The sequence below is a fragment of the Eleutherodactylus coqui genome, chromosome 2 (genome assembly GCF_035609145.1).
Source record: "Eleutherodactylus coqui strain aEleCoq1 chromosome 2, aEleCoq1.hap1, whole genome shotgun sequence".
NCBI lineage: Eukaryota > Metazoa > Chordata > Amphibia > Anura > Eleutherodactylidae > Eleutherodactylus > Eleutherodactylus coqui.
Genome location: NC_089838.1, coordinates 161,275,759 through 161,347,847, shown reverse-complemented (window position 1 = coordinate 161,347,847; position 72,089 = coordinate 161,275,759).

The window sequence follows — 72,089 nt, the reverse complement described above, 5'->3', positions numbered from 1 at the left end:
TATGCAACCCAAAATTGAGCCTCAGGCCTTAGTCACACGGGCGTTTTTTCGCGCGATTTGCGCATGCGTCCAGCGATTTTATAAAACCATTGCTTTGCAATGGTATCGGACACATGAGCGCTTTTTATGCGCTCGTGCGATAAATTATAGAACAGAAATCGCAGATCGCACCTATCTGCGATCTGCGATTCCTGTTCTCTTCTCTATATGCGCTCAATGGGGCTGGCAGCAGCAGCGCCGACCCCATTGAGAACATATAGTAGACAAATCATTCTCCTCTGCCACAGCTGTAACAGCTGTGGCAGAGAAGAATGATGTTTGCCCATTGAATTCAATGGAGTCAGCAATACAGCCGGCTCCATTGAAAGCAATGGGCTGCCCGCGATCGCGGGATAAATTTTCGGGAAGGGCTTAAATATATAAGCCCTTCCCTGAAATTCATCCAGAAATGTGTAAAAACAAAAAATATATATATACTCACCTAGTCCCGGCAGACGGAGTCCAGCCGCGGCCGGCGGCAGTTCTCCTGAACTGCTCAGAGTAGTATTCAGCAGCCGGGGATTTAAAATCCCCGCCTGCTGAATGAGCTGCCTCTGATTGGTCACAGCCTGACCAATCAGAGGCAGCTCTCACTCACACCCATTCATGAATTCATGAATGGGTGAGTGAGTGCTGCCTCTGATTGGCTCAGCGCAGGGACCAATCAGGGGCAGCTGTCACTCACACCCATTCATGAATTCATGAATGGGTGTGAGTGAGAGTTGCCTCTGATTGGTCAGGCTGTAACCAATCAGAGGCAGCTCATTCAGCAGGCGGGGATTTTAAATCCCCGGCTGCTGAATACTACTCTGAGCAGTTCAGGAGAACTGCCGCCGGCCGTGGCTGAACTCCGTCTGCCGGGACAAGGTGAGTATATATATATTTTTTTGTTTTTACACATTTCTGGATAAATTTCAGGGAAGGGCTTATATATTTAAGCCCTTCCCGAAAATTCATCCTGCGATCGCCCGCAGCGCATTGCTTTCAATGGAGCCGGCTGTATTGCCGGCTCCATTGAATTCAATGCGCTGGACAGCTCCGGCCCGTTTCTATTGAAACGCGGCTAGGAGCAGTATTTTCGGGCGATTTTTCATCCGCGGTCACGCGATTTGCGGATGCGCATCCGTCATGCGATCCACAAATCACAGGAAAAACGCCCGTGTGACTAAGGCCTCAAAGTGATGTTCTGGTTTTGGGACAAAGTTCTTTGTGCTGAGATTTGAGACCTGCATTGATCTTCTCTGCCACCTCACCGATCTGCTGGTTACAGGCCCTGTTTTTGGTTATCTAAATAGGCTGCAGCAAATTTTGCACTGCTCTCTGATTGGCCAGTGCTGAGCAGCTCTACCCAATCAGAGAACAGGTATAGTGCATTAGTAGTCCAACACTACCAATGCATTGTGGGGAGTAAGTTGTCCGAAGATTTATTCAGCCATCCTAAGCAGCCAAAAACGGGACCTGGAACCGGCAGATAGGAGGGATGACAGAAAAGAACAATTGCAGGTAATATACCCCTTGCCTCCTATTATACCAATACAGAATTTTGCCCTGAAACTGGAAACTTGTTTTAACATTGGCTGAAAAGAAGATTTGACAGTCTCATTGCTAACAAACTTTGATTTCATGGATTTTAACACAGAACTAAATTAAAATAAATAGTACGTAAAGTAATTACACGTAAAACATTTAAATGTAATTATGTGTAAAAGTGAAAGTTTGTTATCTTCTTTGTTTTTGTGCTTTGTTTTACTCTGCCTATAAAGCAGCTCGCCTCTTATCTCTGTGAACTATTTGTGCATTATGTGAACTATTTTGTGCAAGAAAACAATGATATCATGTTGACATTTTGTAAGAGCATTTAATTATAATTATATAGCAAACTTGAATATATTGTAAATCAAGAATATGTGCGACTGCAAAGCCTAAAAAAGTGAAGCATCTAAATAATTAAAATATACCCACTCTTTGAGGTAACTTTTCAAATTAAGCTACCAAGAATAACACTATTTTTGACTATTATATGACTCAGGGCTTGCATTTCTCAACCGTTTTCTCCTCTACAGGCTCTATCTCTTAGGCCTCATGTCCACTTGCACGCACGGATTCCACTGCTGAATCCCGCAGCGGTATCCATGCGTGCTCGCGGCCATGGAGAGGGAAAAGACATTTTCTTACCTCTTCGGATCCAGTGCGACTCTCCTCCATGCAGGCCAGATCTTCTTTCTTCTCCGCGGCGGATGTGCTTAGCACGCTGGCAGCGTGCCGCACGCATCCGCCGTACACACTTTTTTTCCTTCAATCTCCTGCCCTCCCGGGGATCCACAGCACGGCACAAAAACAGCTGCAGGTGTGCCGCGGGTCCAGACGGCTTCCATTGACGTTAATGGAAGCCGCGAGAGCCATGCGTGTGGGAGATCCGCAGGAAAATAGATTTCTTCCTGCGGGTTTGGTACGCATGCTGGGGAAAAAAATCACATCTGCATGCATTTATTTGCCCTGCGGATGCTAATGCCCGAGATTTCTATGGACAGAATAAGGCAACATCCCCATACACTCAGTGTTGGACTGGGATTGATTCTGGAGTGTACCCTACTGTTACATCAAAATAATACCTTTTCATTTTGCACTGTACTATGTGAAATAAAGTATTCCCTTAAGCATGCCCCTGTTTGCATCATGTTATGGCCTTTCATTTGATGTATAAGCTGGGGAACGCTCTTAATGCTTACCTTCTAAGAATGGTTGGGATAAATCCCACTGTATAAGCAATACAGTGGCATATATTGTTCATAGGCTTCCATTGTAGAAAAAAATTATAAATACAGTTATGTTTTACTGCATACCCTTCTATGGAAATCTGCTGCTCTACACAACAAATAAGAACATGCTGACAGATATTGACCCAAAGAAGATTAAAAGGACTCTTGTTTCACCACTATTGTGTAAATCAATTTCTATGGATATGCATGTTGTTTGAGCTTATCCCAGCATTGGCCCTCTATCTTTGCATTTAACCCCTTAGTGACCATGCCTGTTTGCGCCTTAATGACCAGGCCAAATTTTGGAAATCTGACATGTGTCACTTTAACATAGAATAACTCTGTAAAGCTTTTGCATATCCCAGTGATTCTGACACAGTTTTTTCGTCACATATGGTACTTCATTAAGGCAGTAAAAATAGGCCAATTGAATTTGTGTATATTTATTAAAAACGTCAAAAATTGAAAAATTTTGAAAAAATTGTCATTTTTCACATTTTCAATTGCAATATCTCAAATATGTGCAAACATACTGTACACATTTTTGATAAGATATATATTTCCATCTGTTTACTTTATTCTGGACACACATTGGAAAAACTTCAGTTTTTTTAACCATTTAAGAGACGTACAAATTTAACATTGATTGCTAACATTTTGAGAAACATTTTCTTTTCCTGCACCAAGCCAAGATTGCAAAGGCTCATAGGTGGCAGAATGATAGATACTCCCACAAATGATCCCTTTTTAAAATCGGGGTCGTGACTATTTGTTACCCACAGTTTTTTTCAGGAATTAATGCAATTTAAATAAAAATAAAATTTCATATTTTTGCAAATGGGCCATTTAAAAGACAGTTTTTTTCCTATAGTGCACATGAAAATGAGGATTTGCACCCAAAATGGATACCCCTGTTTCTCCCGTGTTCAGAGACATACCCATTGTGGCCCTAATCTTGTGTCCGTATGCACAACGGGACCCAAATGAGAGGAGCAGCCAGTGGCTTCCAGAACAGACCTTTTGCTTGAAGGTGATTTAGGCCCCATTGCCCACTTGTAGAGCCCTTGAGCCGCCAAAACAATGGAGAACCCACACAAATGACCTCATTTTGAAAACTAGACCCCTTAACGCATTCATCCAGAGGTGTACTGCGCATTTTGACCCCACAATTTTTGAATGAATCTAAGCATAGCAGGAGGAAAAAAATACAACTTTCATTATTTTGGCAATTATGTCACTTTTAAAACTGTTTTTTTTTGTACAGCGTACATAGGAATGAAGACCTGTACCACAAAATGGATGCTCCTGTTTGTCCCGTGTTCAGAACCATACTCATTGTTGCCCTAGTATCATGTGTTTATGTACAACGGGTACCAAACCGAGTGGAGCAGCCGGAGGCTTTTAGAACAGACATTTTGCTTGAAGGCGTTTTAGGCCCCATTGCCTACTTGCGGGCCCCAGTGAAATCTCCAGGTTTTTGGCTATGTTTGGCAGCCAGGAGCAGGGAGATTTTAAATTACCCTACCAATCTGCAGCTTTTGCACATGTGTCCACCATCTTAGCGGTGGGCGCAAGTGCAGAAGCCGTGGTGAGGTCCACTGATAAATCTGGGGCTTTAGGTACGTAATTTCATCTCCCCTCATGCATATGATCCGTGAGGGGAGATGAAAGTTAAACTTTTTTTTCTCTTTCTTTAACTTTTTAAAAACTTTTTTTACTTTACATGATCGCTATCCATTGGATAGCAGCGATCATGTGACCGGGAACCAGATACAGCGGCCCCTGGTGACATCTCTCTGCTCTCGGCTACACATGGGAGCCGGGAGCCAGAGAGTTTTTAAATTTCCAGGGCTGCGTGCCCTTCTGAGCGCGTGCCCGACGTATGATGTCAGGCGCCGTCAGGATACGGGAGGCCAGGACAGCACTGGACATCGCAGAGAAGGTGGTTGAATACTTTCAGCTGCTCTGATGGATCCAATCCATCAGGGCAGCTGAATCTTTAACTTTTTTTAACTTTTTGTCGACTTTTATATGATCGCTGGCATTTGGTAAATGCCGGCGATCATATGACCGGGGTGGAGGTCCGGCAGCCCGGAATGGCAGCTCCAGGTAGACAGCTACCTCCAGGAGCCAGCAGCATAGAGCTGTCACGTCCTCAGCTTGCAGGGCCTTAATCCCTGCAGGAAACATGTTTATACGTCCCAAAGGATTAAGGCCCAGCAAGCTAGGACGTAAAAAGGCAATGGGCTGGTCACTAGGGGGTTAAAGGGGTCATCCTGTGGATGAGGGAAAATTCTATGATTGCTGGACCCCTAGTGATCACTACAGCGACTGCAGTTTAAATGGAGCAGTGGTCACATATGCGCACAGCTGTTCTATTCAATGGCCATGAGGCTGACTAAAGCAACTGAGAGAATTACTAGTGCTTAGTGAGGATCCCAGTCATCAGCCAAAAAGCAGGTTATAGGTAATACAGATTTATTATGTGATTACTGATTACCTTTTTAATCCCTTGAGAATACGGATATTTTTAGTGCTTTTGTTTTTTTGCTATTTTAAAAAAATTTGAACTTTATTTTGTCGTTCAAATAGCTAAATAAGGACTTTGTGGGCTGAGTTATATTTTTTAATGTGCTATGTAATTTATTGAAAAAATTTAAAAGTGTGCTGAAATGGAAAAAAAAACACAATTGTGCAATTTGTTGTGTGTTTGATTTTACAGCATATATGGTGTGGTAAAAATGATTTTCTCTTTATTCGGTATTGTGCTACACTGTTTCCTTAGTTCTCATTCACATAAGAACTATTCAAACAGTGCTGGGCTGAAGTGCTCTGCTGCCTTTGACAGGTAGTCGGAAACAGAGGGTTGAGTTTTCCCATCTCAGCTATGAAAAGTCGAAATGGAAATACCCCTATAGAGAAAGCTACAACTCACAGCAGATCCTGAATGTTTTCATATGTCAGGACATGCAGTGAGCTGTAGTCCATCCTCGTGTCTCTGTTACTAGAGATAGACTTCACATGATTACAGGCAGTGGACTGCAAATTAGAAGTAAAGCAGCCAGCACTCTAGAGTGATTTTATAGCACAAAACCATCATTTTAGGTAAATAAAGTGATTTGCACTTTTGCTAATGATCACATTGGCTATCACATAAGCAAACATTTTATCCAAGGAAAGTGACCATTTAAAAATGTTTTCCATAGGTGTCTTAGGATACGTCCAGATGTGGTTGATATTTTCTGTCACTAATTTTGCAGCAAATACTTTACTTACTGTGGCAAAAGGCACCGTTGTTAAATGTACATTTTGCTATTGAATATCTATGGATTTCAGTTTTTCATTGCAAAAAAGGAAATGTGCAATGTATGAGCACAACAATGAAAATGTTGTGAATTTAAGGCCTCCTTCACACGGGCGACAAGGCATTGCTGTGAGAAAATCACAGCGATATTGTATCGCTGCACCGTGCGTTATCACCGTGTCTTCTCGCGGCAATACCACGATTTTGTAGCACTACAAAGTCGCATGCGACGCTACATGTGACTTTGTAGCATTACACGTGAGGATTTTCAGTGGGGCACGGGGGTGCTTGAAATATAAGCCCTGCCCCGAAAATAAGCTGTTACTGAAGAAAAAAAAAAAGTATACATCACCTCTCCCTCGCTGTCTGGGGCGCCGCAGCAGCTTTTCCCCCGGGTCCCGGCACTGATCATCTTCTTCATCTACTGGCTGGGGATTGAAAAATCCCCAGCTGCTGGAAGCGCTGGCTGTGATTGGCTGACGCTTAACCAATCACAGCCAGTGCATGATGAATGGCTGTGATTGATTCATCGAGCACTTGCTGTAATTGGTTAAGCGTCAGCCAATCACAGCCAATCACAGCCGTGATGTTTTTGTGTCGGGTTGTTGCAGTGCTTCAAAACATTGCATGTGTGAAGGAACCAATAGGAAAGCATGGGCTTCTCACACATGCAATTTGTAGCATTCTAGCAACGCGACTTTGTCACCCGTGTGAAGGAGGCCTTAAAATTTGAAGAATGCTCTGATTTTTGGGTACATTTTTTTACACTAAGTGTGGATGAGGTTGTGAAAATCCCATCCACATGTACTGTATACTCCATTCCATGTGACACTAGGAAATATTACTAACCAAGTGGACACCAGGCAGTATAACTCATATCTCTACCCACTATACAAATATGAAACATTTAAAAATGTGAAATATTACCGCTCATACGTATTAGGGCATATTACTTTTAAAAAGAACAGCAGACACTATAACCATGGTATTTTATGATCCTGTTGACTTTTTTGGACAATTAGCTATTATAGTCATTGCAGTTAAGAAATTTGTAATTATATACTGTATATTCCTAGTTTTCTAAACATACTCTAAACTTCCCCCTGTAGAATAGTGATGTTACTAGGTTTTTTTACGAAGTGTTATTTTTTTCTGAATTGCATCCCACATGTTTTTGTAGTGTTTGAAATTGAACATGTTATCTTTTGCTACTACAGTGGCCTTTTGTGATGTCATCAAACATTAATGTGAAATAAATTATATATAGCACAATGCATTCAATATTTGTGAGCTTATGTAAAACAAATTAATGCAGAGATATTTTTGTTTTTGCTTTTTAAAAGAAAAATGGATCACAATAAGTAAGCAACATTTTAAAGAGAAGGAAGATGTACTAACAGTATTATCAAAATAACTTTAAAGATTATTCAGTGATTCATTCCCGGATGAAGAACAACCTCCACACAACATGTCTTACAATCTTGCATATTGCTCAGTTTCCACTTGCCTAAAAATAGAAAAAGTTCAAATACATTATATGTAAATAAATTATTAAAGTCACATGAAAACATATCAAACATGTATGAGATGAAATAGTCCAGGTAGCCTTAAGAAAGCAGGATATTCTTAAGAACTTCTCTTGATACCTTTTACATGATTACTTTGCTGTTACAGGGATTAAAGGTGTTTTCCATGTGTCCTCGATGCTTGGGACCTCGGTCGATCAGCTAATCTCCGCCTATTGTCACATTTTAATAGTGTGCTCTCACTCAAGGGGGGACTTGAATTGCAGATTCCGCAATCGCTGTCCGCGTGGATGATAAGTGGTAATACATGGGCATTGAAATGCACGGACTTTCACCAGTTTGTTCACACTTGCGGGTAGGAATTGCGGATTCTGTGAGGAAGAAAAATCGCAGCATACTCTATTTTACTGTGGATTCTGAGCATATGAGCTCTATTGATCTCTATGGATGTGTTCGATCTGCAGAAATTAACATGACATACGGACGCAGATTTGTATGCACATTGCTTATTGACCAAATACAAATGTAATTAAGGAAGTAGGAATTTGTGGGCAGACAATGCAGGACAGAGTCTGTGGAGCAACACCTCATCCAGATTGCTGTCTGCAACCTCCACTTGTTCTTCTGGGCTCGTTCTCCACAAGAATAAGTGTTAAGTTTTGTTTTTTTAAATGGTTGATACTACTTCCAAAAAATATTGTATAAAACCAGCCAAGCCTAGAGAGAAGTATGCCCCTCTGAAGGCGTGGTGCTCAGAACATCTCACCACAACTGAACAAGAAAATGTCACCTGAGCGGCCACCTGAGCGATAGAAGGGTGAGTCCAGGGCATGGGCTACTTTCTGATGTAATTCCCTACTGTGGATTCTGAGCATATGAGCTCTATTGATCTCTATGGATGTGTTCGATCTGCAGAAATTAACATGACATACAGACGCAGATTTGTATGCACATTGCTTATTGACCAAATACAAATGTAATTAAGGAAGTAGGAATTTGTGGGCAGACAATGCAGGACAGAGTCTGTGGAGCAACACCTCCTCCAGATTGCTGTCTGCAACCTCCACTTGTTCTTCTGGGCTCGTTCTCCACAAGAATAAGTGTTAAGTTTTGTTTTTTTAAATGGTTGATACTACTTCCAAAAAATATTGTATAAAACCAGCCAAGCCTAGAGAGAAGTATGCCCCTCTGAAGGCGTGGTGCTCAGAACATCTCACCACAACTGAACAAGAAAATGTCACCTGAGCGGCCACCTGAGCGATAGAAGGGTGAGTCCAGGGCATGGGCTACTTTCTGATGTAATTCCCTGCTTGCAATCTTTCTTCTACACAGACAATACGCTGTCCATATGGGTACATCCGTGCGGAAACCTGCACGCATATGCGACCATATGCAATTCATTTCCGCGATCATTCGTGGGTCTATTGCTGTGGATATCTGCATGTGGAATCCAGCCCGCTCATGTGAGCCTGGCTATACAGAGTGGAAGCTGCTGCTTTGACCCGTGTAGTCGCGTCCACTCCGTTCCTTGTGCCTTTTGACACTGACAGCAGGTGCCCAATAAGCTGAATGGCTGGAGTCCGTACTTTGGACCTCAGTGGGGCAGCTGATTGAGCACCTGCTGTCAGCATCACCATTGATCTTTTTATAGTTATTGTAGTGTTTACTGTTTTCATGTGAACATGAGACACAATGGTACAGATTGCTGCTTTAAATTGACTGTCATGAGAATGCCTCCTGCTGACTATATGCACTGAGTGTGGCAGCACCACCGATGTTGTTGGGTACTATGGTGCTAATCATGTAATCTCAGCAGAGTTGGTGACTTGTTAGGATGGAGATGATCCTATGACCAAGCAGAGCCCACATTGTGTGTTTGGGTGTTTGCTGATTTCTGTGTATGCTTTGAACCATCTCTGAGGGTGATCCCACATGGGTAACGTCTTTACTATAAATTCATTTGTTGGATTGTGTTTTCAGCAGAATCTACAGCATACATGTGGTATGAGTGTTATACGGTACTTGGTTTCTGTTCTCCACATTTGCTTATATCAGCTTCCAAACACTAGAATATTCTTGTACTGACCATGAAATGTGTTCCTTGAGCCTATTGTGATCAGACTATTTACATAAGCACTATATATGTCAGATGGCATTTTAGGTATATATGTGGACATCAGGATCACAGGAGGAATTGTTATTGTTTTTTTACTTAATAGCATGATACAGGGTTTCATCTTTATTATTTTCAGATGTTCTTTAATTATTTCCTATTGTGTAATATGCAGCTCAGTCTGACTCCCGATCCTTGTAAATAGTAAAGATAGCTTGAGAAAGGCCAATATAGTTGAAATGTTGCCATTCTGTATGTGATGGGAGAATACATCTTTTATGGATTTGCACCCATGCACCCAGCACAGTTTTTCTTGTGTTTAAAGGGGTTCTGACATCAAAAAAAAAAAAAGTGTACTCACCTTGCCTGGCCTGGCCCGATCGCCAGGCATGTCCCCTCCAGCCGGCATCTTCTTCTGTGCCTTTAAAGCAGAGCAGGAGCGGTCAAAAAGACCGCTTCCTGCTCTGGTCCGTCCGTCAGGCACTTCCGAGGTCAACGGACGGACCGCCACAGCAAGCACGTCACAAGCAGTGCTTGCTGTGGGCGGCCCGTCCGTCCGGCTGAACTCTGGAGTGCTGCGCATGCGCAGTGGAGACGCAGCCCGTCCTGACTCCTGTCAGAGGGCAGCTCTCCACTGCGCATGCGCGCGATCCCGGAGCGGCGCGGCTCGTGCAGACAGAAGAGGAGCAGCAGCGCCTGCCGGGAGATGACCCCCCCCCCCCCCCGATGTCAACAACAACAGAAGAACAGGTAAGTGTTATCTTTTTATGCTTTAGCAGCCATTAAACCATGGGTTCCCTGGGTCCATTAGGCACACCAGGGAACAATGGCTGCTAAAGCATAAAAACATTATTCATGTCAGAACCCCTTTAATGACTCCCAATCCTTGTGATTGGTTATCTGATACATCTGTATAACTATTAGCAGGTAATTCAGCAAACACTATTTCCCTAATGAAGCTGCCATAAAGTAGTGATGCAATTGTGGTTTCCCCATAACAGCCACCTTGTGATGGGTTTTTTTTTGGCACATCTATCCTTATTTCCATGAATGGGCAACTTGCTATCACTTTGATATGAATACTTATAACTTTGCAACATTGTATCTTGTGGTTTGGCTTTGTTACTGGAATATTTTCAATGGGGTGATAATGCTGGGGAACTCAAAACATTTTTTTTGCATGGTACCTGGAATTTTAGACCTTATTCTGGGTATTGTTGTGCTGCTGATTTCGAAAATACTATCCATTTCATTTTAGGAGCTCTAGTTTTTTAGATATTCCCGATGTCATTATCTATTTTTGTTATATTTACTTTATTTCCCCACCAGTATTTGCACACTATTACTACATATGGTACATATTGCCAGCATTGTATATCGAACTTAGCTTAATGAAACAATTTGTAAAGGCATTGAAGAGAAATGGAAAGTGTTTCTGCCACAAATGTGTAACATTTCTTGCGATGAGCATGGATAAGCTAAAAGCAAGTTAATTCAATGGACCACAAATCCGGGAACTCGTGACCGACCAGTGTTTCCAAGATTTGGTGGGCAACTTTGAGCCAAGTGCGTGTTCATTGTTTTGTAGGGTTGTAAAGCATTTCCTTCTGAACTATAAGGCTCTAAACTACAGTGAACTTTTGGAGAATACACTCACTTCTGTTTCTGAACACTTGGTTATAACTAAAGATGAGCGAACGTACTCATCCGAGCTTAATGCTCGTTCGAGTATTAGGGTGCTCGAGATGCTCGTTACTCGAGACGAGTACCACGCGATGTTCGAGTTACTTTCACTTTCATCTCTGAGACATTAGCACGCTTTTCTGGCCAATAGAAAGACATGGAAGGCATTACAACTTCCTCCTGCGACGTTCCAGCCCTATACCACCCCCCTGCAGTGAGTGGCTGGGGAGATCAGGTGACACCCGAGTATTAAAATCTGCCCCTCCCGCGGCTCGCCACAGATGCATTCTGACATAGTTTAGGGACAGTGCTGCTGATGCTGCTGCTATAGGAAGAGCGTTAGGAGTTATTTTAGGCTTGAAGAACCCCAACGGTCCTTCTAAGGGCCACATCTGACCGTGTGCAGTACTGTTGAGGCTGCTGTGAGCAGTGTTGCACAATTTTTTTTTTTTGTATATCGGGCGTGCAGAGCATTGCGTCCTCAGTCTGCAGTCAGTGTACAGAGTATAGGGCCAGTACTGGTGAGGCAGGGACAGTGGGAAAGGTGAAAGAGATTTACTGTCTATATAGGCAGTGGGCTTTTTCAAACAAATTTGGGAAAAATACTATCTTTGGGCTGCCTGTGACCGTCTTGAGTGTACTGCGTCTCTGCTGGGGGTAGTAGTCCTAATTAATATGCAGCTAAGTGTTACAGCAGGCTTGCGCAAAATTGTTTCCTGGCTCTGCGTTGCCCGTTACATCACCGCCGTCATCCCGTCCAGAGGGAAACAGTCTGCAGTAATTTTACATAGTATAGGGCCAGTACTGGTGAGGCAGGGACAGTGGGAAAGGTGAAAGAGATATACTGTCTATATAGGCAGTGGGCTTTTTCAAACAAATTTGGGAAAAATACTATCTTTGGGCTGCCTGTGACCGTCTTGAGTGTACTGCGTCTCTGCTGGGGGTAGTAGTCCTTATTAATACGCAGCTAAGTGTTACAGCAGGCTTGCGCAAAATTGTTTCCTGGCTCTGCGTTGCCCGTTACATCACCGCCGTCATACCGTCCAGAGGGAAACAGTCTGCAGTAATTTTACATAGTATAGGGCCAGCACTGGTGAGGCACGGACAGTGGGAAAGGTGAAAGAGATATACTGTCTATATAGGCAGTGGGCTTTTTCAAACAAATTTGGGAAAAATACTATCTTTGGGCTGCCTGTGACCGTCTTGAGTGTACTGCGTCTCTGCTGGGGGCAGTTGTCCTAATTATTACGCAGCTAAGTGTTACAGCAGGCTTGCGCAAAATTGTTTCCTGGCTCTGCGTTGCCCGTTACATCACCGCCGTCATCCCGTCCAGAGGGAAACAGTCTGCAGTAATTTTACATAGTATAGGGCCAGCACTGGTGAGGCACGGACAGTGGGAAAGGTGAAAGAGATATACTGTCTATATAGGCAGTGGGCTTTTTCAAACAAATTTGGGAAAAATACTATCTTTGGGCTGCCTGTGACCTTCTTGAGTGTACTGCGTCTCTGCTGGGGGTAGTAGACCTAATTAATACGCAGCTAAGTGTTACAGCAGGCTTGCTCAAAATTGTTTCCTGGCTCTGCGTTGCCCGTTAAATCACCGCCGTCATCCCGTCCAGAGGGAAACAGTATACATATATACGCTGCCTACAGTATCTGTCTGCTGTCTCAGCTCAGCCTTTTAAAAAAATAGAATCAAAATACTTAAGGCCTACTAGTGGCCTTTGGACACTTGACTGCTTCTGCGCTGTGAATCCCACTAGCTCAGTCATACGCATCTATGTCTCACAACAGGCTTGCGCAAAATTCTTTCCTGGCTCTGCTGTGCGTTCCGTAAGCGAGTCAGCCTCCAACCACAGGCCAATAAGCGGCACATTTAATTACAGCGTACTGTTTCTGCACTACTGGTAATACAGCATGCTGAGGGGTAGGGGTAGGCCTAGAGGACGTGGACGCGGGCGAGGACGCGGAGGCCCAAGCCAGGGTGTGGGCACAGGCCGAGCTCCTGATCCAGGTGTATCGCAGCCGACTGCTGCGGGATTAGGAGAGAGGCACGTTTCTGGCGTCCCCAGATTAATCTCACAATTAATGGGTCCACGCGGTAGACCTTTATTAGAAAATGAGCAGTGTGAGCAGATCCTGTCGTGGATGGCAGAAAGTGCATCCAGCAATCTATCGACCACCCAGAGTTCTACGCCGTCCACTGCTGCAACTCTGAATCCTCTGGCTGCTGCTCCTCCATCCTCCCAGCCTCCTCACTCCATTACAATGACACATTCTGAGGAGCAGGCAGACTCCCAGGAACTGTTCTCGGGCCCCTGCCCAGAATGGGCAGCAATGGTTCCTCTGCCACCGGAGGAGTTTGTCCGGACCGATGCCCAACCTTTGGAAAGTTCCCGGGGTCCGGGGGATGAGGCTGGGGACTTCCGGCAACTGTCTCAAGAGCTTTCAGTGGGGGAGGAAGACGACGACGATGAGACACAGTTGTCTATTACTCAGGTAGTAGTAATTGCAGTAAGTCTGAGGGAGGAGCGCACAGAGGATTCGGAGGAAGAGCAGTAGGACGATGAGGTGACTGACCCCACCTGGTTTGCTACGCCTACTGAGAACAGGTCTTCAGAGGGGGAGGCAAGTGCAGCAGCAGGACAGGTTGGAAGAGGCAATGCGGTGGCCAGGGGTAGAGGCAGGGCCAGACCAAATAATCCACCAACTGTTTCTCAAAGCGCCCCCTCGCGCCATGCCACCCTGCAGAGGCCGAGGTGCTCAAAGGTGTGTCAGTTTTTCACTGAGAGTGCAGACGACCGACGAACTGTTGTGTGCAAGGTTTGTCGCGCCAAGATCAGCCGGGGAGCCACCACCACCAGCCTCACCACCACCAGCATACGCAGACATATGATGGCCAAGCATCCCACAAGGTGGGACGAAGGCCGTTCACCGCCTCCGGTTTGCACCACTGCCTCTCCCCCTGTGCCCCAACCTGCAACTGAGATCCAACCACCCTCTCAGGACACAGGCACTACCGTCTCCCAGCCTGCACCCACACCCTCACCTCCGCTGTCCTCGACCCCATCCGCAATGTCTCTCAGCGCACTGTCCAGCCGTCACTAGCACAAGTGTTTGAGCGCAAGCGCAAGTACACAGCCACGCACCCGCACGCTCAAGCGTTAAACGTGCACATAGCCAAATTGATCAGCCTGGAGATGCTGCTGTATAGGCATGTGGAAACTGAGGCTTTCAAAAACATGATGGTGGCGGAGGCCCCGCGCTACTCGGTTCCCTGTCGCCACTACTTTTCCTGATGTGCCGTCCCAGCCCTGCATGACCACGTCTCCCGCAATATTGTACGTGCCCTCACCAACGCGGTTACTGCCAAGGTCCACTTAACAACGGACACGTGGACAAGCACAGGCGGGCAGGGCCACTATATCTCCCTGACGGCACATTGGGTGAATTTAGTGGAGGCTGGGACCGAGTCAGAGCCTGGGACCGCTCACATCCTACCCACCCCCCAGAAATGCGGGCCCCAGCTCGGTGCTGGTATCTGCGGCGGTGTATGCTTCCTCCACTAAACCACCCTCCTCCTCCTACGCAACCTCTGTCTCGCAATCAAGATGTGTCAGCAGCAGCACGTCGCCAGCAGTCGGTGTTGTGCGGTGTGGCAGCACAGCGGTGGGCAAGCGTCAGCAGGCCATGCTGAAACTACTCAGCTTAGGAGAGAAGAGGCACACGGTCCACGAACTGCTGCAGGGTCTGACAGAGCTGACCGACCGCTGGCTTTTGCCGCTGAGCCTCCAACCGGGCATGGTCGTGTGTGACAACGGCCGTAACCTGGTGGTGGCTCTGCAGCTCGGCAGCCTCACGCACATGCTATGCCTGGCCCATGTCTTTAATTTGGTGTTTCAGCGCTTTCTGAAAAGCTACCCACGCTTGTCAGACCTGCTCGGAAAGGTGCGCCGGCTCAGCGCACATTTCCGCATGTCCAAGACGGACGCTGCCACCCTGCGCACCCTGCAACATCGGTTTAATCTGCCAGTGCACCGACTGCTGTGCGACGTGCCCACACGGTGGAACTCTACGCTCCACAAGTTGGCCAGGCTATATGAGCAGCATAGAGCTATAGTGGAATACCAACTCCAACATGGGCGGCGTAGTGGGAGTCAGCCTCCTCAATTCTTTACAGAAGAGTGGGCCTGGTTGGCAGACATCTGCCAGGTCCTTGGAAACTTTGAGGAGTCTACCCAGATGGTGAGCGGCGATGCTGCAATCATTAGCGTCACCATTCCTCTGCTATGCCTCTTGAGAAGTTCCCTGCAAAGCATAAAGGCAGATGCTTTGCGCTAGGAAACGGAGGCGGGGGAAGACAGTATGTCGCTGGATAGTCAGAGCACCCTCATGTCTATATCTCAGCGCGTTGAGGAGGAGGGGGAGGGGGAGGAGCATGAGGAGGAGGGGGAAGAGACAGCTTGGCCCACTGCTGAGGGTACCCATGCTGCTTGCCTGTCATCCTTTCAGCGTGTATGGCCTGAGGAGGAGGATCCTGAAAGTGATCTTCCGGGTGAGGACAGCCATGTGTTGCGTACAGGTACCCTGGCACACATGGCTGACTTCATGTTAGGATGCCTTTCTCGTGACCCTCGCGTTACACGGATTCTGGCCACTATGGATTACTGGGTGTACACACTGCTCGACCCACGGTATAAGGAGAACCTTTCCACTCTCATACCTGAAGAGAAAAGGGGCTCGAGAGTGATGCTATACCACAGGACCCTGGTGGACAAACTGATGGTAAAATTCCCATCCGACAGCGCTAGTGGCAGAAGGCGCAGTTCCGAGGGCCAGGTAGCAGGGGAGGCGCAGAGATCAGGCAGCATGTACAGCACAGGCAGGGGAACACTATCCAAGGCCTTTGACAGCTTTATCGCTCCCCAGCAAGACTGTGTCACCGCTCCCCAGTCAAGGCTGAGTCGGCGGAAGCACTGTAAAAGGATGGTGAGGGAGTAAGTAGCTGATCGCACGACCGTCCTCCGTGACGCCTCTGCCCCCTACAACTACTGGGTGTCGAAGCTGGACACGTGGCCTGAACTCGCGCTGTATGCCCTGGAGGTGCTTGCTTGTCCTGCGGCTAGCGTCTTGTCAGAGAGGGTGTTTAGTGCGGCTGGGGGAATCATCACAGATAAGCGTACCCGCCTGTCAACCGACAGTGCCGACAGGCTTACAATCATAAAGATGAACAAAGCCTGGATTTCCCCAGACTTCTCTTCTCCACCAGCGGACAGCAGCGATACCTAAACAATACGTAGGCTGCACCCGCGGATGGAAGCATCGTTCTCTATCACCAAAAAAACCGGGGACCTTTTAGCTTCATCAATCTGTGTATTATATTCATCCTCCTCCTCCTGCTCCTCCTCCTGAACCCTCACGTAATCACGCCGAACGGGCAATTTTTCTTAGGCCCACAAGGCTCAGTCATATAACTTTTGTAAACAATGTTTATACGTTTCAATTCTCAATTTAATAAAGCGTTGAAACTTGTACCTGAACCAATTTTTATTTTAACTGGGCTGCCTCCAGGCCTAGTTACAAATTAAGCCACATTAACCAAAGCGATTAATGGGTTTTACCTGCCCTCTTGGTTGGGCATGGGCAATTTTTCTGAAGTACATTTGTACTGTTGGTACACCAATTTTTTTGGGCCCTCGCCTACATTGTAATCCTAGTAATTTTTAGCCCACCTGCATTAAAGCTGATGTTACTTCAGCTGTGCTGGGCACTGCAATGGGATATATTTATGTACCGCCGGTGGGTTCCAGGGAGCCACCCATGCTGTCGGTCCACACGGAGTTGTAACTGCATGTGTCCACTTCTAAAGAACCCCAGTCTGACTGGGGCATGCAGTGTGGGCCGAAGCCCACCTGCATTAAACCTGACGTTACCTCAGCTGTGATGGGCAATGCAATAGGATATATTAATGTACCGCCGGTGGGTTTCAGGGAGCCACCCATGCTGTGGGTCCACAGGGTCTTCACATTAGGGATTTGTACCTGCCAGTGTCTATGTATTAAAAACCCCGGTCAGACTGGGGCATGCAGTGAGGGCCGAAGACCACCTGCATTTAATCGGACGTTACCTCAGCTGTGATGGGCAATGCAATGGGATATATTTATGTACCGCCGGTGGCTTCCTGGGACCCACCCATGCTGTCGGTCCACACGGAGTTGTTACTCCATGTGTCCACTTCTAAAGAACCCCAGTCTGACTGGGGCATGCAGTGTGGGCCGAAGCCCACCTGAATTAAACCTGACGTTACCTCAGCTGTGCTGGGCACTGCAATGGGATACATTTATGTACAGCCGGTGGGTTCCAGGGAGCCACCCATGCTGTGGTGCACACGGAATTCCCATTGCGGAGTTGTACCTGCCTGTGACTATTTATAAAAAAACCCGGTCTGACTGGGGCATGCAGACACCTTGACAGAATGAATAGTGTGTGGCACATGGGTTCCCCATTGCTATGCCCACGTTTGCAGCTCCTGATGGAGGTGGCACAGGATTGGATTTCTCATTGCTGCTGTACAGCATTATGGGCTATCGCCCCACCCCTTTTAAAGAGGGTCGCTGCCTGGCCGTGCCAACCCTCTGCAGTGTGTGCCTGCGGTTCCTCCTCATGGCAGACGCACTTATAAATAGACATGAGAGTGGTGTGGCTATGAGGCCAGTGTGTGGCATGAGGGCAGCTGAAGGCTGCGCTGGGACACTTTGGTGTGCGCTGTGGACACTGGGTTGTGCGGGGGAAGGGGGGGTTGGGCAGCATGTAACCCAGGAGAAGTGGCAGCGGAGTGTCATGCAGGCAGTGATTGTGCTTTGTTGGAGGTAGTGTGGTGCTTAGCTAAGGTATGCCTTGCTAATGAGGATTTTTCAGAAGTAAAAATTGTTGGGAGGGGGGGCCCACTCTTGCCGCTATTGTGGCTTAATAGTGGGACCTGGGAACTTGAGATGCAGCCCAACATGTAGCCCCTCGCCTGCCCTATCCGTTGCTGTGTCGTTCCCATCACTTTCTTGAATTGCCCAGATTTTCACAAATGAAAACCTTAGCGAGCATCGGCGATATACAAAAATGCTCGAGTCGCCCATTGACTTCAATGGGGTTCGTTACTCGAAACGAACCCTCGAGCATCGTGAAAATTTTGTCTCGAGTAACGAGCACCCGAGCATTTTGGTGCTCGCTCATCTCTAGTTATAACATGAGAATCAAATTGCATGACCTGCAGAAAGGTAAGTGGTTGGGATTAGGCAGGGATAGAGGTGAGCACAAAGGGTAGAGGGGCAGCATTGGGCAGCATTAGAGCCGTGGCTCAATGCTAAAAAAAATGTTATGGCAAGCTTTTTAATCCCTCTTTGAAACCCCTCCTTTCAAAATCCCGCATTTGCCCTTGCTCCAGGTCTACACTATTCACTCCTCATTCTGAATTGAGTGCTTCTTCCTGCTTTTTCACCGACCTTTCAGCCTTATGGTGTATACAGGACCTCATCTTAGTTCTCCGTAAGACCAGAGACACAGGATATTAATATTCTGCTATAGCCATTGTACCCTTTTGGAAAGTTAAATTACTTAAGACAAGACTTTTACATTTATTTCCATTGTACATTTTTGTAATTACATATATATGGATTTGAAGTAGGTTCACATATTTACCTCTGTACAAAAGCTATTGTTGTGCGTTATATCTCACCATGTGTGATCCATAACTTATGTTTAGTCTAATTTGGTTAGACAGTATTTTTTATTTTAGCTCATATATTTATATGATTGTATCATCTGTAATTTATACTGATCGTGTGTTATTCTGTGTTACAGTGACTGTGTGAAGAAGGTCGGGAGAACCGAAACAAACAAAAAATGAAAAATTGCCACAAATTCTGATTGCAATTTTGCATTTTAAGAATTGATTACTAAAGCATGTGCTATAATTTCCTTTGTACATCCCAGCAAATATTGGTGCAGATCCAGGTCAAAATCCAAGTCTAAATCTGCATATAGATTTTTGTGCAGAATTTGGTTCACATTTTCATGCAGATTGCATAGTGAAAATACATATCTCAGGGCAATTTACATTGTGGATTGAATTCGCAGTATATGGATGTGATTTGTAAAATGCTGTGGATTTTCCTCAGTCAATTCCACTGTGAAAAATCCATTGCAATGTGTGAACATACCCTTAAAGATAACATTTGGTCAATGATGTCATATATTTTATCAGTAGCTATAGGGGTTATGAGAAAATGGAAAGGAGGCAAACAAAAGTGTGAACGAAGCCTAATCCTAACTGTAGTGTGCATTTATTATCATGCTGTATGCAATTTGCATATATGTGTGTACGTGTATCTTATACAGTATGTATATAAATATATATATATATATATACACACAATTAAAAGTTTTGGGGGTGGGTAGAGGGATATGTTTTGAGGCTAATGTTCCTGATCATTTAAGACTCTGGCAATGTCCCTGGCTGTTAGTGTTGCAACAATGCAGCAAAGCTAAAAAGAGGAGTTGTGGGGGACTGAGGTGAAGGGTCCAAGCTTAACTTTGACACCATGGTCCATGAGCCTTTAGCTGCTTCTCTATATTCCATACTCTACAAGCATGGATTACGTGTACCTCTGAACAATGAAAAGGTCACAGCGAGGGTTTTCTGGAAATTGATTATCAATAATTGCTATGTGTTCAGGTTACTGAGAAATTAGCCACATAGCTTATGTCTGACAGAAAGATAGTTAGTTGTTGATGATACAAACTGAACCAGTCTGTGCGCATGATGCTAGCATCTACAAATCAACAAGGAGATATAATACTAGTGGGAAAAACACACCTAGTGTTGGCATTCATGCATCTTTTAGTTGCTGGCATTTTAAAATTATGATGATACAGAATGACACAATTAACAAATGTAAACAATTCTTATTGCTGCACTTGTTAGGGCATTATTACAGCACACTGCTTCCACTTGTGATTTAGCTCTAATTGCTTGACTGCGCTTACACGTTCAGCCTGGCAGTTATAGGTACTAAAATTATTAGTGTGCTAGTACACGAGCATAAGCAATCTCATCGAGTATACCCACTTTACCAGTAATTTCTGGGATACACCTGGACTTAAGAATTGAAACTTAAAACAATTACAAGTCTCAACTATTAGTCTTGCAACTAATAGTAAATCATGAGCATAGCCGCGGTCACTAACTCTCATGTGCTAGCACCCCTATATTGCATTTCTTCATTACTTTGGTTTTTAGCAGTAAATATAAATGTCTGTAATATAGCTTAAAATAAAAAATAAAAAGCTTACAATTTATTTCTGTGTATATTGCAGACTCATAAAGTTTTCAGGAAACTGTAATTATAAATCAGCTGAAGCCACAGTGCATTTCATCTCCCTTGATATTATAAATAAAATTAAACCCTTAGGTGTAGCTTTGTAGTTTCTCAGCAAAATATTACAAGGTTTTAATGCAACAATTATGTGTCTCGAAACATACATACACTACTTAAAGTGATGATTCTTTACTTCAAGCAGAGAAGTTGACCCATTAATAAGGATGGCTAATGAAATCCATCGTTTTGTTCTAATTAGAAATATGAGTATAAAGAGCTGTTGTACTCTATGGCAATCGAGGTGTCACCCCACCAACTACTAGTTCACGATAAATAAAGTAAGCAGAGACATAACTAGAAGCTGTTGGGCTTAAATGCTAAATCTGTAACTGGGTCCCAAGACTATAATGCTTCCTTTACACTGTAACAAGACCTTATGTGGCCTTCTAAGAGCCTGGGTATGACCCCATTCTCTGCACTCTAACTTAACATGACTGGTGCATCATAATAACTCAATTTACAATATTGTAGTATATTGTAGTTAAGTTATAATAACAGGTAACAAGTCACATTTGCTACATCTGAGATAGAAGTTAAGTCCTTGTAAGGTAAATATAAGAAACATACACTAATTTATCTGTCTGAAGAAATGTCGATGAACTACCCAAAAGACTTCAAGAGGGGCCTGGACGACCTTTCTTGAATGCAACAATATTACATGTGTATTACACATTTACTGGGCATTATCTGAAGTTAATGCTTAGGATAGTGATGATAGTGATAATTGTAAGACATGTGTCAAGTGAAATTATTTATCCATCTGTATATCCATCTCTATTAGAGATGAGCGAGGACGCTCGTTTAAGGCTGATGCTCGAGCGAGCATTAGTCTTCTCGAGTAACTGATTACTCGTCCAAGCAAATGTGGGGGAGGGGGGAGCGGAGGGCAGCAGGGAGGGGAGTGAGTGAGATCTCGCTCTCTTTCTCTCCCCACCACTCACCCCGCCGCCCCCCCCCCCCCCCCGCATTTGCTCGGATGAGTAATCAGTTACTCAAGAAGACCGATGCTCGCTCGAGCATCAGCCTTTAATGAGCGTGCTCGCTCATCTCTAATCTCTATCCTTTTTACTCTCTGAGGGTGCCTACCCACTTGCGATTTTTTTTCCTGTGATGTTTTGCGTTTTTTCTCAAGAGCAATTAGGCCTCCTTCCCACGAACGGATTTACGCCGCGTAAATCCGCGGCAAAAATCCGCTGGGTTGCACCCTGCTATTAGGTTCTATTGAACCTAATAGCACAATGCTCACGATGCGTAATTCCACCGCATCGTGAGCATTGTGCTATTAGGTTCAATAGAATGTGTTCTTGTCCATCTGGGTTTTTTTTTCCGTTTCGTGGGTTTTTTTCACATAGGAACTGTCAGTTGCATATGTCTCCTTATTTTTCTCTTAATGCACCCATGATTATCAATGGAGGGCTGCAAAAAACGCCGCGAAAAACGCACAAAAAACGCCGCGTTTTTCACGCGCGAAAATCGGCAACGCAAATGGGTAGGCGCCCTGAGACCTAATACACGCGGGTGTGGTTTTAGCACAGTATACACGCGTGAAAAGATTGCATCTAATAGAACCAATGGTTTCCTATAGAAATGTTCAGATGAAGAAATTTTAGACGTGCAAAAGACTTGCACCTAAAAAAGATAGGACATGTATGTGCAAAGCTCACGTCTAAGGTCCGTGCTGCGAGAAAAGATAGGAGCTGACCTATCTTTGGTGCATGCTCCTATGGGAGCTGGATAACATGCAATGTGCATCTCTCAATTGTGTGAATGGGTAATTTCACTGTTAATAAGACTTAATAGCTGGAAATCGCTGGTTGACGTAATTTTTTTGTGCAGTTAGGCTGCAATCTTTTCACATGCCTATTCTGTGCTAAAATCACGCTCGTGTGAACCAGGCCTTACTAATATATACATGTGTGTATATATATATATATATATATATATATATATATATATATATATATATATACATATACACATACACTACCGTTCAAAAGTTTGGGGTCACATTGAAATGTCCTTATTTTTGAAGGAAAAGCACTGTACTTTTCAATGAAGATAACTTTAAACTAGTCCTAACTTTAAACAAATGCACTCTATACATTGCTAATGTGGTAAATGACTATTCTAGCTGCAAATGTCTGTTTTTTTGTGCAATATCTACAAAGGTGTATAGAGGCCCATTTCCAGCAACTATCACTCTAGTGTTCTAATGGTACAATGTGTTTGCTCATTGGCTCAGAAGGCTAATTGATGATTAGAAAACCCTTGTGCAATCATGTTCACACATCTGAAAACAGTCTAGCTCGTTACAGAAGCTACAAAACTGACCTTCCTGTGAGCAGATTGAGTTTCTGGAGCATCACATTTGTGGGGTCAATTAAACGCTCAAAATGGCCAGAAAAAGAGAACTTTCATCTGAAACTCGACAGTCTATTCTTGTTCTTAGAAATGAAGGCTATTCCATGCGAGAAATTGCTAAGAAATTGAAGATTTCCTACAACAGTGTGTACTACTCCCTTCAGAGGACAGCACAAACAGGCTCTAACCAGAGTAGAAAAAGAAGTGGGAGGCTGTGTTGCACAACTAAGCAAGAAGATAAGCACATTAGAGTCTCTAGTTTGAGAAACAGACGCCTCACAGGTACCCAACTGGCATCTTCATTAAATAGTACCCGCAAAACACCAGTGTCAACATCTACAGTGAAGAGGCGGCTGCGGGATTTTGGGCTTCAGGGCAGAGTGGCAAAGAAAAAGCCATATCTGAGACTGGCCAATAAAAGAAAAAGATTAAGATGGGCAAAAGAACACAGACATTGGACAGAGGAAGACTGGAAAAAAGTGTTGTGGATGGATGAATCCAAGTTTGAGGTGTTTGGATCACAAAGAAGAACGTTTGTGAGACGCAGAACAAATGAAAAGATGCTGGACGAATGCCTGACGCCATCTGTTAAGCATGGTGGAGGTAATGTGATGGTCTGGGGTTGCTTTGGTGCTGGTAATGTGGGAGATTTGTACAGGGTAAAAGGGATTCTGAATAAGGAAGGCTATCACTCCATTTTGCAACGCCATGCCATACCCAGTGGACAGCGCTTGATTGGAACCAATTTCATCCTACAACAGGACAATGACCCCAAACACACCTCCAAATTGTGCAAGAACTATTTACAGCAGAAGCAGGCAGCTGGTATTCTATCGGTAATGGAGTGGCCAGCGCAGTCACCAGATCTGAACCCCATTGAGCTGTTGTGGGAGCAGCTTGACCGTATGGTACGCCAGAAGTGCCCATCCAACCAATCCAACTTGTGGGAGATGCTTCTAGAAGCGTGGGGTGCAATTTCTCAAGCTTACCTCAACAAATTAACAGCTAGAATGTCAAAGGTGTGCAATGCTGTAATTGCTGCAAAAGGAGGATTCTTCGACGAAAGCAAAGTTTGATGTAAAAACAATGTTATTTCAAATACAAATCATTATTTCTAACCTTGTCAATGTCTTGACTCTATTTTCTATTCATTTCACAACGCATGGTGGTGAATAAGTGTGACTTTTCATGGAAAACACAAAATTGTTTGGGTGACCCCAAACTTTTGAACGGTAGTGTATATATGTATACACACACACATATATATATATATATATATATATATATATATATACACTACCGTTCAAAAGTTTGGGGTCACCCAAACAATTTTGTGTTTTCCATGAAAAGTCACACTTATTCACCACCATGCGTTGTGAAATGAATAGAAAATAGAGTCAAGACATTGACAAGGTTAGAAATAATGATTTGTATTTGAAATAACATTGTTTTTACATCAAACTTTGCTTTCGTCAAAGAATCCTCCTTTTGCAGCAATTACAGCATTGCACACCTTTGACATTCTAGCTGTTAATTTGTTGAGGTAAGCTTGTGAAATTGCACCCCACGCTTCTAGAAGCATCTCCCACAAGTTGGATTGGTTGGATGGGCACTTCTGGCGTACCATACGGTCAAGCTGCTCCCACAACAGCTCAATGGGGTTCAGATCTGGTGACTGCACTGGCCACTCCATTACCGATAGAATACCAGCTGCCTGCTTCTGCTGTAAATAGTTCTTGCACAATTTGGAGGTGTGTTTAGGGTCATTGTCCTGTTGTAGGATGAAATTGGTTCCAATCAAGCGCTGTCCACTGGGTATGGCATGGCGTTGCAAAATGGAGTGATAGCCTTCCTTATTCAGAATCCCTTTTACCCTGTACAAATCTCCCACCTTACCAGCACCAAAGCAACCCCAGACCATCACATTACCTCCACCATTCTTAACAGATGGCGTCAGGCATTCTTCCAGCATCTTTTCATTTGTTTTGCGTCTCACAAACGTTCTTCTTTGTGATCCAAACACCTCAAACTTGGATTCATCCGTCCACAACACTTTTTTCCAGTCTTCCTCTGTCCAATGTCTGTGTTCTTTTGCCCAGCTTAATCTTTTTCTTTTATTGGCCAGTCTCAGATATGGCTTTTTCTTTGCCACTCTGCCCTGAAGCCCAAAATCCCGCAGCCGCCTCTTCACTGTAGATGTTGACACTGGTGTTTTGCGGGTACTATTTAATGAAGATGCCAGTTGGGTACCTGTGAGGCGTCTGTTTCTCAAACTGGAGACTCTAATGTGCTTATCTTCTTGCTTAGTTGTGCAACACAGCCTCCCACTTCTTTTTCTACTCTGGTTAGAGCCTGTTTGTGCTGTCCTCTGAAGGGAGTAGTACACACCGTTGTAGGAAATCTTCAATTTCTTAGCAATTTCTCGCATGGAATAGCCTTCATTTCTAAGAACAAGAATAGACTGTCGAGTTTCAGATGAAAGTTCTCTTTTTCTGGCGATTTTGAGCGTTTAATTGACCCCACAAATGTGATGCTCCAGAAACTCAATCTGCTCACAGGAAGGTCAGCTTTGTAGCTTCTGTAACGAGCTAGACTGTTTTCAGATGTGTGAACATGATTGCACAAGGGTTTTCTAATCATCAATTAGCCTTCTGAGCCAATGAGCAAACACATTGTACCATTAGAACACTGGAGTGATAGTTGCTGGAAATGGGCCTCTATTCACCTTTGTAGATTTTGCACAAAAAACCAGGCATTTGCAGCTAGAATAGTCATTTACCACATTAGCAATGTATAGAGTGCATTTGTTTAAAGTTAGGACTAGTTTAAAGTTATCTTCATTGAAAAGTACAGTGCTTTTCCTTCAAAAATAAGGACATTTCAATGTGACCCCAAACTTTTGAACGGTAGTGTATATATATATATATATATATATATATATATATATATATTTAAAAACTTGGGATGCTGTGTAAGATGTTAAAAAAAAGAAAGAAAGAATGCAATGATTTGGAAATCTCAAAGAACCATATTTTAGGTTCACCAATCTGTAAAAGACTGCATCTGAAAAACTGTGGAAGAATTACAGAAAAATTTCCACAAAATTGCGAAGACCTTGATTATACCACCATTTATAGAGCATATCATCAAAAGATTCAGAGAATCTGGAGAAATGAATGTGCACATGGGACAAGATCTACGGGCCCTCAGGTGTCAGTTCATTAAAGGGGGTTTCTGGCTACTGGACAACCCCTTTTCAATGAGACCCCTCCAGTGTACAAATAAAAAACAGAGCTTTACTTACCACTCCACTACTGGGATGCAGTGCTGCAGCTGGCTCAGTCCTTGGATTTGTTGTTACAGATGATGTCACAGGAACTCACGTGACCACTGCAGCCAATGAGGGCCAGGAGCATCACGTTCTTGAACTTCTGGCATCATGGCTTTTTTGCTTAAAAATAAAGCACGCTTTGAAATGTGGTTTGCTAATTTAATTTTACATTTCTTTGACTACAGAGAAGTTCATTTAATTTTGTTGACTTCAATTTCAAGCATTTGACAGGCTGCTTGAAATCCTTAGGCTTGATTTGACCTATGCCAACACCATGATGAAGAATGCGATATGTGCTGATGAGAAGCTGCTCATCAACTTGTGGTAAGAAAGAATCATTTTTTTTTATATTAGAGGGTTGCAGTTCGGCCTATTTTACACTGGACATTGACCAGTCATGAACGTTTGTCCCAACATTTGGATCTACCATCATCAGCATGTGTAAAAGGGCCAATGATCAAACAATAAATAAGCAAATACTTGTGTTGGCTGATCATGTCTTTTTTGTGACTATCTATAAATCCTTGCTCACTGGCATAACATTTCTATATGTAAGTGGACATGTTATGACAACCAATGTACTTTGTATGAGGATGAACAATCATAGTAAATACATACATATAATACAGATCCTCTATTCAACAAGCAAAGAAGCACTGACCGACATACTAATTGTTGGTCAGCAATTGTTACAAGGGTAGGATGATGTGTCAAATCACCCTTTAAACATGGCATACACATTACATTTCTATTGGCAGAAAAATTGGATGCCATGTATATGATAGGCACCTGAAGCTCCCACAACAGCAGATATTGTTGGACATAAAGATTGGCCAGTTAAATTTTAACAGGGCCAACATTTCATATTCTGGAAGATCATCTGCTCTGATAGCAGATTTAGATATTGCCTCCGTATTCTGAATGCATGCACTCTCACGAGAACCAAGCGCACGTATCTGTTTGCCAAATGTGTATTTTTGTGACAAATTTCATAGGTGTATGGATATCGTAAAGGCCTGTTCAAATTTTCGTATTCCATCACAGGTTTAATACTAGCCTTCTAAAATAGCAACCAGGTGTAACCATGGGACAGAACCTAGGAACACAGGCATCAAAAAGCTGTAAACAGGCCAAAGATTGTTTAATACTTTATTGGGTGGATTTTGTAACTTGGAGCCATATTATGCTCCATTAATGTGCCACTGAGCCAATGATGTTTCCCTATCTTCCCTTAGGAGATTTTGCTCATCTTTTTAAAGTAGTGATATTGTTAATCTTAAATACTCCTCTTAAAGGGGTTGTCTCGCGAAAGCAAGTGGGGTTAAGTACTTCTTTATGGCCATATTAATGCACTTTGTAATATACACCGTGCATTAAATATGAGCCATACAGAAGTTATTCCCTTACCTGCTCCGTTGCTGGCGTCCCCGTCTCCATGGCTCCGTCTAATTTCGGTGTCTTCTTGCTTTTTTAGACGCGCTTGCGCAGATGGGTCTTCTCCCTTCGGCTCGGCTCGGTAGCAGCGGCGTTTTGGCTCCGCCCCCTTGTACGCGTCATCGCATCATCGCGTAGCTCCGCCCCTGTCACATGTGCCGATTCCAGCCTCCTGATTGGCTGATAGTATTTAACTATATTTTTACTTAATGTAGTCTATATGCAGTTAAATATTAGAGATGAGTGAGCATACTCGCTAAGGGCAAATACTCGAGCGAGTAATGCCTTTTGCGAGTACCTCCCCGCTCGTCTCAAAACATTCGGGTGCCGGCGGGGATGAGTGGTGAGTTGTGGGAATGAGCAGGGGGGAGCGGGGGGAAGAGAGAGAGATCTCCCCCCGTTCCTCCCTGCTCTCCCCCGCCTCCCCCCGCCGCTTTTGTAAAGATTTTTGGCCACAAAAGAGACCTATGCATCTCTGGATCTCCAATTTATGATGGGCAAATTGACCGTTTCCGGAATTGTGATTTGCACATACACCGTGAATGCCTTGCCTAATCCTAATGCCTTGCCTAACCAAGGAGATTTAGCTCCAGGTTGTAGCAGGCTTTCAAACTGTAGACAATTTTTCAAACTGTCTAGGTGAAGTCGATGGTAAACATATACACTACCGTTCAAAAGTTTGGGGTCACCCAAACAATTTTGTGTTTTCCATGAAAAGTCACACTTATTCACCACCATGCGTTGTGAAATGAATAGAAAATAGAGTCAAGACATTGACAAGGTTAGAAATAATGATTTGTATTTTAAATAACATTGTTTTTACATCAAACTTTGCTTTCGTCAAAGAATCCTCCTTTTGCAGCAATTACAGCATTGCACACCTTTGACATTCTAGCTGTTAATTTGTTGAGGTAAGCTTGTGAAATTGCACCCCACGCTTCTAGAAGCATCTCCCACAAGTTGGATTGGTTGGATGGGCACTTCTGGCGTACCATACGGTCAAGCTGCTCCCACAACAGCTCAATGGGGTTCAGATCTGGTGACTGCGCTGGCCACTCCATTACCGATAGAATACCAGCTGCCTGCTTCTGCTGTAAATAGTTCTTGCACAATTTGGAGGTGTGTTTAGGGTCATTGTCCTGTTGTAGGATGAAATTGGTTCCAATCAAGCGCTGTCCACTGGGTATGGCATGGCGTTGCAAAATGGAGTGATAGCCTTCCTTATTCAGAATCCCTTTTACCCTGTACAAATCTCCCACCTTACCAGCACCAAAGCAACCCCAGACCATCACATTACCTCCACCATGCTTAACAGATAGCGTCAGGCATTCTTCCAGCATCTTTTCATTTGTTCTGCGTCTCACAAACGTTCTTCTTTGTAATCCAAACACCTCAAACTTGGATTCATCCGTCCACAACACTTTTTTCCAGTCTTCCTCTGTCCAATGTCTGTGTTCTTTTGCCCATCTTAATCTTTTTCTTTTATTGGCTAGTCTCAGATATGGCTTTTTCTTTGCCACTCTGCCCTGAAGCCCAAAATCCCGCAGCCGCCTCTTCACTGTAGATGTTGACACTGGTGTTTTGCGGGTACTATTTAATGAAGATGCCAGTTGGGTACCTGTGAGGCATCTGTTTCTCAAACTAGAGACTCTAATGTGCTTATCTTCTTGCTTAGTTGTGCAACGCGGCCTCCCACTTCTTTTTCTACTCTGGTTAGAGCCTGTTTGTGCTGTCCTCTGAAGGGAGTAGTACACACCGTTGTAGGAAATCTTCAATTTCTTAGCAATTTCTCGCATGGAATAGCCTTCATTTCTAAGAACAAGAATAGACTGTCGAGTTTCAGATGAAAGTTCTCTTTTTCTGGCGATTTTGAGCGTTTAATTGACCCCACAAATGTGATGCTCCAGAAACTCAATCTGCTCACAGGAAGGTCAGCTTTGTAGCTTCTGTAACGAGCTAGACTGTTTTCAGATGTGTGAACATGATTGCACAAAGGTTTTCTAATCATCAATTAGCCTTCTGAGCCAATGAGCAAACACATTGTACCATTAGAACACTGGAGTGATAGTTGCTGGAAATGGGCCTCTATTCATCTTTGTAGATATTGCACAAAAAAACAGGCATTTGCAGCTAGAATAGTCATTTACCACATTAGCAATGTATAGAGTGCATTTGTTTAAAGTTAGGACTAGTTTAAAGTTATCTTCATTGAAAAGTACAGTGCTTTTCCTTCAAAAATAAGGACATTTCAATGTGACCCCAAACTTTTGAACGGTAGTGTACATGTGCTTCAGCAACTGCTTTTTGGGTTTCGCTTCTTTAATTTAAAAAACTACTTTTCTGTAGTTTTGATGGTGGTGGTGATGCACAAATTTGTTGCTATTGATGTTGATGCCTATGGCAATACAGGTGATTCTGGGATTCTTCAGATCAGTCTGCAAATTCTCTGAGATTTAATTACTGTCCCAAACCTTAGAGCTTTTTTTGATGAAGCTTTTTCTCTAATGACAAACTTGTTTTACCTATACCTACAGAGGTGACCAAATGTCCGGCAGAAGAGTTTAAAGTATTGACTGAGCCTGGCATGAAGAATTATGGAGTGTGTCTTTGGAATAATTGTTAGTCAGGGTTTTTACCTGTCCAGGCTATCCAGGTTAAGGGTGACTACCCACTACAGTTTTTTTCCGCTGCGATTTTGCTGTATTTTCTTTTTTGCAGATGTCTATGGGACTTTCTAATGTTAAAATCGCAATGCACAAAAACAACACAATTCAGTGGTAAATTGCGGTTTTTGTGCATTGCGGTTTTAACATTAGAAAGTCCCATAGACATCTGAAAAAAACAGCGAAATCGCAGCGAAAAAAAAACGGTAGTGGGTAGTCACCCCAAGTCAACTACAGTTGATACTGCGCTAAAAGTCTGTTGTGTGCTATCAACTGGTGTCCTGGCCAGCCCACTACTTTAACTGCCTGTGTGTGAGATGTCTTCACTACTTCTTGAGTTCCAAAGATGCCGTGCCCTGGCAGTACTCTAGTGTCAGTGGTGTGCAAACTTGACAACAGAGATTGTCTTTTTCATCGGCTTATGTGATCATCGTTAAAGTTGTTTCATGCAACTGCTTTTCAAGAAATGCTTTTTTATTTAATTAAAAACTGTTCAAATCTTGAAATGTGTTTTCAAGCTTTATATTGAAATAAAATGATAGAATTTGCTCTCTTTGAAATCATATTTCAGTAAATAATTGAGTTTTGTCAAATTCACTTAGCTGCAACATGCATTCTATAATGACAGTTCATGACCAGGTCTTTCACAAACATAAAGGGACAGTGATTTAATTATTTTTAGCCCACATATTTAATAGCTGCAAGAGCATAGCAAAGGCCAGGTTATACTAAGAAAGCATTTCATTAATGTCCATACAGGAAGGATGCTGAATGAAGGCTTTTTTATGTAACCTAGAGTTTAACTAGGGAGCACATTTTTAAAAAATACCCTATAAGAAATTTTTGATTAAATAAAACAGACACTAATAAATGATTAAAAGAAATACTATTTTACTAGAACGCTGTTTGAAATTATAAAAAATAAACAATGAACTATGGCCCCAATTAAAATATTCCATCCTAGCCATATATAACTTGAAAGTCCAACAATATCAATGCCTTCAGTTGCCAATAACAATTTCAAACAATCTCCTGGTTGTGATTTTTTTCTGTTAAGCAAACATAAAAATATTATTTTCAAAAATATAAAAACGTAAACAGATTTAGTGAAAAGTGTGGTAGCAGATGGGAGCATAGCCAGAGGTGGTTGTGGAAGTGGTGGCAGACGTTATGGTAGCAGTGGATGTGGAGTAGGAAAATGTGGTCATGTAAAGAACAGAAAGGAGAGAAAAGTATGTAATAGAAGGATTGTGAAAATATAAAAGATATGTGGAGGAATAAGAAGTAGAGTGAAAAAGGAGATCTGGGTAGGAATAAGTTGCAGAGTGTTGATGGAGACAGTAATGTCCTGAATACTGGATCCAAGACATTGATTTAGTGGTCCAACAGAAGCTGGAGGGTTACCAGAAAAGCCAGCATACGGAATGGCTTGGTTTTTGATAGCACAATCTATCTATAGGCTGGAGACGAACCTTCAAGACTGGTGACGCTGCTGCAATATTCTTTGCTGCTTTCTATCGTGTAGGGGGAGTTGGGCTAGGTAATGTCTGGCAGAAATCATTAGGGACGCAGACTTACCAAAAAGCTGAAGTTATTGAACTTTAATCTCCACACCAGATATTTACTTTAGATTTTCGGAGGTGATTTCTAGTGATTTAAAAGGACAGTCTATGCAATAGTTATTTTTGCATTTGTGGGGATTGAAGTGTCCATAATCTTAGATGACCTGATGGCATTTTCATCGGTACAGCGGTCATTAGAGATGAGCGAGCATGCTCTTCCGAGCTTGCTACTCATTCGAGTATTAGGGTATTCGAGATTCTCGTTACTCAAGACGAACACCACGCGGCACTCGAGTGAATTGCATTTCCCTTCCCCACATGTTTATTGGCTAGAAAATGGCTCTAAACGGTGCATTGCCACTTCCTTCTGTGACGTGCCAGCCCTCTGCCCGCCAACAGCAGTAAGTGGCTGGGCTGATCACAGCAGTGAGTGACCGCCGAGTTCTTAAACTGGTCCCGCCCGCAGCTCGCCTCAGACGCATGCTGGCAGTGGCTAGGGAAAGTGCTGATGCTGATATAGGGAAAGTGTTAGAGTAGAATCCTCTCGTCAAGAACCCCAACAGTCCTTCTTAGGGCTACTCCTCATTGTGTGCATTACAGTTGTGGCTGGCTGGGAGCAGTAGTGCACCAGTTTTTTTTTTTTTTTTTAAAGCATCTATCCCTCTGCAGAGCATTACAGCTATAGCATTTTCAGTCTGCAGTGCATTAGGCAGAGTTTAAGGACAGAGCTGCTGAGATGGGGAAAGTTTTACAGTCGGGATCATCTCTGCAAGAACCCCAATGGTCCTTCTTAGGGCTACTCCTCACCGTCTGCATTTTAGTTGTAGTTGGCTGGAAGCAGTAGTGCACCCTTTTTTTTTTTTTTATAGCGTCTAGCCCTGTGCAGAGCCTTTCAGTTATCAATCTTCACTGCATTAGACCGAAGTCTCACCGCGAAAGAGCACTGTAATATTTTCTAAGCGACTGCAAAGCCTTTCAGTATTACCGTTCTATGTCTGCAGTGCATTAGACAGAGGTCTCACTGCTAAACCGTACTCTAATATTTCCTGGGCCATTGCAAACTATTTCAGTTATATCGTTCTATGTCTGCAGTGCATTAGACAGAGGTCTTACCACTAAGCAGTACTCTAATATTTCCTGGGCCACTGCAAACTATTTCAGTTATACCGTTCTCAGTCTGCAGTGCATTAGACCGTGGTCTCATGGTGAAACAGTACTCTAATATTTCCTAGGCCTCTGCAAACCATTTCAGTTATACCGTTCTCAGTCTGCAGTGCATTACGCAGAGTTTAGGGACAGCGCTGCTGAGATAAGGAAAGTTTTATAGCATGGATCCTCTCTACAAGAACCCTAATATTCCTTCTTAGGGCTACTCCTCACTCTGCATTATAGATGTGGCTGGCTGTGAGCAGTAGTGCATTCTTCTTTTTTTTTAAAGCATCTAGGCCTGTGCAGAGGATTACAGTTATACATTTCTCAGTCTGCAGTGCATTAGACCAAGGTCACACCATGAAACAGTACTCTAATATTTCCTAGGCCACTGCAAACTATTTCAGTTATACTGTTCTCAGTCTGCAGTGCATTACGCAGAGTTTAGGGACAGTGCTGCGGAGATAAGGAAAGTTTTACAGTCAGGATCTTCTGTACAAGAACCCAAACGTTCCTTCTTAGGGCTACTCCTCACTGTGTGCATTATAGTTGTGGCTGGCTGGGAGCAGTAGTGCACCCTTCTTTTTTTTTAAGCATCTAGGCCTGTGCAGTGCGCTACAGTTATAGTGTTCTCAGTCTGCAGTGCATTAGACCGAGGTCTCACCGTGAAACAGTACTCTAATATTTCCTAGGCCACTGCAAACCATTTCAGTTATACCGTTCTCAGTCTGCAGTGCATTAGACAGAGGTCTCACCGTGAAACAGTACTCTAATATTTCCTAGGCCACTGCAAAGCATTTCAGTTGTACTGTATTTAGCTTACAGTGCATTAGACCGAGGTCTCACCGCTAAACAGTACTCTAATATTTCCTGGGCCACTGAAAACTATTTCAGTTATATAGTTCTGTGCCTGCAGTGCATTAGACAGAGGTCTCACCATGAAACAGTACTCTAATATTTCCCAGGCCACTGCAAAGCCTTTCAGTTATACCGTTCTCAGTCTGCAGTGCATTAGACAGAGGTCTCACCGCGAAACAGTACTCTCATATTTCCTAGGCCACTGCAAAGTATTTCAGCTCTGCCTCTGTGCAGAGCATCACACAATCCCCTTTCCTTGGGGGGGTTGAGGTAGCCGCAGTTATCAGCACTATCCACTGGCTTTAGAGTTTTCTCCCACACCATACAGCCTCTCTTATCTACAAGTCTCTGTGAGCGGTAAATGACCCCTAGATATCAGCGCAAGACAGTGGGTTAATTTTTTCAAATCACAGCACAGAGCCTCCGCTATCTACAAGTCTCTGTGTGCGTTGAACTAGCCACAGTTGTCAGCGCTGTACAGTGGGGTAATTTATATGGGCCCTGCTCTATCCTTAATCCGCCATGATGGGTTGAGGACGTGGACGCTGACGCGGGTGTCCAAGTGAGGGTGTGGGCACAGGTCGAGTTCCTGGGCGGGCTGAATCACAGCCGGCTGCTGAGGGATTAGAAGAGAGGCAAGTTTCTGGGCTCCCCAGATTCATATCACAATTTGCGGGTTCGCGTGGTAGATCTTTATTACAAACAGAGCTGTGCGAGCAGGTCCTATCGTGGATGGCAGAAAACACATCCAGTAATGTATCAACCTCCCAGTGTTCTACGCAGTCCACTACTCCCGGCCTAGGGACTGCCCCTCTAAATCTTCTGGCTGCTCGTCCTTCCTCCCAGCCTCCTCACTCCATAAAAATGACATATTCCGAGCAGGCAGACTAGCGGGAACTGTTCTCGGGTCCCTGCCCTGAGTGAGAAAAAGCGGTTCCTCTCTCACCTGAGGAAAGTTCACGGAGTCTGGGTGATGAGACTGGGGACTTCCAGCAACTGTCTCAAGAGCTTTTTGTGGGTGAGGATGATGATGAGACACAGTTGTCTGTCAGTGAGGTAGTAGTAAGGGCAGTAAGTCCGAGGGAGGAGCGTACGCAGGATTTGGAGGAAGAGCTGCTGGACGATGAGGTGATTGACCCCACCTAGTTTGCTAAGCCTACTAAGGACAGGGCTTCAGAGGGAGAGGCAAGTTCAGCAGCAGGACAGGTTGGAAGAGGCAGCGGAGTAGCCAGGGGTAGAGGCAGGGCCAGAGTGAAGAATCCCCCAACTGTTTCCCAAAGCACTCCCTCGTGGCAAACGTCCGTGCAGAGGGCTAGGTGTTCAAAGGTGTGGATGTTTTTTTAGTGAGAGGGCGGATGACCGACGAACTGTGGTGTGCAACCTGTGTCACACCAAGATCAGCCGGGGAGCCACCACTACCAGCCTCACCACCACCAGCATGCGCAGGCATATGATGGCCAAGCACCACTATCTCTTCCCCTGTGCCCCAACCTGCCACACGGATCCAATCCCCCTCCCAGGACGCAGGCACGAGCGCCTCCCGGCCTGCACCCACACCCTCACCTCCACGGTCCTCCACTCCATCCAGCAATTTCTCTGTCACTAACACAAGCGTTAGAGCAAAAGTGGAAATACGCCGCCACCCACCTGCATGCACATACACATTGCCAAATTAATCAGTCTGAAGATGCTGCCGTACAGGCTTGTGGAAATGGAGGCTTTCAAAAACATGATGGCGGCGGTCCAGCGCTACTTGGTCCCCAGTCGCCACTATTTTTACCGATGTGTTGTCCCCGCCCTACACCAGCATGTCTCCCGCAACATAAACTGTGCCAATGCGGTTACTTGGAAGGTCCACTTAACCATGGACACGTGGACAAGTACTGGTGGGCAGGGCCACTATATCTCCATGACAGCACATTGGGTGAACTTAGTGGAGACTGGAACAGAGTCAGAGCCTGGGACCGCTCACGTCCTACCCACACCCTGAATAGCAGGTCCTACCTCGGTGCTGGTATCTGCAGTGTTTTATGCCACCTTCTCCAAATCCCCCCCTCCTCCTCCACCACCTCCACCTCTCAATTAAGAAGTGTGAGCATGTCGCCAGCAGTCTGTAGCACGCGGCGTGGCAGCACAGCGGTGGGCAAGCGTCAGCAAGCCGTGCTGAAACTAATCAGCTTAGGTGACAAGAAGCACACGGCCCCTGAGCTGTTGCAGGGTCTGACAGAGCAGACCAACCTCTGTCCTTTGCCACTGAGCCTCCATCCGGGCATGATCGTGTGTGACAATGGCCGTAACCTGGTGGCGGCTCTGCAGCTCGGCAGCCTCACACACTTACCATGCCTGGCCCACGTCTTCAATCTGGTGATTCAGTGGTTTCTGAAAAACTACTCCCACTTGTCTTACATGCTCGGCAAGGTGCGCCACGTCTGCGCACATTTCTGCATCTCCACCACGGGTGCTGCCACCCTGAGAACCCTGCAATGTTGGTTTCAGCTGCCAGAGCACTGAGTGCTGTGTGACGTGCCCACACACTGAAATTCTATGCTGCACATGTTGGCCAGGCTGTACGAGCAGCGTAGAGCAATAGTGAAATACCAGCTGCAACATGGGCGGCGGAGTGGTAGTCAGCCTCAGCAATTTTTTATTGAGGAGTGGGCATGGATGGCAGACATCTGCCAGATCCTCGGAAATTTTAATGAGTCTAACCAAATAGTGAGCGGCGATGCGGCCATCATTAACATTACCATCCCGCTGCTTTGCCTGCGGAGAAATTCGCTGCTAAGCATAAAGGCCGACGCTTTGCGGTTGGAACAGGAGATGGGGAATGACAGTATGTCGCTTGATAGCCAGACCACCCTCATGTCTATATCTCAGCGTGTTGTGAAGGAGGAAGAGGTGGGGGAGGGGGAGGAGGAGGAGGGGGAATAGACTGCTGGCCACACTACAGAGAGTACCCATGCTGCTTGCCTCTCATCAGTTCAGCGTGTATGGGCTGAAGAGGAGGAGGAGGAGGATCCTGAAAGTCATCCTCTTAGTGAGGACAACGATGTGTTGCGTACTGGGACCCTGGCACACATGAGTGACTTAATGTTAGGCTGCTTTTCCCGTGACCCTCGCGCTAGACGCATTCTTGCCAACACAGATTACTGGATGTACACACTTCTTGACCCACGGTATAAGGAGAACATTTCCACTCTCATTCCCGAAGAGGAAATGGGTGCGAGAGTGATGCATAGCTGGACACATGGCACAAACTTGCGTTGTACGCGCTGGAGGTGCCTGCCTGCCCTGCCGCTAGCGTCTTGTCAGAGAGGGTGTTTAGTGCAGCTGGGGGGATCATCACGGATAACCATACCTGCCTGTTAACTGCCAGCGCTGACATGCTTACACTCATAAAGATGAACAAAGGCTGGATTTCCACAGACTTCTGTTCTCCACCGGCAGAAAGCAGCGGAACCTAATGATTGTTTCGTCAATCTCTCTCAGATATTATCCCTCCTCCTCTTCCTCCTCCTCCTATTTCTCTTAAAACAGCATGTCATCACGTTGAACTGCCAATTTTTCTGGAGCCCAAAAGGCTCTGTCTAAAAGTTTTTTTTACAATTTTTAAAAGTTTCAAAAGTTTATATACCTAAACTGAAACCAATTCTTTTGGAGGGGTGCCTCCAGGCTCTTTTACAAATTAAGAAACAGCGAGCTGTATCTTTAAAAGATGTTTATGGGTTTCACCTGCCCTCACGGTTGAGCAATTTTTCAGGGGTACACTTGTACTCTTGGTACATCAATTTTTCAGGCCCTTGCCTATACTGTTATCTAACTAATTTTTCCGGCCCTCGCCTACACACTTGGTAACCAAATTGTTTCAGGTGTTCGCCTATACTCTTGGTACACCAATGTTTCTCAGGTTCGCCTACACTCTTGCTACATAAATATTACTGGGGTCCACCTAAACATCTGCTACTGAAAGGTTTGAGGTGTTCGCCTATACTCTTGCTACAGAAATGTTACTTGGGTCCGCCTATACTCTTGCTACAGAAATGTTACAGGGGTCTGCCTATACTCTTTCTACATAAATGTTACTGGGGTCCACTTATGCACTTGCTACTGAAAGGTTGAGGGGTTCGCCTATACTCTTGCTACAGAAATGTTACTGGGGTCCGCCTATACACTTGCTACTGAAAGGCTTGAGGGGTTCGCCTATACACTTGCTACTAAAAGGTTTCAGGGGTTCGCCTATACACTTACTACTAAAAGTTTGGAGGGGTCCGCCTATACATTTGCTACTAAAAGGTTTCAGGGGTTCACCCATACTCTTGCAACAGAAAAGTTTCAGGGGCCCGCCTATACTGTGGGTGCACAAATAGCGATGTTCAGCTGCCTGACACATACACAAAATGAAGTGTGTGGAGACACATGGCTTTCCCATAGCTATGTAACTCACGCCACCTTGGGTCACACAAGGTGGAAGCTGGCAACGAGCCTGACCCAGGGCCCGCTCACATACTTCCCATACAGAGTATTGCGGGTCCTACCTCAGTCATGGTTTCTCGGCCTTATTATGCCACCTATTCCTCCTGCTTGTGGTCTGGGGATCAGCGCTGGGCAACATGTATTTGCTCTCGTGTTACCACAGTTATCTGAGACACTGGTTTGGGCCAAACAAAAGGTGCATTACTGCATTAATGAGACGTTTACAGCTGTACTAGCATCCGAGTCCGCTTTATTCCCACGATTACTGAGGGTGTGGGCCGAGGTCCTTGATGGGGTGAAACTCTGCCATGTTTGGGCACTCTGATTTCTTTATGTGTAATACCGTCTTTGAGTTTTATGGGCTCGCCTATGCTGTAGGTGCACAAAGTCTTCCCATTGCTGTGTTTTACTTATCTGGCACAAATACACTGACTGACTCAGGCAAAAGTGTGGGACGAGGTCCTGGGCTGGGTGAAAATCTGCCATGTTTTGCCACTCTCTTTTCTTCATGGTTAATACTGTCTTTGAGTTTCTTGGGCTCTTCTATGCTGTGGGTGCACAAAGGCTTTCCCATTGCGTTGTTCAGCTATCTAACACATACAAAGAATGAATTCGGCAGAAATGTGGGCCAAGGCCAAGGTCCTTGGCCGGGTGAAACTCTGCCATGTTTGGGCATTCTGATTTCTTCATGTGTAATACTGTCTTTGAGTTTCATTGGCTCGCCTATGTTGTGGGTGCACAAAGATTTCCCATTGTGGTGTTTTAGCTATCTGGGAAAAATACACTGAATGACTTGGGTAGGATGCAGAGTGCTACCTTTTCCTCCTGCTTGGGGTCTGGTGATCAGTATTGGTCGACATGTATTTGCTCTCATGTTACCACAGTTATCTGAGACACTGGTTTAGAGCAATCAAATGAAGCGTAACTGAATTAAGAAGACGTTTACAGCCTTACTAGCATCAAAGTCTGCTTTATGCCCATGATTGCTGAGGGTGTGGGCAGAGGCTGAAGTCCTGGGCGGGGATGCAACTGCGCCAGGTTTGGCCTGTGGAACTTCTTTGTGGTTCATCCAGACTTTGGAGCCATGAAAGCAACCATAACTGATTTAATGAGATGTTCACAGCTGTAATAGCATCCCAGTCCGCTTTATGCCCACAATTGCTGAGGGTGTGTGCAGAGGCTGACGTCCTGGGCAGGGTGAAACTCTGCCATGTTTGGGCACTGTAATTGCTTCATGTTTAATACTTTCTTTGAGTTTCATGGGCTCGTCTATGTTGTGGGTGCACAAAGATTTCCTATTGCGGTGTTTTAGCTATCTGGCACATATACACTGACTGACTTGGGTAGGGTGCAGAAGGCTTTCCCTTTGCAGTGTTCAGCAATCTGACACCTACACGGAATGAATTGTGTGGGGACACATGGATTTCCCATTGCGTTGTAAGTCGCGGGCACCTTGGGTCACACAAGGTGGAGGCTAGGACCAAGCCTGACCATGGGCTTCCCACACAGAGTATTGCAGGCCCTACCTCGGTCATGGTTTCTCGGGCTTATTATGCCACCTCCTTCTCCTGCTTGGGGTCTGGGGATCTGCGTTGGTCTGCATGTATTATCTCTCGTACTACAAATTGCCACAGTTATCCGAGATACTGGATTGAAGCGTTCACAGGAAGGGAAACGGATTTCATGAGACTTTTACAGGGTCACTGTATACCTGTGGTAGCTACTTTTGCAACACCTCCTGCTTCAAACCAATCTTTGGTGTTAGTATGCGCTGCTGCATTGGGAAGATGTGTAGAAGTGCTGGCACCTGAGTCCCCTTTATGCCCACGTTTGCGGCTCCTGACAATTTTGTGACGGTGCTGGCACGTGATTGGAATTATGATCGGACATCAATTTATCATAAATTCTCATCAGCATGGTGGGCTATCGCCCACACTTTCAAAGAGGGTTACTGCCTCGCCCTGCCAACCCTCTGCAGTGTGTGTCTCCGGTTCCTCCTCATCGCAGACGCATTTATAAATCGACATAAGGGGGGGGTGGCTATGAAGCGAGCGTGTGGCATGAGGCCAGCTGAATGCTGCGCAGGGAAAATATTGTGTGTGCTGTGGACACAGGGTCATACGGGGGGTTGGACAGCAATGCCAGCATGGAACCCAGTAGAAGAGGCAGCAGTGTCACCCGCAGGCAGTGATTGTCCTTGGTTGCAGCTATTGTGGTGCTTAGCTAAGATGTGCCAGCGTGTATGCCTTGTTGCTTATAGTCTGTCCCAAATAAATTGTTAAGGGGGTGACAGCCAGGCTCTTGCCCCCATTTTGGCTTAATAGTTGGAGCTGGGAGCCTTAGATGCAGCCATGCATGCTGCCCCTGCCGTTCCCTATCTGTTTCTGTGGTGTTTCCATGACTTTCTGAGGTTTTCCGGTGTTTCACAAATTATCTATGCGGAGCATTGGTCCCATACAAAAATGCCCGAGTCCCCCATTGACTTCAATGAGGTTCGTTACTCGAAAGGAGCTCTCGACCATTGCGAAAAGTTCGACTCGAGTACTGAGCACCCGAAGATTTTTGGTGCTCGCTCATCTCTAGCGGACATTGTTGTTAGATTCCGCCAAAACTGCACTTCCTCCTAAGAAGAATTTTGCCTCTAGGTTTATGTGTTTGTTAGTTAAAGCTCTGCTCTAGTGATTTTAGCAATTTTTCAATAAAGGTTACCTTTTTTATAAGAGGTATTCAAGCTTCTGAGCATGGTAGTTCTGTAGGAACTGTTTGGGTAAGAATACAAGGAGAGAACAACAGAAAGGACCTATTGTAGGCATTTACTATAGGCCGCCTGGAGAAGTATTAGATATGAAGGAACCCTTTCTACATCAGATGGCGAAGTTCTCAAAAAAGTATGGCATAGTGATCATGGGAACCAGCATAGGTTTGTAATAAACAAGTCATGCCAGACGAATCTAATTTCCTTCTATGATTTAATCACTAACTGGGTTGATCAGGAAAATGCGGTATACAGTATCTTGACCTTAGTAAAGCAATCGCAAAGCTTCTCATATAGGGATGAGCGAGTATACTCGCTAAAGCACTACTCGCTCGAGTAATCTGCTTTAGCCGAGTATCTCCCTGCTTTTCCCTGAAGATTCGGGAGCCGCCGCAGCTGACAGGTGAGTTGCGGCAGGGAGCAGGGGAGAGCGGGCGGGAGAGAGAGATCTCCCCTCCGTTCCTCCCAGCTCTCCCCCGCAGCTCCCCGCCCCCCGCGCTGGCCCCCGAATCTTCAGGGACGAGCAGGGAGATACTCGGCTAAAGCACATTACTCGAGCGAGCAGTGCTTTAGCGAGTATACTCCCTCATCCCTAATCTCATACCATTCTTATTGAAAAAAATAACCAAATATAGAATTGAAAAGGCAACTATTAGGTGGATTCACAACTGGCTGAGTGATCATACTCAAAGAGGGGTCATAAATGGTTGCACATCCAATTTCGAAGAATGTGGCAGTTAAATTGCCTACTTGACCAAAACATTAGAGAGTACCTGAACAAGCTGTGAAATTTAGAGAAGAGACATTTCTATATACATGCCCTTTGTATGTAAACTAGAATAAAGTTAGCAATGTACAATGAAAACAAATACAAGGTGATGGTCAATTGAATTAACATTCAACCCGCTTGTGATGCTAATGTAAGAAAAAAAATTCTGTAAGCCCAAATTCCCATATAACTGTCTATGCAGCTTTTTATCCTAGTGTTGTATATATATATATGTATATATATATATATATATATATATATATATATATATTATGAGGAAAAACTGATGTCCCAAGGTATCACATATTATGGTATAGAAACCTTCATTGTATCTGACACAGCTGCAGGTAGTCGAGTGCTCAGCTATTTCCATCGTCTCCATTGATATGAATGGAGTGGCACTGTGCATGCGTGTCCACTGTTTCATTCACTCTCCACATCATTGTGGGTGGGTATAGGAAGCCCACCATGATTCGTTCTTAGGATCAGTGTAGTTGTCACTGTGTAGACCCCCAATAATCAGACTTTTATCACTTATCCTATTCTAGTCTATGTAGTACATTCACTAAAATGGCACCACTTCCTTTACTTCCTATTTCTGAGATTTGACAAGCAGCAGAGTTTTCAGCAGATTTGATGCTGATCTGGCACATAACTGCTAAAAAATCTGCAAAGAAAATATTATTTGCAAATTTTGGTGCAGAGTTTCTAGAGTGCAAATTTTGGTGCAAAGTCCCACTTGCATTGTGTAGCATGACAGTTCTCTCCCCATTTGTGCATGATGCAAAGAGAAGCTGTCACGGACCACCTCCATGACTTGGTGTCATCAGTTTTGAGTCAAAGTTCAGAGTGTGTTTATTTTAAAATGCCACAATGTTTCACAATACAACATACATGGAGGTAACGAGTTTACCTGTCCCAGGATAATGCTGCTCATGGTTCTGCAGAATGAATTGCCTTTAAATTCAAGAGTTTCACTTACATTTTCTTCCTGCACTGTGGATGTTTACTCCATGCTTTCGGTAAAAGACTTGTTTGTTAAAACTTTTTGTGTGGTTTTAATTAAATTAGATTATGTTTGTCTATAGGTGCGATTTGGATAATAATCAGACAGCAATTTATAAGTAAACAATGCAGTAATTCCAAAAGGTTCACTTACTTTTTCTTTGCAACTGTATTTAGCAAATTGACCAACAGACTACTTCTTGACTCATGACAGAGTCATTTGCATTAATTGGCCATTAAAGCAAAATAAATGAAAAATATATAAGCATTAATATTGTTTCCAGGCTTGCTACATTTTTATAAGCTAAGGTTGGTGACGAGCTTTTTCATGAGTTGAGCATAATAGACATCCCATGGGTACAATAGTTTCTCATTCTAAAATAGCTGAACATATACTGTAATAGTAAAGGTGGTTGATATGGGAAGGCTTCTTATAATTATTGATTCATATTATTCAGTCTGTGAGTTGAAACGTTATTAGTTTTGATGGTTCTCCTTCATAATAATACTCTACACTAACCTGTCTACAACCCTTTGTATAAAATTCATAAAAAAAAGTTTAAATATTTTAATGAGAGTCTATGGTTCTTCCACATAGAGAATCTATGTTAGATTGTCTGATTGACAAGCTAAAATTAGTTTCTTTTACAAATAGCAACACATTCCAGCTGCTTTGTTGTCAAAAGCCAATTATGAAGCGTATATCATGGGGAGGAAGCAATTACATACGTTTTCTTGGTCCCTGGGAAATTTGATAAGCTTGTCACTTAGCACATTGGTTTCAGTAATATTTATTTTGAAAAGTGAAGAACTTTAAAAACAGACTTTAAGAAAATGAATTTTAAATGAATGAATATTAAGATGAGGGCACCAACAGTAGATGCTATTTGACGTACATATTTCAGTAAATTGCTATTTAGAAAAATACAGGTATACTCAAACTTATATTATATTACATGGTAACAAAGACATATGTCCATCTAGTTCAGCCTATTACACCCTCTTCCCTTCCAATGTGGATCCAGAGGAAGGCAAAAAACAATAATGTAGAGACTTTTTTTTTTTCATTTAAGAGAAAAACATTTCTTTCTATCAACATCTTGCATTAAAAAGTGTAACTGTAATTTTTAATGATTTTCTCCATAAATGAATAGTACAACTGATGATCAGAAACTCTGTAATACCCTGACATACCAAAAGTCATGGAGTAGCAGTGTGTTAACTCATTATGAAGTGGCAATACCTCATGTAATGGCTTTGGAATGCCCACACCTGTACAAGTTGTGAGATGTTATCTTGTGATTGAGGTTGAATATTAGACAGCGTGCTCGTGTTAAGAGCATGCAAATTATTGGAGTTCGATTGAAGCATGATAGTGGGTGGCAAATGGATAGGACATTTGATTTGCGAAGTTGTGTGGGTATTAAACATTCCTTGATCCACATTGTCACTAGTGTACCAAGAAAACATCAAAAAAGTATTACCACCCACAGTGTATGGGGCAATGGCCACCTATGGGTGCCTAATGATTGAGACCTGTGGCTTCTAGCTAGAATTGTTTGTGTGAACAGACAAGGAGCTGTGGCAGAACTTACATCCCCATTCTGGCAGGAGCCCCACACAGATATCGCTCAGGTCAGTGCAGTGTTCTTTATCTGCCATGGGATATGGAAGCAGACGACCTACAAGAGTGCTTTTGACAACATAAAGGTACAGACACAGCATCTCAATTGCACTTGGGAGGTTGCTAAGTAGAAGATTAGCAATATGTGTCATGGGTCGATGAGTCACAGTTGCAATTGTTTCAGGTAAATTGGGTGTGTGATACAGACCACCCACAAAGCCATGGACCTCAGTGGTCAAATAGGCACTATGCAGGTTGGTGGTGATTCCATACTGATGTGGCAGCTGGCAAGGGGTGGAGAGGGGGCAGGAAGCGGAAGGGAGTTTAGCTGAACTAAACTATCTACCCCTGCCCGATGGGCATTCCAGCCTGCTGCATAAATGCTGCAGGCGCAGCTGTCAAAATGAGAAATGCAGCTGTGACTTGGTCATGCCTGCCCCTTGTTCATGCAATTTTCGGCTACGATGCGTAAGGCTAAAAATTGCATCACCCGTGTGAAAGCAGCCTAAAGTTGATAATAAATACTGACAACTGAAGAAGGAGAAGCAAAATTGGTTGGTGTGTCTCTATACCCTCTCTGATCCCAACTAGCATCAATAAACACAAGTTGACAACAGTGAAGATAGTAGCAGCTATTCCAGGAATCTAGTCCAAAGGCAACTGGAGGATTTGGATGCACAAATTTATTTACTCAACAACTATGTTTTGGTGGTATTTTATAGCTCTTGAGCAAGTAACACGGGGAGGGACACAAACATAAAGCCATAGAAGAGTTGCAATGCGCTACACAAACGAGTCCACCTCAGAATGGTTCAAAAGAAACAATATTAAGGCTTTGCAGGGGTCAGGTCAAAGTCCTGACATGGATCCCATTGAGATGCTGTGGCAAGACCCTAAATGGGTAGTTCATGCTCGAAAACCCTCGAATGTAAAAGAGTTGAAAATATTTTGCAAAGAAGAGTGGACCAAAATTCTTCTAATGTAAAAGACTAATTGCAAGTTATTGCAAATGTTTTATCGCAGTTGTCATTGCCACAGGTGACACAATCTATTATTTGATTTAGGGGGGCAATTAATTTTTCATGTGAGTAATATAAGTTTTCAATTAATCTTTATCTTCAATAAATGGGATAATCATTTAAAGGGTGCATTTTGTGTTTACTTGTGCTGTCTGTATTTTATATTAAAATTAATTGGATGATATGATACATTTAAATGCAACAAATTAGCAAATATAGAAGAAATTGGGTGAGAGGCAAATACTTTTTTATGACACTGCATAAACAGTGTAAATCAACAAATCATTGACATCATAGGAGCATCAGAATTTGCATAAGCAATATTTATATTGCAAACACATAGCAGCAGGTTACTAGGTACTTTTTATTGTTTGATTGTAGATAAGTGGTATGCAGGTGGTTAGGCTTTAAAGATGTCGAGCTTTTTCATTTTAACAATAGAAAGAAATGGCTCATTCATGTTAATTTTCAGTATAAAGTATTACTTTACTACTGCTTTGTGTTATTTTACTTTACCGTTTCCATTTATTAATTTGCTAGACATTGGAAATAATTTATTCTGTTCAGTGTAGAGATTCGGGGTGAAGAATATTTTACTCAAATGTCATTGAAAAACTGTGAAATAGTTTTACTGTGGAAGTCAGATAACATTCAATCATATCGATTCTAGTGGCAGTTAAGACAGGTTTGTCATATAGACAACTATAGGCATAGAATACAGTACAGATTTTTCAATTTGAAGATCTGACAGCAGCAGTGAAAAAATATTCTTTAGCGCGCAGCGGGTAGTATATTGCAGAATGCAGCAAATAAAGCAATGAAAGCAAATCTTCAACTTCCATTGTATAAGTGAAATATGGCACTGTCTGTTCTATTTCTTGTGTAAGTTTTACAGGGCAAAAGTACTCAATTGACAAACTGGAGACATAAACTTTTTATGTGGCAACAATTTTCCATTGCAAACATTGTAATTTCAGAAAGAAAGCATCAGTTTCCACAGAAAACTGAATGATATAAAGGGCAGGATCTCTTGATTGCACCAACTGTTTATTTAGTTCATCACTAGCGAACATGAGAATTTACAAAATATTGCTGTGCAAAACTATGAAGTTTTATACTTTTATTTAGACTGCATTGCATATTAGAGGAATACTGGGTACATTATTGGGTTTTAGGCAAAGAGGTTCTTAGAAGACGTTGATTAATAAGCCAAGCTGGAATCATTTTTGTAACCTTTACCAAACTGTCATCCATCTGACCAGCAATTTTGTGATCATCTTTTTCACCATTGTTAGCTTAGTTGTCCCTACTTTATACTTCTATACTTAAATTATTTATTTTTAATATAATATAATATCTCAATGCATTGACGTTTTGCTACGCTTGTGGTGGGCTTGTGCTATTAGCAAAATAGCAGTATAAGGCTTTATTCACACAAGTGTTTTTACACAGCTAATTTAGCCGCAATAAAAAAAATCACAACCATCTGAAGCATTGGTTTCGAATGTATTCATTCAGATAAGTGATTTTTAGCCGCGTAAAAATGTTGCGCCAGAAATATTGGACATCGGCGACCAATTTTATATACAGCCAGAAATGATAGGTTTTGCCCTATCTTTTGCCGAGATACACTGGAGGCACCCATTGGCTTCTATGGGAGCTGAAAAAAAATGGAGGGGAAGGGAGTTTAGTAGCATCCAACGCTGTGAAAATATTGCAGCTGGCTCTATTTAACTATTAGAAGTCATTCCAAGAATTTATGCCGACCAAGGGATTTCCGCGCTATAGCATATATTTTCACTAATACCCTGCAGCCGCCTATATGAGTAAACAAGAAAAAGCTCATTTTGATTGGGACTTGATAGTCGCCTTTTTATTTTTCGCCCACGATGTGGCCAGTGTTAGAGCGCATCGTTCGTGTGAAGGAGGCCTAAAGCATGGGGCAATAAAGTGACATATCCTCAGCCTCTATGGGAGATATATTTCAGATTTGCTAGATACCCGATGGACAACAACCCTAAGTTGGGGTCACTGATAAACCAGGTCTAAAGTACAGCCAAGAGCATTTAGCTATTTCCCCCAAAATAGTGATGTATATAAAATTACAAAATGCACATTCACTTTAAGGCCTTATTCACATGAGTTTTTTATTGCAGCTATTTTGCCACAATAAAACGTCAGCCAAATATTTGAGACCATGTGAAGCATTGGATTACAATGCACTAATTTACATGTGGGATTATTAGCCACATAAAAATGTCCAGCTGGTGAAGATAGGACATCGGCGGCTGAATACAACGGCTGATATTTTAAAGCAGCTGGAAAAGATAGGTCTTGCCCTATCTTTTGACCACGATCAGCTGGTGGCTCCCATAGGCTTCTATAGGAGCTGCCAGAAAATGGAGGGGGAGGGAGAATAGCAGCGGCTAGTGCTGCTAAAGCATGTTGGCTGGCTCTATTGAGCCATTAGAAGTATTTCAGAAGATTTAGGCTGGCCAAAGGAATTCCGGGTTGCGGTGTATATATGTTGCACCCAGCCGTATGAATGGACGAGAAATCATGAATTTTAGCCATAACTTGGTCGTGGCTTTTTCTCATCCATGCATCCCCCCGAAAAATGCTTCACCCCTGTAAAAGAGGCCTAAGTCTCAATATTGTCTGTCTTAGATCATTGTACAGTCTTCTAGTGTCTGCTTTATCAATGCTTATGTTGTATCTGAAAGACAGTTGTCGCGGCTTGTCGATCGCAACAGAGTCATGGCATGGTGGCCTAGACAAAGGCCAAGATCTGTTGCCTTGTTACGCAGGACAATGGTTAATGCCCCATGTGCAGAAACTGCTGGTGCTGTCTGTCTTTGCTTCATCAATGCATGCTGTTTTAGTCATGCCTGGGAGTAAGGTCGAGGTGTGGTTTTCTATTCACTCTGCCAGTTCCCAGGTGCGTAGTGGCTATATATTCTCACTCCTCCCTTTCCTCAGTGCTGCTTATTCCATTCCATAGTGGAGTCCCTGCAGTTTGGAGCTCTTCTGTGCTGGGTGTATTTCTACTTGCAGATATGTTTGGTTCAGTTCATCTCCCCATGGGTCCTTTCAGGGACAGTCAGGACCCAGGATGAAGACCATGGGGCCATCTCTATGGAGACAAATACTCTACTTCTAGGCAGGGACCATTCATACACCCCTATCTCTGCTAGGTTAGGGCCAAGCTTCCTCCTCCATGGAGTGGTGCTACCATTCAGCATAGCGTGGTGTGCAGCTAGTTCCTATAGTGTGTACATTCCCTGTTGCTGTGCTGAGTGTAGTACTCTGGTGTCGCACAGGCTTTTCATCTGGGTTACGTATTTCAGTTGTGCTGCGCACTGTTCTTCGGTGCATATCTATCTACTACAGTAGCTGTGAACATCACCCTGGGTCCGTGCTGAGCATGGTGCTTGTGAGCCACACGGACGTGACAACAGTTACTTCAACAGATATTTCAAATTACCATGTAGCTAGTACGAGATTGCTGAGACATAGCCACAAACTGCAATGACATGCACATTTTACCTTCTTATCCTTAATGGCCATTAACAATCAACAATCAATTAACAACTTGCACATAGGCAAGGTTTGGGCCATACCCTTAAGCATTTTCCAATAAAACACACATGAGTAAGTTTATCATATAATAGTGTCATTAGATTTTCAATTGCTCTTCTAAATACAAACCATTGTAAATGTGATAAAAATGCAGTATAATTGTTTACAAGTAGCTAATCATTGTGTATCAAAAAGAACTGAAACATAACGCTAGAGATTATGTCCTACTGTGTGGAACAGATTATTCAAAGTTTTTTTTCTTTAATCATTTTAGAACTCCTGAGAGGAGCCTGTATATTCTACTTTTGATTCTTGTGATCGCTGTTATAAACCAAGCAGACCTAAGCAGACATAAACAATGTATTTTGAATTTAAAAAAAAAAAAAAAATTTAAACGATGTAATGTAGGAATGTTGCTAATTCATAAATGGCAGTTTTACATTACACACATGAAAGGTAAGCAACTTTGATCTTCTAAATTTGATTTTCTATATGACCTGTTAGTGCTTTCTTCACCTAAATTGTCAGATTTTGCCTCCCAATTGTGCAATTAGGATTATTTAAATAAGTGTACACTTATTGCAAACTTTTTGGCTTACAATCAGCTCTCCCAAGGTTACTAATTTGGCATCTACATAACACACATTTCAATTTTCATAATTAACTGTTAAGGGACTCAGAATATTATGCCTGCATTGAATTATCATGAATTAATTAAAAATGCTCACATTGTTTATACTTCAGGATTCTAACACTAAAAGGGATATTTTTTACTAGAAATCTGCAGATTATTACAATAAACATGTATGACACATTTCTGGCTGGCTGAATTCTGGTGACAGTACCTGCTGTCTACCATCAACCAACACAGGTTGTTAATAGAGATGAGCGAGCACGCTCGGATAAAGCAGTTACTCGAGCAAGCATCGCTCTTCTCGAGTAACTGCTTACTGGTCCGAGCAGGCTCAGTGGAGGCGGCAGGGGGCGGGGGTGAGTGGCGGGGGGGGGGGGGGGGGGGGAGAGTGAGAGAGATCTCTCTTTCTCCCCCCCCCCCCCCTCTACGCTCACCCCCACGCCCTCGGACCAGTAAACAGTTACTTGAGGAGAGCGATGCTCGCTCGAGTAACTGCTTTATCTGAGCGTCCGCGCTCATATATAGTTGTTAATAATGTAATGCTCATCATAATTTAACTCTCTAATATAGCAAAGTTAATCCAAACTGGAACTACATTTTATATACAGCGAATGGTTATTTTTAAGAACGTGTACTTACAATATAAGTGTCTGTTACAATTTACATATAATCCATATTATCGCTTTGATTTAACAAGTTCTATTCATAATATAATAGCTAATACCCTGCTATTTTTTCTGCATGGCACTAATCCAGACTCTACTGTGCAAGAAAAGGTCAGTCTGCTTGGATCAGCATGTGGAATGATTGACTGCAATAATGCCTAGATGTAAGCAGGTCAGCTAAAGTACAGAGCTGAACGGAAGCAAGTAGGAATGTTTTAATGACAGTAAATGATCAGAATTGGTTTAAATTGATTTTTACATGAATTTTTTTTTTTTCATTCAATGCACTAATAAATGTTATATTCATAATAAGCATTTCAGGGAAATCATGTCCATGACATAGACAGAGCTTCGTTTTCTAAATAATGTACACTAATTCTGCCTTCTCCCTAAAAGTTTGTAGACATCCCATTTATGTAGTGTCAATGATCACCAAGTTTTGCAACAGCCTAAAATCTTGTAGCCATGTTATCTTCACAGAACAGTAGTATTTGCCATAATGAAGAGCTCATATGTTTTTTAACAAGGTGGCTGGACGTAGTTTTAGGGTGGTTTCATATCTGTGTTGGATCCTCCAGTCGGAGGCTCTATCAAAAGGAACAGACCCCATTATAGTCAATGGAATGAATGGAGCAGGAAACTGAAACCCCCGATACAGATGTGAAACCACCATTACTTAATGCAAAGCTCCACATGTATAGTTCACAAAAACATAAAGCAATAGCATCTAATCTAACATCCTTCACTAAATGAATTGCCCTAAACTGGACATCCTCTGTGAGTTCTATATTCCCTAACAATTATAAATGGACACTAAATTTTCACACACCTTAACCCCTGAGTGACTTCCCCAATGCCTTTTTACGTCCTAGCTAAGTAGGCTTTAATCCTCGAGGACATAAAAACATGCATCCCCTGAGGATTAGAGCCCTGCAGGCCATGAACATGACAGCTTCATGCTGTCAGTTACCGGAAGTAGCCGACAACACGCAGCTGTCATGGTGGGCAGTGGGGAGACACCCTCCACCCCCGGCAATGCAATCGGATTCATGGGAGCAGCTGAGAGTACTCACCCCGGGCCTCTGTAATGTCCCACGACAAGCGGGACCTGCCACGGGCTTCTGCGCATGTGCCGATGTGGTGCGCATGCGCAAAGGCCCGGAGAGCCCGGCAAATTTAAAATCTGCCTACACCCAGCTGTCAAAGACAGCCATGCGCAGGGAGATCTCACCGGGGACTGTTGCGTGTCTGGATATTGATGATCATGTAAAGTTAAAAAAATAAAATAAAAAGTTTAAAAAGTTAAATTTTCATCTTCCCTTATGGATCGTATCCGTGAGGGGAGATTAAATTACTTAACGAAGGTCCCACAATGGGATCTTTATCCGCGGACCCCACCCTGGCTTCTGTGCATGCACTGTCAGCAAAATGGCGAATGCATGAGCAAAAGTCGAGGATTGCCCAGGAAATTTAAAATCTCCCTGCTCTTGGCTTCCAAAGGTGGCCAAGAGCCCAGAGATTTCACAGAGGGCTGCAGTGATCGGTTCCTGGTCATGTGATTTTACCAGAAGCCTCCGTATTTGAACCCTGATGCGATCCTCCTCCAAGAACCTTACCCAGATTCTGTGCATGCGCGTATCTGCAAAATGCCGGGCACATTCGCAGAAGTGAGGGAGCCCAGGAAATTTTAAATCTCCTTGCTCCCGGCTACCAACTGTCACCGAGAGCCTGGAGCAGTGACCAGTGGCCTCATTGAGCGGTTCCTGGTCAAATGATAAAAAGGTAGTGATCTACCTTAGGCAGGTCTCAGCGACCAGATAGGAATTATGGATTCTGCAAACAAATGATCCACGGTAATACACAGATCAATCAAATGCATTAGATTACACAATTCCGCTCACATTAGCGGGCTGGAAATACATAATCCACTCGCAAAAAACAGAACACAGCAGGTTCTATTTTACTGTGGATATCCGCACCATAGAACCCATTGTGCACCCTAGATCCCATATACCTGCAGCCCATACGCAACTACATTGTGAACAGGCTGCGGGTACCCGCATCATCGCTAAGCGACGCTGCGGTAAATACAAACAAAAAACAGTGTACTGCACATGACCACCTGTGTGAGTACGCAGTGTAGTTTTTAAAATGGGGTCATTTGTGGGGGTGTCTATCATTTTGATACCTATAAGCCTTTACAATCTTGGTGCAGGAAAACAAAGTATTATGCAATATTAATCAATGTTAAATTTGTACGTCTCCTAAATGGTTAAAGGATCTGAAAGTTTTTCAAATGTGCATCCAGAATAAAGTAAACCGATAGAAATATATAACTTATCAAAAATTTGTACAGTATGTTTGCACATATTTAGGATATTGCATTTGAAAATGTGAAAAAATGATATTTTTTTCAAAATTTTTCCAATTTTGGCGCTTTTAATAGGTATGCATATATTCTATCGGTCTATTTTTACCACATAAAGGAAGTACAATATGTGGCAAAAAAAACTGTCGGAATCATTTGGATATGCAAAACTTTTACGGAGTTATTCTATGTCAAAGTGACACGTCAGATTTCCAAAATACAGCTTTGTCACTAAGGGGTGAAGCTCACTTCACCCCTTAGTGATGGCCCTATAGTGTTTTTACGTCCTGCCGTTGCAAGACGTGTATGGAGGGAGATAGCGTCGCTATCTCCCTCCATACAGTGTGGGCGTCAGCTGTTTATTACAGCTGACACCCGCGGGCAATAGCCGCAATTGACCCTTCAGCCGATCGCGGCTATTAACCCTTTAAATGCCCCGAACCATGTTCAGGGGTCCCGTACGGCCCCTCTGCATTGAGTTCGGGGGAGCCGTGCAGGTGTCATGGCAGCTGGGGGGCTTCTGAAAGGCCCCATGGCTGCCTTAGCTGACTGCCTATCAAGCTATCCCGTGGGGTGGCTTGATAGAATGCCTGCCAAAAAACAGTATGACGTAATGCTATTGCATTACGTCAAACTGCAGGAGCGAACAATCATCGCTGGTTGTGGTCTTCTAGGAGGACTAAAAGAAAGTGTAAAAATAAGAGCAAAAAGGTTTAACTAATTATTAAAAAAAAGGAATAAAAGTTTTAAAAATAGCCTTTTGCCATATTTGCAATAAAAATATTAAAATAATAAACCAAAAATACGTGTTTGGTATTGCTGCATCCGTTAAAGTTTGATCTATCAAAGTAATGTATTATTTACCCCGCACAGTGAACGTGGTCCGAAAAAAAAATGAAGGACGCCCAAAATGCACTTTTTTGGTCACCGTATCTCAGAGAAAAAATGTAATAAAAAGTGATCAAAAAGTCAATTATATGTGAAAATGGTACCAATGGAAATGACAGGACATACCACACAAAATGAGCTTCCACATAACTATGTCGACAGAAAAATAAAAAAGTTATTGTGTGCAGAAAATGGACAGAAAATAATTTAAAAAAATTAAATATCTTAAAAAAAATACAAGTAGAACAGCAAAAAAAAAAACCTATATAAGTTTGGTATCGCAGTAATCGTACTGAGCCATAGAATAAAGTTATCAGGTCATTTTTGTGGCAGTTTGTGCGCCGTAGAAACAGGACACACCGAAAGATGGTGGAATGTCGTTTTTTTTCCATTTCTCTCAGCGACGTCGATGGATAAATAAAGGAGCTACAATTTTTTAAAAGGGAGGAGGAAAAGACGAAAATGGAAAAAAGCAAAAAAGCTCCCTCACTAAGGAGTTAACAGTCTATGTGTGTATCATCAATCTTATAATATACTTGCATTATTTTTTCTGTTTTACAAGTGAAAATGAAGTTTAAATGCCTGCTACTAGAGGTCTCCCTTCCAGCACCATTGTAATCCACTGCCTGTCAATAAGTATTCTGCTTTCCATGGGGACACTGCTACTTACTACATGCAACGGAGGGGCATGCATTCAGATGTTGCATTGCAACCGATTGGAGCAGGTCTATGCAAGGCAACATGGCAAGTGTGGGAGATGAAGTCCCACCCAGTACAGTAATGGTAGAATGTGTGGCTTAGGACCTGTTCCCCACCTGTAATTGGGTTGCAAACAGCAGGGCAGCAGTTTTAGAAAACTCAGTAACACTTTACGTATACATCCTTCAGATATGAGGCACAATCATGTTTCAGCCATATCAATATGGGCCTTAAAAGGCCCATAAAGCACAGGATGAGCTCTTGAGAAATATAAAATCTTATCTCATTGGCAATCTGATGGATGAATCTGCGGCTGAAGGATGCCAAAATAACAGTCCCTGTCAGAGTATAAAGCACCAAATATAACAGTACAGAAAGAATAATGGTGTAGGGTTATAAGGTGATTGGGCAGGTCACCCAGTACAAGTGAAGTGACACCTGATTACTGTCAGTTATAGTAAAATGTGTGGATTTATTTAGTAATTAATGATAGGATTGGGAGAATATAAGAGGACGTTTGGAGTTTAATTACAGGATTACATTTTTTAAAAGTCACTGTTAAATAAAAACTGTTAACAAATCTGTATATAATTAATGAAAACACAATTATTTGAGACCTAAACATGTAGCAGGAGTCAATTAAATTGGGGCATATAGTAGTTGTAGAGAGGAGTTAAAGGGGTTGTCTCGAGGCAACAGTGATTTTTTTTTATTGCCCATTCCCCCTTCTTAAGCATACATTACTATGCAGCAGTGTAAACGGCTTTTAAAGCCGGTTTCTACTCACAGTTCTTGCTTTTCATGAACTTATAAAAGTTCTTCCGAAGATGGCCGCCGGTCCTTTCCCATGGTGCACTGCGCTTGCTGGAGCCCGACGTGCGCGCTCCCGAGACGCCGGTCACGTGATTCTGTTGATGACGTCATCGCGGGAGGCGGGGAACTCTCCTGCTTGTAATGCCTATTCCAGCCACCCCATTGGCTGGACAGCACGACGAGCAGTAGGGAGGGGGAGTGATTTGAGAGGCTGGGCAAGGGAGGATCCAGCCACCACATGAAGCGGCTCGTGCTCAGAGCAGAAGACCGGACTGCGCAAGCGGGTCTAAAAAAGCAAGAAGACAGCGAAATTAGATGGAGCCATGGAGACGTGGACGCTAGCAACGGAGCACGTAAGTGAATAACTTCTGTATGGCTCATATTTAATGCACGATGTACATTACAAAGTGCATTAATATGGCCATACAGAAGTATATAACCCCACTTGCTTTCGCGAGACAACCCCTTTAACTATTTAAAAACCTTCCTTTTGGCCAGAGAGTAGTAAGGGCAAATTTCACTCTTTTGGGACTTCATTTGGCCAAGTATTGCTTGCTCATCCATTCATTTGGATGGGTGCCATATAATATTGCAATTAGGCTACACTGGATTTGCATGCTACAGAGCTCCTCCAGTAGCTGCACCATGCTCAATCAACTGATTGATGGAACAGGTTTTTATTTTGTAGAAAACATTTTTCTAGTAATTACTATAAATTGCAGAGCCAATGGCAACACTGTATACAAATACCACATGTAGACTTCTAATCTGACATGGTTTCCAGGAATGCTCAAAGAACATATTATGGCTTTGATGCCTCCAAAGAATGTATGATCAAGTATATAAAAAGCCCCTGTCTGAAGGATAACCTTGAAACATCATGTCCTTCAGTAATGAAAGGATCTGAAGTTGAAAATTACGGTTAGAAATTGAGTTTTAAACTTCACTTATATTTTCTTCTAGACTACTATAGTTGAAAGATCACACTTTTGGCTAGCTTTTCAGAGTCATCAATAACAACCTAGTTTTTCAACAAAAGACACAAGGGACCGTTATTAATTATAACACACTCTGTACAGAACATTTCTCTCGCTCCGCATTGTAAGAGTGTACAGTATTTTGAGAGGCTAAAATTCTATTATAAATGTCAAGAGATTCAACTGGGAACAGGGATGGTAGGAAAAGTAATCTTGTTCCAAAAGGTAGAGTAACCATGATATAATAAATTAAGCAGCATTAGAAAATCAAGAAAATCGAGTCGTTTGTTTGAATTGCTAAAGGAGAACCATAAAACTGAAAAATAACACCTAAAAAAATAATTCTGCACTTTTATTGCACAATTTATGTTGTTACGTGTGTCTATATGTAGGAGTACTGTTCTTGAATGTGTGTGGCGAATGTACTTGAATATGTATGTGTCACATTTCTGACAATTGAGCAAATGCCTGTGTAGTAACAGTGTGTTCACAACCAGGCTGGGCTATCCGCCTAGCAGCACCTATGGACTTCAGGTTTTCACCCTTTTACCCTTTTTGAGGGATATGGTATTTTCTGCTACAAATCCCTAGGGTTCATCACCAGAGTTGCCACTGATTGCTGATGCAAAAAGTCAAACAAGTCAAGGATTGGAACTAGGAGGTCAAATGGAATGTCAGAGCAAAAAAAATATACAAGAATATCAGAGTTAGGTACAGAGCGGGGTAAAAACTAGGAGGAATACAAAGTAACAAAATGGCAGGCAAATAGTCAGTTAAGCAAATCAAGGTCAGAATAGACAGGATAGAAAGAGTAAACAGGAATAAATACAAAAACAAAGGAGGATAATAGATTAGAACAGGCATGGTAAAAATAGGCTAAGAGATATGCAAGATATTCAAAATAGGATAAAAAAACTCAAGTATACAAACAGACCAGGAAATGAAATATTTCACAATAAATGGCTGGGTTTGCAGAGCAAAGTAGGTTCATGTAGCAAGCTCTGCTTTCCCATTCATAACACTAATCCTTCTCATACTTGCTTTGCTGGTTTGGCCCAGTCATTGGCTGATCAGTTACACTAGTGGATTGGCAGAAAAGTTAAGCGCTGTGATTGGTCAAGAGGCCAAATTTTCAAATTGCTAGTTGCTTAGCAACAACAAACAGGAGTGCAGGCAGGTAGGTGTATTACAATGTCTGTGAGTATGTGTGTGTATAGTATGCACATTTTATGTGTTTGTTGTCTATATGTGTGTTTATCTGTGTGTATATGTGTTAAGACCCATTTAGACACAACGATTATTGCTCAAAATTCGCTCCTCCTCCATCTTTTGAGCGATAATCGTTGTGTGCATTTACATGGCAAGATGATCGCTCAAAATTTGCTCAAAAGGCAGTTTGAGTGACAGTTTTGAGTGTTCACTTTGCATAAGCTGTTAAGTAGCTAATTAGCTACTTAACAGCTTATTAGTGTGTAAATGAAGCTCATACTGTATACAGAAGACAAGCGGGACTGCTATCTTCTGTATACAGCCATTCTCTGCTTGGAGTGCTCAGCTGTTATGCATCTGATCGCTCCGAGCAGGGTATACAGCTGTTTTTATCTCGGAGTGCACAGCTGTTATGCAGCTGAGCGCTCCGAGCTGTAGGGTATGCAGAAGACAAGCGGGACCACTTGTCTTCTGTATACAACTGTTTTCTTCTTGGAGCACACAGCTGGTATACAGCTGAGTGCTCCGAGCGAGGTATGCAGAAGACAGCTGGAGCGCTTGTCTTCTGCATACTTGTGATTTGTTCTCAGAGTGAGATACTAGCTAAAACAATAGTATCAGCGGTATCCTGCTGAGAACTCAGCGCGTGGCCCTGATAAGGCTGATCTCTGACTTTTAGCAAGCTAAAAGTCAGCTATCAGCGAAAAGTGCTTGACGGTCACGCATTTAGATGCAACAATTATCGCTTAGAAGATGGAAGATCAGCGAATTTTGAATGATAATCATTGTGTCTAAATGGTCTCTTAGGTTATTAACTTTCTCTGCATTACTACATTTGAACAGTAGAACTCCATTCCCAATTATGCTGTTGTTCACTTTGACCTTTTCCTACATTCTTGATGTTAAGGGCTCAGTCACATGGGCACCGATGTGCCCGTGTTACTGCATGATAAGACGGCCGCACCGGGTGCGGACATCTCTCTGCATGACTGGCTCCATTGCCGGCCATGTGTTCTATCTGCCGGCCGGTGCGGAGAGTCATCCCTACCTGCAGTGTAGCGGTCTTATCCTGCAGAAACACGGGAGCATTGGCGCCCGTGTCACTGAGCGCTAAAGGATATTGTATGTACACCTCTACAACCAATTCTATCATTGTTCCAATGTATATCAAATGATAAGTGAAGCAACTTTGCATTTAGTACAAAATATCCATTTAGCGCCTACAGCTGTTATATAGATATACTGTAGTGTTTTTAGTTTTACACACTACAAATTAGTTCTGTTAGGTCTGTTTCTGCATTCATTCTTCCAGTCATGCATCCCTGGCACACAAATCCTACTAACGCACATACAATATCACCCTCTCCATCATGGAAAAAGAGCAGCATGCAATGTGTTCTGTGGTGAATTTTGTTTTATTTGAACACATCCCTTAACACTCAAAATAAATACTCTCAAAGGAAAATCAGTTGCTTCAGCGGTCATGTCACCACTGGCAGCTTGTGAACGAATACTGGTTGGATTAAAGAGGTGAGCAGTGTGGTACTTTGTAACATTTGCAGCTCTTGACAACCCCTTTAAGTGAAGACTTTCAACAACTGCCTAAGCCTACCTGCACACAGACGATTTAAAAGTTGCACCTGAGATTTTCAGGCACAACTCGCAGTAGACAGTGCTCAGACATCCCATCCTTTTGCTGTCTGATCATCCAAAAATCGAACAAGAATAGGACACACTGCAATTTTTTTAAATTCTCTGACTACCGGTCTGAGTGAAAAAAGCCCATTGTGTATACACTCATTCAAATGAATAGATCCTAGTAGTGTCTGATTTATCAGTTCGAAAATCAGATGGAAAGAGTGTCCTCATGCAAGTAGCCTTACGGTGGAAACACAGTACAGCTGACTGCACTTGGTCAAACTAAGCCCACCCTTAACTGGTTATCCCGGGATCACGAGAACAGTGTACCCTGTGTCTACCTGGTGAGTTGAGTGGTGGTGTGCATGGGGACTACCACTCCATAACCTCTTTAAAGTGAAAATATCGCTAGGTTTATGGTGCCGGAACCCGGGCCAGGTACATACACTGCGTCTGTATATGTTTTATTCTGCAGCATTTCAGAATAAACATACTTTGAATTTTAATTCCTAATAGTCTGGTCAGAATACTACAGTAAGGGCAAAAATTATGTGGGAGCAAAGCCTTAGAACAGTGACGCAGCTGTAGGGATCACACGGGTTGCATTTACGCCACGGCCCTTAAGCCAGGGGGCCCACAGGGCACCCTCACTACACTGACAATGCTCCACTGAGAAGCCCCCTCACCATGCTGAGACTGCATGACAGCACTGTTTCATGCTATGCATAGGTCTTCCATGTGGTGTGCCACACACAAGCCCTTAGCAGCTTCCCTGCACAGTGATTGATAGCCAAAACTTCTTCCCCGTCTTTGGCTCAGTCTCCTTCCCTCCGATGTTGTTTCCTCCACTCAAAACTTTGGAGGGGAAAAGACTGAGCCCAGCTGGGGAGGACGTTCTGACTATCAATCACTGTGCAGAAGAAGCTGCTTAGGGCCTACGCTGCATGGAGTACCTAGGAGTAGCGTTAAACAGTGCAGTCAGGTAGGCAAGGTGCATCAACTTATATGACAGGGGACAAATGAAGGAATAAAAGGGCATTATGAGTGACAGTACAGCAAAGGGAGAAATAAAGAGGCATCATATGTGACAAAGGGCAGAGGGATAACTATAAGAGGCATTCTGTATGACAAGGCAGCTGGCGGACATAAAGGAGCATCCCGTATGATGAGCGAGGAAGGGAAGAAACATAGGGAGCATTCTGTGTAACAAGGATAATGGACAAAACTATGAAATGGCATCCCATATGATAATGGGGCAAGGGAGAGAATAAGGAGTGGTCTAAGAGGAGGGGCATTCTGTTTGATAATGAGGGGCAGAACCATTAGGGGTATCAGCAGTCTGTGTAAAGAGAAGGGAATTATGGGGAGAAGTTTGTGTGAGAGGGGAGCAGTCTATGAGAGCAGATGGTATGGGAGGCAGTGTGTGAGATTACTTATTAGAAGGTAAAGCTAGTTGGCATAATTAATGGGGGCAGCAGGATGGGGGGTTGTGAATAGTGTGAGGATGTGGTGTATGGTGGGAAAGCATGGAGCCAAAGATGTCTCTGCAGAATATGCTACACAGACAAGTGGTGGCTGGAAAAAAATCGACATGGCAGTGTGGACCAGGAACAGATGAAAACTGAAAGTGTAAATACTAATCAGATACAATGTCACCTGTGATCACTGACGATAACTTGACTGTAATCACTATCACTGTGTACAATTAGAATCTGACCATTAGTCTAAGTTCACTAATAGAAGTAGCCAAGCTACTGTATCTGAGCCTAACATGGTATAAAAGTTATCTTGAGGCTGGTGCGGCAGCGATGAATTACTTAAAAAAGAAACATAGCAATTCGCCACTCGCGTCATTTAAATCGCAGTATGCTGCGATTGCCGCAATTCTCCGCAGTGAGCCTATCTATTAGATAGGCCCATTTCAGAGACTTGTCAGTGCTCCCCCGCGGCAGAATATTGCTAGCGATATTCTGCCTCACCTGTGGACAGGGGGCCTTAATGTCCTATGCCCATTGCATCCAACTTCATGATGTTAATTTCTGTGCTTGTCCCACTATCTTCTCAGATATGCGCAATTTCTCATAGACAGCAAAAATTAAACAAATGCATCTGACAACATGACCAGTATTCCTGGACAAATAGTTCAGATATTAGCCACTAACGCTAACAGTAGGGACTTCCTCCAGAGTACTATGTCTATCATCTTCATGGTGCCTCCTGATGCTTTTGAGTACACAGGAGTGTCATACTTTGCAGAGACTCAGCAAAGTATTATTGGCTTCCCTCTTCTACCATCAAACAGGCAGAAAAGTGGCAACATGATGGAAGTAGGAGGTGGAGAGTGGACTAATATTTTGTACCAGTCAAACAGAAAGGAGTACAAATTAGGTATTATTTTATGGTAGGCACAATATGTGCTACTTAATAGGGCACTTAATTGGGCACAAAAGGGGGCACTAGCATTGTTGTCTTATAGATATGCTGTCTCCAAACGATATATACACTCTTTTCTAAGGGGAAGGCAGCAAAACATGTCTTGAGATTTGTGTGTGTAATCTTGTGTGTTTCAAGTAATAACTAGAGATGAGCGAACGTGTTCTTCCGAGCTTGATATTCGTGCGAATATTAGGGTGTTCGGGATGTTCGTTATTCGTAACGAACACCATGCGGTGTTCTGGTTACTTTCACTTCCTTCCCTGAGACGTTAGCGCGCTTTTCTGGCCAATTGAAAGACAGGGAAGGCATTACAACTTCCCCCTGTGACGTTCAAGCCCTATACCACCCCCCTGCTGTGAGTGGCTGGGAAGATCAGGTGTCACCCGAACATAAAAGTCGGCCCCTCCCGCGGTTCGCCTCAGATGCCGTGTGAGTTAGATGAGGGACAGTGCTGTTTGTACCGGAGCTGCTGTAGGGAAAGAATTGGTAGTTAGTGTAGGCTTCAAGACCCCCCAAAGGTCCTTATTAGGGCCACTGATAGCTGTGTGTTGGCTGCTGTTAGCAGTGGCAATTTTTTTTTTCTCAAAATCGGCTCTGCAGAGCGTTGCACCCGGCATTAGGGACAGAAGTGCTGCATAGGCAGGGAGAGTGTTAGGAGTGAGTGTAGCCTTCAAGAACCTCAACGGTCCTTTCTAGGGCCATATTTAACCGTGTGCAGTACTGTCCAGGCTGCTGTTAGCTGTGCTGCATTTTTTTTTGCTTCTCAAAATCGCCTCTGCAGAGCATTGCACCCTCCATTGATACTGCAGGGAAAGAATTGTATAGGCAGGGCCACAACACAGTTATTATTCATTGAATATACGCAGTGCTGCCTTTTGCTTGTAAAACAAGTGAAAATAATTCTATTTGTCCTGCCTCTGTCCGTCCTAAGGGCGGTGGACACGTGTCGGCTGCATGTGCAACCTGTAAAAATCAGACGCACCCAGCTACGTTTTACTCCTGGCTTCGCCATTTGCTTTCCTTAATTGGGAAAAAAAATACCTGCTCTGCCACAGTTAATAACTCTGCTACCCTCACGTTCTGTGACACATTAGCAGGGACACAGCACAGTTATTAAACTTCTCATGTTCATAGAATATACGCAGTGCTGCCTTTTGGTGCAAAAAAACGGAAAATAATTCTATTTGTCCTGCCTCTGTCCGTCCTAAGGGCGGTGGACACGTGTCGGCTGCATGTGCAACCTGTAAAAATCAGACGCACCCAGCTACGTTTTACTCCTGGCTTCGCCATTTGCTTTCCTTAATTGGGAAAAAAAATATCTGCTCTGCCACAGTTAATAACTCTGCTACCCTCACGTTCTGTGACACATTAGCAGGGACACAGCACAGTTATTAAACTTAGATTATACATTCACTAGAGGCAGTGGGGCCTTTCGTTTTCAAAAAAGGGAAAACATTATATTTGGCCTGCAGTCTTGCGCCAATTTATTAGCTGCCTGTGAAATCAAATCACTGGTAATACAGCATGCTGAGGGGTAGGGGTAGGCCTAGAGGACGTGGACGCGGCCGAGGACGCGGAGGGCCAAGTCAGGGTGTGGGCACAGGCCGAGCTCCTGATCCAGGTGTGTCGCAGCCGACTGCTGCGCGATTAGGAGAGAGGCACGTTTCTGGTGTCCCCACATTCATCGCCCAATTAATGGGTCCACGCGGGAGACGGTTATTAGAAAATGAGCAGTGTGAGCAGGTCCTGTCCTGGATGGCAGAAAGTGCTTCGAGCAACCTATCGTCTACCCGCAGTTCTGCGCCGTCCACTGCTGCCAATCCGAATCCTCTGTCTGCTGCTCCTCCTTCCTCCCAGCCTCCTCACTCCACTACAATGACACCTGCTCAGGAGCGGGAACACTCCCAGGAACTGTTCTCGGGCCACTGCTTAGATTGGGCAGCAGCGGTTCCTCTCCCACCAGAGGAGTTTATCGTCACTGATGCCCAACCATTCGAAAGTTCCCGGGGTCCGGGGGAAGAGGCTGGGGACTTCCGCCAACTGTCTCAACAACTTTCTGTGGGTGAGGAGGACGATGACGATCAGACACAGTTGTCTTGCAGTGAGGTAGTAGTAAGGGCAGTAAGTCCGAGGGAGCAGCGCACAGAGGATTCGGAGGAAGAGCAGCAGGACAATGAGGTGACTGACCCCACCTGGTGTGCAACGCTTACTCAGGAGGACAGGTCTTCAGAGGGGGAGTCAAGGGCATCAGCAGGGCAGGTTGCAAGAGGCAGTGCGGTGGCCAAGGGTAGAGGCAGGGCCAGACCGAATAATCCACCAAGTGTTTCCCAAAGCGCCCCCTCGCGCCATGCCACCCTGCAGAGGCCGAGGTGCTCTAAGGTCTGGCAGTTTTTCACAGAGACGCCTGATGACCGACGAACAGTGGTGTGCAACCTTTGTCGCGCAAAGCTCAGCCGGGGAGCCAACACCAACAGCCTCACCACCACCACCATGCGCAGACATATGATGGCCAAGCACCCCGCAAGGTGGGACGAAGGCCGTTCAGCGCCTCCGGTTTGCACCCCTGCCTCTCCCCCTGTGCCCCAACCTGCCACTGAGATGCAACCCCCCTCTCAGGACACAGGCACTACCGTCTCCTGGCCTGCACCCACACCCTCACCTCCGCTGTCCTCGGCCCCATCCAGCAGTGTAGTTCAGCGCACCGTCCAGCCGTCGCTTGCGCAACTGTTGGAGCGCAAGCGCAAGTACGCCGCCACGCACCCGCACGCTCAAACGTTAACCGTCCGCATAGCAAAATTCATCAGCCTTGAGATGCTGCCGTATAGGGTTGTGGAAACGGAGTCCTTCAAAAGTATCATGGAAGCGGCGGCCACGCGCTACTCAGTTCCCAGTCGCCACTACTTTTCCCGATGTGCCGTCCCAGCCCTGCACGACCACGTCTCCCGCAACATTGTACGCGCCCTCACCAACGCGGTTACTGCCACGGTCCACTTAACTACGGACACGTGGACAAGCACAGGCGGGCAGGGCCACTACATCTCCCTGACGGCACATTGGGTGAATTTAGTGGAGGCTGGGACAGAGTCAGAGCCTGGGACCGCTCATGTCCTACCCACCCCCAGAATTGCGGGCCCCAGCTCGGTGGTGGTATCTGCGGAGGTGTATGCTTCCTCCACTAAAGCACCCTCCTCCTCCTCCTCCTCTGTCTCGCAATCAAGATGTGTTAGCAGCAGCATGTCGCCAGCAGTCGGTGTCGCGCGGTGTGGCAGCACAGCGGTGGGCAAGCGTCAGCAGGCCGTGCTGAAACTACTCAGCTTAGGCGATAAGAGGCACACGGCCCACGAACTGCTGCAGGGTCTGACACAGCAGACCGACCGCTGGCTTGCGCCGCTGAGCCTCCAACCGGGCATGGTCGTGTGTGACAACGGCCGTAACCTGGTGGCGGCTCTGCAGCTCGGCAGCCTCACGCACGTGCCATGCCTGGCCCACGTCTTTAATTTGGTGGTTCAGCGCTTTCTGAAAAGCTACCCACGCTTGTCAGACCTGCTCGTAAAGGCGCGCCAGCTCTGCGCACATTTTCGCAAGTCCCACACGGACGCTGCCACCCTGCGCACCCTGCAACATCACTTTAAGCTGCCAGTGCACCGACTGCTGTGCGACGTGCCCACACGGTGGAACTCTACGCTCCACATGTTGGCCAGGCTCTATGAACAACGTAGAGCTATAGTCGAATACCAACTCCAACATGGGCGGCGCAGTGGGAGTCAGCCTCCTCAATTCCTTTCAGAAGAGTGGGCCTGGTTGGCAGACATCTGCCATGTCCTTGGTAATTTTGAGGAGTCTACCCAGGTGGTGAGCGGCGATGCTACAATCATTAGCGTCACCATTCCTCTGCTATGCATCTTGAGAAATTCCCTGCAAAGCATAAAGGCAGCTGCTTTGCGCTCGGAAACGGGGGCGGGGGAAGACAGTATGCCGCTGGATAGTCAGGGCACCCTCCTGTCTATTTCTCAGCGCGTACAGGAGGAGGAGGAGGAGGAGCATGAGGAGGATGAGGAGGAGGGGGAAGAGACAGCTTGGGCCGCTGCTGACGGTACACCGGCTGATTGCCTGTCATCCTTTCAGCGTGTATGGCCTGAGGAGGAGGAGGATCCTGAAAGTGATCTTCCTAGTGAAGACAGCCATGTGTTGCGTACAGGTACCCTGGCACACATGGCTGACTTCATGTTAGGATGCCTTTCTCGTGACCCTCGCGTTGCACGCATTCTGGCCACGACGGATTACTGGGTGTACACACTGCTCGATCCACGGTATAAGGAGAACCTGCCCACTCTGATTCCCGAAGAGGAAAGGGGTTCGAGAGTGTTGCTATACCACAGGACCCTTGCGGACAAGCTGATGGTAAAATTCCCAGCCGACAGCGCTAGTGGCAGAAGGCGCAGTTCCGAGGGCCAGGTAGCAGGGGAGGCGCAGAGATCATGCAGCATGTACAGCGCAGCAGGGGAACATTCTCCAAGGCCTTTGCCAGCTTTATGGCTCCCCAGCAAGACTGTGTCACCGCTCCCCAGTCACGGCTGAGTCGGCGGGAGCACTGTAAAAGGATGGTGAGGGAGTACGTAGCCGATCGCACGACCGTCCTCCGTGACGCCTCTGTCCCCTACAACTACTGGGTGTCGAAGCTGGACACGTGGCCTGAACTCGCGCTGTATGCCCTGGAGGTGCTTGCTTGTCCTGCGGCTAGCGTCTTGTCAGAGAGTGTGTTTAGTGTGGCTGGGGGAATCATCACGGATAAGCGTACCCACCTGTCAACCGACAGTGCCGACAGGCTTACACTCATCAAGATGAACAAAGCCTGGATTTCCCCAGACTTCTCTTCTCCACCAGCGGACAGCAGCGATACGTAAGCAATACGTAGGCTGCACCCGCGGATGGAAGCTACGTTCTCTCTCACCATCCAAAACGGGGACATTTCTGCTTCATCAATCTGTGTCTAATATTCCTCCTCCTCCTCCTGCTCCTCCTCCTGAAACCTCACGTAATCACGCTGAACGGGCAATTTTTCTTAGGGCCACAAGGCTCACTCAAATAATTTTTCTGACCAATTTTTATAAGTTTCAATGCGCTTAAAAGCGTTGGAACTTTAACTTGAACCAATTTTTCGTTACACTGGGCTGCCTCCAGGCCTAGTTAGCACTTAAGCCACATTAACCAAAGCGATTAATGGGTTTCACCTGCCCTCTTGGCTGGCCATGGCCAATTTTTGGGATGTACATTAGTACTGTTGATACAGCAATTTTTGTGGGCCCTCGCCTACAGTGTAATCAAATAAATTTTTAGCCCACCTGCATTACAGCTGACGTTACCTCAGCTGTGTTGGGCAATGCAATGGGATATTTTTGTGTACCGCCGGTGGGTTCCAGGGAGCCACCCATGCTGTAGGTGCACACGGAGTTTTTAATACATCTGTACACTTCTAAAGAACCCCAGTCTGACTGGGGCATGCAGTGTGGGCCGAAGCCCACCTGTATTACGCACGACATTACTACCTCAGCTGTGTTGGGCAATGCAATGGGATATTTTTATGTACCGCCGGTGGGTTCCAGGGAGCCACCCATGCTGTAGGTGCACACGGAGTTTTTAATACATCTGTACACTTCTAAAGAACCCCAGTCTGACTGGGGCATGCAGTGTGGGCCGAAGCCCACCTGTATTACGCACGACATTACTACCTCAGCTGTGTTGGGCAATGCAATGGGATATTTCTATGTACCGCCGGTGGCTTCCTGGCACCCACCCAGGCAGTGGGTCCACAGGGAGTTTAACCTACATGTGTCCACTTCTAAAGAACCCCAGTCTGACTGGGGCATGCAGTGTGGGCCGAAGCCCACCTGCATTAAGCACGACATTACTACCTCAGCTGTGTTGGGCAATGCAATGGGATATTTTTATGTACCGCCGGTGGGTTCCAGGGAGCCACCCATGCTGTAGGTGCACACGGAGTTTTTAATACATCTGTACACTTCTAAAGAACCCCAGTCTGACTGGGGCATGCAGTGTGGGCCGAAGCCCACCTGTATTACGCACGACATTACTACCTCAGCTGTGTTGGGCAATGCAATGGGATATTTCTATGTACCGCCGGTGGCTTCCTGGCACCCACCCAGGCAGTGGGTCCACAGGGACTTCACAATAGGGAGTTGTACCTGCCTGTGTATGAATTAAAAAGCCCGGTCTAACTGGGGCATGCAGACACCTTGACAGAATGAATAGTGTGTGGCACATAGGTTCCCCATTGCTATGCCCACGTGTGCAGCTCCTGATGGCGGTGGCACAGGATTCTATTTCTCATTGCTTCTGTACAGCATTGTGGGCTATTGCCCCGCCCCTTTTAAAGAGGGTCGCTGCCTAGCCGTGCCAACCCTCTGCAGTGTGTGCCTGCGGTTCCTCCTCATGGCAGACGCACTTCTAAATAGACATGAGTGTGGCGTGGCATGAGGGCAGCTGAAGGCTGCGCAGGGACACTTTGGTGTGCGCTGTGGGGGGGAGGGGGGGCGGTTGGTCAGCATGTAACCCAGGAGAAGTGGCAGCGGAGTGTCATCCAGGCAGTGATTGTGCTTTGTTGTAGCTAGTGTGGTGCTTAGCAAAGGTATGCCATGCTAATGAGGGCTTTTCAGAAGTAAAAGTTGTTGGGAGGGGGGGGGGCCCACTCTTGCCGGTATTGTGGCTTAATAGTGGGACCTGTGAACTTGAGATGCAGCCCAACATGTAGCCCCTCGCCTGCCCTATCCGTTTCTGTGTCATTCCCATCACTTTCTTGAATTGCCCAGATTTTCACACATGAAAACCTTAGCGAGCATCGGCGAAATACAAAAATGCTCTGGTCGCCCATTGACTTCAATGGGGTTCGTTGTTCGAAACGAACCCTCGAACATCGCGGGAAGTTCGTTCCGAATAACGAACACCCGAACATTTTGGTGTTCGCTCATCTCTAGTAATAACCCTTTGTGCTAGGTACTACTGCATACATTAAAATCAATAAGAGACCTAGTAATGCTGCTGAAAACCCTATCAGACCACGGTTGGTAGCCATGAAGAGACTTTGTGCAGGGGAGGTAGGACGAGCCAAAACTGAATTTTTGCACTCAAGCTCATGAGCCTTTAGCTACTCCCCTGTCTTAGACTCATGTAGCTACTCAAACAAAATGCAGATTTCAGTCACTCATAGACTAAAAATACTGTAATTAACACTATGCACATACCACACATTGCAAACATCTAAAACATGTAGATTGGGGGGGCGTGGCCTAGCGAGCAGAGAGAGCAGACACACGGAGCCTCTGCTCCTGCAATCCGAAGCAGTTGAATGGATTTACCGACCCGTCTAACCTCCGGATACCCTGCTCAACACAAGCGATAGCTACTCTGCGAGCTGGGGATTAAAAAGAGACCTTCCGGACCCCCCCCCCCGGGAGAAGTTATCCGCCGAGGCCTAGCTCTCGGCCTGAAGCCGGGGACTAAATTTCCGCGACCGGACCAGAAGAGCGCGGCGCAACCGGGCTGGACCGGCCCCAATTAAGCAGCGCACCCGAGGAGACCATCCGGGAAGGCACTCCAACCCAGACCCGACAGGAGGGGGTAGGTGCGGGCCGCCGGGGGAGGCGGAACAGCGGCACTGAAGAGGTCAGGAAGCGGGAGCAGGCAGATAGAAGCCGGCGTCACTAAAGCTGCAGCTGCAAAGCACCCGCCCGGCGCAGCACACCAGGGCCGGCTGTCCCTCATACACGGCAAGTACTGCACTACTTTAAAGCACGGCCCTGCGGCCCCCCCGAACCCCCGCCGCCGCGGTCCTCATGCCATTCCCCGCTGTTACCGGGGGCCGACCTTCCCTCACCTACATCAGAGAGGAGCGCGCCCGCCCATCCCCCCAACCAGACAAGAAGAGGGAGAGCGGTGACATTTAACCCCTGGCTGCCTGGATGCAGGCACAGACCTGAAGGGAGGGGGACACAGCTTCAGCCAGCCTGGGCAGGGGAACCAGCAACCCCTCATCAAATCAACCTGGGCCCCACTCAGGGAGTGACTGTTTATATGCCTGCAAAAGCGCTCCACAAACCGCACTAATAAAGCGCAGTTAAAGGGACGGTGTGCACGGGATCCTGCAAGCGTAGAACCACCTTACTCAGAGGACTTCTGGCCACCAGCGGTCCACTCCGGGCATACCGGACAACCTCCTTCCCCTCCCAAACTTTGAAGGCCAGTCCCTCACTCGCTCAGCAAGACAGCTACTTTGCAGGCCGTGCCTGAATTTTCTGCGGAACTCTGTGAGCAGAGTGCCATAGTCAGCTACCGGTCGCTAACCTCTCTGAGGGTCAACAAGACCAACATAACCCCCGACAAGAAAGCCGGAGCAATAAAAACACACTGCTGCTCCCCCGCTTCTCTGGAGAGAGCGCCCCCGAGAGCTGAATAAACAACCCGCTCAGCTCCCACAAGAAAAACCCGTCCTTTCCCAACTCCCTTATCACTGGAGCCAGGACGAACAAAACCTCCCGCAGAGCGCTCCTTCACCCCTGCTAAGCCTTTACCACAAAACGGCTAGGCTTCCCACCATCATCAGCAAACAAAGTACCAAACTGCAAACAGCTTCTTCCCAAACAGCGGCGAAAGGCCCGCGTAAATAATGACCGCCTAGCGGGAACGCATCGGGGAAGCGGGCTCCATCGTATTACTCAAGAACACCTTATAAGCCAAACTCATAGCAGTATGGGGAAAAACAACAGAGACAGGAGTAGCGACACATCAGGAACTCCTCGTCCAACCAAAAATCAAACCGACATGCAAAGATTTCTGAAGGAAAGAACTTCTAGATCGCCTCACCCGACTAGCAAAAAAGCGTTGAACCTCCCAGCACCAACATCCCTCGACACTGAGAGAGAAGAGGAGGCCTCTTCAGATGGGGAGGAAAACGAACAACTCTCACGAAGCTTCATGAGGGACCTTATTACAAGTGCTTTAAGACCCATTATGTCTGACCTCTCAGACATTAAAGAAGACTTAAAGTCGATGGGAAGAAGGGTAGAGGCCCTAGAGACTTCCACAGCAAGCATATCTACGCACTCTTCAGAACTGGCGCAGGTAGTAACAGAACAACACCACTACCTAAATCAGGCCCTAACTATGCAAGAAGACCTGGAAAATCGAAACAGGCGAAATAACATAAGAATAAAAGGTCTGCCTGAATCATGGGCCGTAGAAGCACTTCCAAAGGTTGCCATGGAAATATTTGCATTACTCCTCGGCCACGAGAGGGCCTCACGAATTTCAATTGAGAGGATCCATAGGTCCCTGAGACCCCCACCAGCCGGAACGGACCCGCCTAGAGACACAATCTGCAAGCTCCTGACCTTCCCTGACGCGCAAGCAATCTTGGAAGCGTCAAGAAATACCAAAGACTTGCTCTACGAGGGGGCAACAATACATTTCTACCAAGACCTAGCACCAACTACGTTGGCTAAACGCCGTATGCTGAGGCCTTTACTCGAAGCACTAAGGGCAAGAGACATTAAATACTCGTGGTTGTTCCCCTTCGGTCTGGGAATTAACCTCAGAGGACGTAGAGTTAACATCCGCACGCCAGACGACCTCCAGAGAAGTTGGCAGATTCTAGAAATAGAACCAATTGAAGTACCAAACTGGCTGCCTCTACCGGACCTCCCGTCCTTCCCCATGCTGGTCCACCCGGGAACGGACCTCCCTACGGGGAACTCCAAATCCCCGAGGGGCAAGAAAAAGAAAAGTAAGGATGGCACACCCCACGAAGACACATGAGGAAGAGGACTTATCCGCCCTTCCGGGCGAAAAGTCTGGACGACCTCGGAACCACAGAGGACTACCACCCACAATACCTGAAGTTCGGTTACTTTACGGTTTGACACATGTTGACTCAAACTATGGAGACATTCTATCGTTTAATCTCTTTTCTTAACACTCTCCACCCCCCCTGCTACTCTCTTTAACGCGATGGAGCCGGCTCTATACCCGAGCAGGCCCCACCCGTGATTGTTACTAACAAATATCTCACTACACTGCTACTGGAGCGACACAAAGAATCGCCTAAGATCCCGCCGCATTAACCCCTGGTTTCAATACTGAGACCCCTGAGATCCCTCGGGGACTCACTTGGTACATATACGGTACCCTAACACATCTCCCCCCTTACCTTACCTACCTAACATCCTTCCCCACTTACCTCCCCCTTTACCCTCAATCTATACGCACCAGCATCTGGAAACCAAGGACTGGTCTTGGCGCTGTAGTGCTCTCAC